General features: G+C 45.7%; 3 protein-coding genes across 3 annotated transcripts; 1 reads left to right on the forward strand and 2 right to left on the reverse strand.

Moving 5' to 3' along the window:
- The first annotated feature begins 12,126 nt into the window (after positions 1–12,126).
- Positions 12,127–14,357, forward strand: LOC109779290 (uncharacterized). The gene is made up of 4 exons (XM_020337887.3): positions 12,127–12,404; positions 12,654–12,834; positions 12,944–13,365; positions 13,528–14,357. Exons 1-4 carry the CDS (start codon positions 12,390–12,392, stop codon positions 14,158–14,160), a joined length of 1,251 nt encoding a protein of 416 aa, XP_020193476.1. The 5' UTR covers positions 12,127–12,389; the 3' UTR covers positions 14,161–14,357.
- Positions 14,358–17,298: 2,941 nt separating this feature from the next.
- Positions 17,299–22,750, reverse strand: LOC109779289 (PH, RCC1 and FYVE domains-containing protein 1). The gene is made up of 9 exons (XM_020337886.4): positions 22,361–22,750; positions 21,970–22,056; positions 21,252–21,341; positions 21,078–21,164; positions 20,784–20,978; positions 18,344–20,383; positions 18,109–18,255; positions 17,682–17,971; positions 17,299–17,592 (listed from the first exon to the last, which is right to left on the reverse strand). Exons 1-9 carry the CDS (start codon positions 22,406–22,408, stop codon positions 17,478–17,480), a joined length of 3,099 nt encoding a protein of 1,032 aa, XP_020193475.1. The 5' UTR covers positions 22,409–22,750; the 3' UTR covers positions 17,299–17,477.
- Positions 22,751–26,919: 4,169 nt separating this feature from the next.
- Positions 26,920–45,333, reverse strand: LOC109779288 (F-box/LRR-repeat protein At3g26922). The gene is made up of 5 exons (XM_020337885.4): positions 44,318–45,333; positions 43,960–44,115; positions 43,668–43,869; positions 28,335–28,374; positions 26,920–27,297 (listed from the first exon to the last, which is right to left on the reverse strand). Exons 1-4 carry the CDS (start codon positions 45,218–45,220, stop codon positions 28,337–28,339), a joined length of 1,299 nt encoding a protein of 432 aa, XP_020193474.1. The 5' UTR covers positions 45,221–45,333; the 3' UTR covers positions 26,920–27,297; positions 28,335–28,336.
- Between the last annotated feature and the right edge of the window lie 26,453 nt (positions 45,334–71,786).

The following is a 71,786-nucleotide window of genomic DNA, read 5'->3' on the forward strand; positions in this document are numbered from 1 at the left end:
AGAATCACTCCAAAGTTCCTATCTAGCGGAGAACATAAGAATAAATTGTTTGTAGGGTACGAATCCACCTCAAAGCTATTCTTTCCGTTCGATCTATTCAAGAGTTCGTACTAAAATAACACAAAGATATTCTTTCTGTTCGCTCTATCCTAGAGTCCATACTAAAATAACACCAAAGCAAATTCATATTCATAATACTCAATCCAACACAAAGAACTTCAAAGAGTGCCCCAAGATTTCTACCGAAGAAACAAAGACAAGAACGTGCATCAACCCCTATGCATAGATTACCCCAATGTCACCTCGGGAATCCGCGAGTTGAGTGCCAAAACATTTATCAAGTGAATCAATACGATACCCCATTGTCACCACAAGTATTCAATTGCAAGACATATATCAAGTGTTCTCAAATCCATAAAATTACTCAATGCGATAACAACGAAATCTCAAAGGGAAAAACTCAATTCATCACAACAAGATAGAGAGGAGAAAACACCATATGATCCGACTATATTAACAAAGTCCGCGATACATCAAGATCGTGACATATCAAGAACACGAGAGAGACAGAGAGAGATTAAACACATAGCTATTGGTTCAAACCCTCAGCCCCGAGGGTGTACTACTCCCTCCTCATCGTGGTGGCCGCCGGGATGATGAAGATGGCCACTGGAGATGATTCCCCCCTCCGGCAGGGTGCCGGAAAGGGTCTAGATTGGTTTTCAGCGGCTACAGGGCATTGCAACGGCGGAACATATGATCTAGGTCAACCTCGAAGGGTTTTGGAATATTTGTTATTTTATAGGGTAAAGAGGGGGTGCGGGAGGCCACCGAGGTGGGAACAACCCACCTGGGCACGCCTGGGCCCCCAGGCGCGCCCTGGTGGGTTGTTCCCCCTCAGGGCACCCCCAGGTGCTGCTCTGGCCCAATGGATGTCTTCTGGTCCATAAAAAATCTTCGTGGAGTTTTGTTGCATTTGGACTCTGTTTGGTATTGATTTCCTACGATGTAAAAAACAAGCAAAAAACAGCAACTGACACTGGGCACTGGGTCAATATGTTAGTCCCAAAAATGATATAAAGTTGCTATAAAACGATTGTAAAACATCCAAGAATGATAAAATAACAGCATGAATACTTCATAAATTATAGAGACGTTGGAGACATATCAACATCCCCAAGCTTAATTCCTACTCGTCCTCGAGTAGGTAAATGATAAAAGAAATAATTTATGAAGTGTGAATGCTAGCAAAGAGCATAAGTTTGATCAATGAAAATTTCAATCACTTTTCCTAGCATCATAACAGCAATTCTTTCTTATAAAACTTCTCATGTTATAGTAGCAACCAATTCATATGTTAAGGTTCAAACAATGAACTCTCTTGAAACTCAACAACCTATGTTCTTAGTCACCTACAAGCAATTGCAATTCAACTTATTCAACAGAGTTTAAGTAAGAGCTCCACATACTCAACTATCATATAGTCTTCTATGATTGCTAACAGTCACCGCATACACATGAGCAAAACGTTTCAAACGGACACATAGAAAGACAGGGGCTTATGGTTTTGCCTCCCAATGTATTCACCTCAAGGGTGATGTCAACAATAATAACTCATGCCACCTATATTCAACTGGACATATGTGCCTAGATCTTTCCTCACCACATGATGCTTGCCAAAAGAGAAAAATGAAAAGGAATAGAGAGAATAACTCTGACTCTTTTGCATAAAAATAAATACTGAAAAGTAAAAGATAGGCCCTTCGCAGAGGGAAGCAGAGGTTTCCATGCGCTTATTTGTTTGTATGCTCAACCCCTTAGTGCAAAAGAACGTCATGTTATCTTGCCCCTTATGATAGCAACCTTTATTATGCAGTCTGTCGCTTTTATTGCTTTGCCATCACAAGTTCATACAACGCTCAATTTTCTCTTACACTAAATGATCTAACAGTTTTAGAAGCAATTTTTATTGCCTTATTGCACCGATGACAACTTACTTGAAGGATCTTGCTCAATCCTTAGGTAGGTATGGTGGACTCTTGAAGATAAGATTTGGGTTTAAGGGTTTTTGGATGCACAAGTAGTATCTCTACTTAGTGCGGAATTTTTGGCTAGCAAAGATGGGGGGCAAGCACCACATGTTGAAGGATCTATGACAATATAACTTCTATGTGAATATGAACAAACTTAAATCATTACGTTGTCTTCCTTGTCCAACGTCAACAATTTTGGCATATAATATTTTGATGGGGGCTGACAATCACAGAAGATTTCCAAGATAGTGTATTTGCAAGTGAAAGTTCTCTTCCTTATACTAATTATTCGTGAATGGCTTGTATGACCAAAATTGTGATTGTCAAGCCTCAAAAGATTTCACTTTCTAAACCCAATGTGAAGCTACCACTAGGCCCATGGGGGGTGGGGCGCCACCCCTTGTGGGCTGCCCTCTCTCTCCCCTATGGCCCATAGAGGCCCATTACTTTCCCCGGGGGGTTCCGGTAACCCCTTGGTACTCTAATAAATATCTGAATAACTCCGAAACCATTCTGGTGTCCAAATACTATCGTCCAATATATCAATCTTCACCTCTCGACCATTTCGAGACTCCTCGTCATGTCCGTGATCTCATCCGGGACTCCGAACAATCTTCGGACACCAAAACACATAACTCGTAATACAAATCGTCATCGAACGTTAAGTGTGCGGACCCTATGGGTACGAGAACTATGTAGACATGATCGAGGCACATCTTCGATCAATAACCAACAGCGGAACATGTATGCTCATATTGGTTCCTACATATTCTACGAAGATCTTTATCGGTCAAATTGCAATGACAACATACGTTATTCCCTTTGTCATCAGTATGTTACTTGCCCGAGATTCAATCGTTGGTATCTTCATACCTAGTTCAATCTCGTTACCGGCAAGTCTCTTTACTCGTTCCGCAATGCATCATCCCACAACTAACTCATTAGTCACATTGCTTGCAATGCTTATCATGATGTGCATTACCGAGAGGGCCCAGAGATACCTCTCCGATACTCGGAGTGGCAAATCCTAATCTCGATCTATGCCAACCCAACAAACACCTTCGAAGCATCTTTATAATCACCCAGTTACGTTGTGACGTTTGATAGCACACAAGGTGTTCCTCCGGTATTCGGGAGTTGCATAATCTCATAGTCAAAGGAATATGTATAAGTCATGAAGAAAGCAATAGCAATAAAACTTAACGATCATTATGCTAAGCTAGCGGATGGGTCTTGTCCATCACATCATTCTCCTAATGATGTGATCCCGTTCATCAAATGACAACACATGTCTATGGTCAGGAAACTTAACCATCTTTGATTAACGAGCTAGTCTAGTAGAGGCATACTAGGGACACTTTGTTTTGTCTATGTATTCACACATGTATCAAGTTTCCGGTTAATACAATTCTAGCATGAATAATAAACATTTATCATGAAATAAGGAAATATAAATAACAACTTTATTATTGCCTCTAGGGCATATTTCCTTCAACGTTTTCGTCCTGCTTTCTCTGGTATAAATCTTGAGGCACTCTTTGAAATTCTTTGTGTTGGATTGAATACTATTAATCTGAAGTTGTTTGATGCTAATCGTATAATTGACTCACGGATACTTGTGGTGACATTGGAGTATCTAGGTGACATTAGAGTTGGTTAATGTGTATCATATGGTGTTATTTTAGTACGAACTCTAGGGCTGTTCGTGATACTTATAGTAATAGCTCAATAGATTGATCGGAAAGGATAACTTTGAGGTGGTTTCGTACCCTACAAACAATTTCATCTTATGTTCTCCGCTTGATAAGAACTTTGGAGTGATTCTTTATCGCACGTTGAGGGGTTGTTATATGATTCAGTTATGTTAGCATTGTTAAGAGATTGCACTAGTGAAAGTATGAAACCTAGGCCTTGTTTCTAAGCATTGCAATACCGTTTGTGCTCCATTTTATCACTTGCTACCTTGTTTTTTCATATATATTTTCAGATTACAAAAACCTATATCTACAATCCATACTACACTTGTATCACCATCTCTTCGCCGAACTAGTGCACCTATACAATTCGCCATTGTATTGGGTGTGTTCGGGACACAAGGGATTTCTTGTATTTGGTTGCAGGGTTGTTTGAGAGAGACCATCCTACGCCTCCCATGGATTGATAAACCTTAGGTCATCTACTTGAGGGAAAATTGCTACTGTCCTACAAAATTCTGCGCTTGGAGGCCCAACACGAGTCTACAAGAATAAGTTGTGTAGTACACATCAAAGACGTAGTGTATTATCTCATCCGCGAGCGCCAGAACCTGGATAAAATCCTTGTCCTTGTTACCATCGTGCCAAGTCGCCTAGCTAGGATACCCTACAGAGGGATCCGCTAGATTTAGCTCCGACAAACTGCCTAGACGCTCACCCCAAAATTGAGGGAAAACCATCTTTGGGCGAGAGAGTAAGGGTGCGCTAAGTGGACGAGGACTACCAGAATGTAACAGATGGGAGCTACCGAAGCGGGATGGCTCACGCAAAGGCGATCGCTCGAGAGGTCGAGAACGACGATTAGGAGACTGATGGATAGTAAAAAAACGGGGATCTGACAGGCGAAACATACCCGTAACTGGAGGCGGAACAAAGGCGGTGACTACCCCGTTACCAGCCCCCGGTGTGATGTTTCAACAAAGTGGGCATCTGTCCAATTGGTTGTTGCAGTCGGCGGTGTAGAGAGCGGCGCACCTCCCGGTCATGGTAGCAGGGGAGGAAGATTCGTCGGCTTGAACATGAGAGCCGGGTTCCTCGCGACGAGATCCAGCTCCCATCGCACGCCCCCAAGCTCCCTGCTCTAGATCCGCAACCGACTTCTCCAGCGTCGGCCTCCACTCCGCTAGATCGATCACCGCAAGCCGGATCTCCTCGAAGAGAGTTGTGGACGCCTCCACCGCCTTCTAGATAGATGTGTTTTGCTCCTGGATAGCCTTGAGTGCCGCCATCAAGTCATCGACCCGTTGCTCCATTTCGCCGGTGTGACACTGCTGGCGCGTGGTGAAGGGGGTCTCTTGAGATAACCCGGAGGCTCTGATACCATATGTCACGCCCCTCTTCTCGATTCACACAGGCATAGGTCGGCAACAAGGATTTAGGGCACATTTGATTCAAAGGAATTTTATTGAATGTTGAAGGATTGTCCTTAGGATTTTTTTTTCCTACGTTGTCCTTTGAGTCCTTTGATTCATACGATTGGATCCCATAAGAATTTTTTCTATGAAACCTTTTGTACTACATTTCATAGGAAATTTAACATCCACTCCAACCTCTTTTTACAATTCCTTTGTTTTTTCATGAGACATCAAACACTCCTTCTGATCCTGTAGGATTCAAATGGTCAGGCCACTTGAACCCTATATTTTTCCTATTCCCACATTTTCGAAATCCTGTGAATCAAAGAGGCCTTTAGGGTAGGGTGTGGAGGAAGAGGAGGCAATATGGAGGAGGAGGAGAGGAGGACTTGGGAAAAAGTGTTTGCCAATTACATCGCCGTGACTGACCCTTAGGTCTCACTCGCTCATAAGTAGCTCCTCACAGCCCCATGTGACGGGGCCGAAGAATTTGTTGGGCTTCCTACTCCTCATGGGCTTGATGGGTTGGGTTCGGGCACCTTGTCGTCCCTCGGCTTGATAGCATGGCTGGTAGGCGTGACATTAAAATTATTGGGCCAGATTCATATTACGCGGCCAATTGGACGAATTAGCATATAACAGTATTTTTGGTGAAGAACAGAGAATACGATACATCCATCCCTAGCACCGGTGTACCACAAAAAGAGCTCCAGGAATGAAAGAAGGTGATGTCCGACGTGTCGGCAAGGCTTGCCATGGATCACGGTTTGGCACGACGGCTCCGAGGACACCACCGAAGTAGAGCATCGAACAAAACCTAGGCCGCTTTTTGAGGTTTTACTCGGGAACCTGGAGCCCTGGAAGGCCGAAGGCGTAACCGGCCAGGGTCACGTGCACCGAGTTTCCGTTCACCAGCCAGCGTTGCGAAGTGGGTGGCGGCGTCCAGATCGATGGATTGGCTTCGTTTCGGCGCACCCAAAGTGAGCCTCCTCTTCTCTCGTCTCCGCCACAAGCTGCCCACCAGTGCCAGGGCGCGCTGTACAGATCACACAGAACCAGCGGCCCCTCTCTCGTGTGCATCGGATGAGGTGCGTTGCGCCAACTGCTCGCTCCGCAGTGGCCAGGCCTTTTTCTTTACTCAAACAAAAGCCGTCGCTTTGCGCCGAGCTGCGCGCACACGAGTCGGGTTTTCACAAGACCATTTTCTTTTTGAGGATAACACTATCATTATGCGTGAAGAAACGAACCCTGGACTGCTACTCGCCACGGTCGAAAAGAAAAGGAAAGGATAAAACCGCCCGAGGCAGCATATCCAAGCATCGACCCTAGCTGGAAGCGTCGCCGTCCCGAACCCAAAGACGGCAATTAAAGCGCCTGTGAGTGAGTGAGTGAATTATTGCCCTCGGACTACGCTACGCTAAACGAGTGGAGCGTGACCCAGCTTAGCTATATCCTATCCGGTCACACTGTCACCACACAAACAATGGTTTATCTCTTAGTATCAACTCACCAAACGATGTTTTTCTAACCAAATATAAACGGATGGCCGATGCCGATGACGACGACGCCGACGGATAATACCCGGATACTCGCGCAGCTGTGCCACACGGCACGACCTCGTGGGCGACACAGTGGTGGGCACAGGCAACATCCGCCTCTCGCGACTCCGCGAGAAACCCAAGCGTCTGGCGGGCGGGTCACGTCTCCACCCAAACTCCTTCCAGCGGTGGTGCGGAGCGAGCATGTGGCTGGGAAGGCTCCCGTCGACCGCGAGCGGTGCCAACCCGGACTCAGGAGCATGTGGAGGAGGATCGTCCATGCCCATCCGAGGAGGAAAAAGCGCTGCCAAACAGCGGGGCTCCACGTGGGGAGGCGTCAGCAGCGAGCGACGCCCTCGGCCAGCTTGCCGGCCTTGACGTGTCCAAAAAGCGAGTGGGGGGCCCCGCCGCCCCTGCGCTTTTCTATCCATCCGTCCATCCATCCATCCCAGCAGTGAGGCGGGTGGGTGGGTCCCGTCCCGACTGGCGATATTTCAAAGCGGGCAAGGCGTGTGTACACTGTTTCGAGAAAATTACAGTTTGGGAGGAATCAATCCGGGAGGTGGACAGGGTCAGGTCAGAGATTTCAGCAGTCCCGTGCGATCCGTCCCAACACGAGATATTTCCTCTTTCCCACAACGAGCGAGCAGTCCCGTGTACTACTATTCAGAGATATTTCCTCCTGTAGCTAGCTAGCTACGAGAGATATTCTTGGCTACGCTTTTGGGTTTTTGCCCGCTCTTTTGCCGGATCCAGCAGCGAGATATTTGTTGAGGAGGCCTGCCGGACATTCATGGTTGCCCTTTTGCATTTCGCTTGCTCGGGGCGTGAAGCCTCTCGCACTCCTCTCTGTCGACAGACAATAGGGAAATATCTCATCACCATGCCACCATGTGCGGAAGAATAAAAGTTTAGGGAATAGTACTTGATTATAAGATTTATTTTCTTGAACGGTATAAGAAAATCAGATATTTCTACGGTGGTGTTTTGCATTTATGACAATGAGCTTTTTTTCATGATTTTTTTGAAGGCGAGATGCTATATATCCTTGGTTACACTTTTGGTTTTTGCTTGTTCTTCGCCGGATCAAAGCTACAAGATATTTGTGGAGGAGACCACTTATTTGGTTTCCACTTTGTCTGAGGTGTTATGATGACATTTTAGTCTCTTGAGCTTTATCTGTTGACGAACAGGACATAAATATCTAATCGCTACATGTAGAAGAGTAAAAAATGTAGGGAGTACCTGCTTATAACAAAAATATTATTTCTAAGGTTGTGTTTGTCATTTATGAAATGCAACTTAGGCAAAAATGTTGGGTTTTTTTTTATTTTAGTTTAATGATAATATTATCAGTTTCACTTTTGGTTTTTTACTTGTGCACTACAAGATGGAGTTGCTTGATACTTTTGGAGCAAAATTGTTAGATATTTTGGTTTTGCTGGTTTGAGGTGTGATGATGATATCTCAGTCTCTCACACTTTTTCTTATGACAAAACAACATGCAAATGTCTAATAGGTACTTGTATAGAAGAAAAAAACTTTAGGGGTATATGCTTTGAGAAAAATAATTATTTCTAAAGCCCTAGCTTGCCTGACAAGATTTTTTTGTCTATTTTAGTGATTATTTAATTTATTGTGGAGTATCTTCTTTTTTCCACGACATATTATAAAGTACATGGTCATTCTTTGCCAACATCGAGCTACAGTATATTTGTTGAGGAGAGTTGCTAGATATTCATGGTTGCACTGTTGCATTTTGCTTCATCTATGTCTGGAGCGGATATTTAGGTCTTTCCCACTTTTTTCTGTCGACAAAACAAGAGGGAAATATCTGATAACCATGTGCAGATGAACAAAATTTTAGGGAGTATATGAGTATAAGAAAAATGATTATTTCTAAGGTTGTGTTTAACATTTATGACAATTTAACTTCTTCAGATATTTTTTTAGGCGAGATGCTAGGTGTCTTTGGTTAAGCTTTTGGGTTTTGCATGCTCTTTTGCCAGATCGAAGCTCCAGGATATTTTTGGAGGAGAACACTTAGATATTTTGGATTTTGCTTGTTCGACGTGTGAAGATGATATTCCTGTCGCTTAAACTTTTTCTTACCACAAAATCAAGCGGTAAATATCTACTAATCAAGAAGATTAGTTATTTCCAAGGCTCCGTTTTTTCTATATGACATTTCAACTTAACGAACCATTCTAGCCTTTTTTTTAGTGTTCACTTAACCAACTTATCTTTAGTTTTTTTTTGCCCTTTTTTAGAATACAATAGTAGGTTAGAAAATTTGGATTAGAATTAATGAAGCCTCACCTAATTGACACAATCGAAGAGGAAACTAGCATATGATTCTTATTAGATGGATATGATTCTTCATGTACGTAACTTGGCCGACTATGATCCTTGGACAGCTGAGTAGCATATCTCTTCCAAAAAAGGAAACTAGGATTCACATAACTTTACTATCATCACACTTTTGCAAAAAAGCAAGCTTGATTCATTACCAAGAACACTTGAAACTAGCATATTTTCACAGTGTAATACCTGAGCATGTTTGAAACCAAAAGGTTTCAGATTTTTTTCTCTCCTTTTGAATTTTCTAAAAAAAATCTAATTCAGGTGCTGCAATGGGACCTGACTCCTGAGACCCATTTGCTATTTCCACAAAACAAGAGGCAAATATCTAATAGCTACGTGTAGATGAATAAGCGTATCTGATTATGAGAAAAATGATTATCTCTAATGCCCTAGCTTGCCCGACAAGATTTTTGGTCGATTTAGTGATTATTTAATTAGCCATATCGCTTTCCACAACAGATTATAAAAGTATATGGTCGTTCTTTGCCAGATCAAGATGCAAGATATTTGTCGAGGAGAGCTGCTAGATATTCATGGCTACCCTTTTGCATTTTGCTTCATCCACGTGTTACAGTATATGGTCATTCTTTGCCAACATCGAGCTACAGTATATTTGTTGAGGAGAGCTGCTAGATATTCATGGTTGCGCTTTTGCATTTTGCTTCATCTACGTTTGGAGCGTATATTTAGGTATTTCCCACTTTTTTCTGTCGACAAAACAAGAGGGAAATATCTAATAACCATGTGCAGAAGAACAAATTTTTAGGGAGTATCTGAGTATAAGAAAAATGATTAATTCTAAGGTTGTGTTTAACATTTATGACAATTTAACTTCTCCAGATATTTTTAGAGGCGAGATGGTAGGTGTCTTTGGTTACGCTTTTGGGTTTTGCATACTCTTTTGCCAGATCGAAGCTCTAGGATATTTTTGGAGGAGAACACTTAGATATTTTGGATTTTGCTTGTTCAACGTGTGAAGATGATATTCAAGTCGCTTGCGCTTTTTCTTCCCACAAAATCAAGCGGTAAATATCTACTTATCGCTACGTGTAGAAGAAGAAAACTTTAGGGAGTATGCGATTATAAGAAGATTAGTTATTTCTAAGGCCCCATTTTTCCTATATGAAATTTCAACTCAACGAACCATTCTAGCCTCTCTTTTTTAGTGTTCATTTAACCAACTTATCTTTATTTTTTTGCCCCTTTTTACATACAATAGTAGGTTATAAATTTTGGATTAGAATTAATGAGGCCTCATCTAATTGACACAATCGAAGAGGAAACTAGCATATTATTCTTATTAGACGGATATGATTCTTCATGTACGTAGCTTGGCCGACTATGATCCTTAGACAGCTGAGTAGCATATCTCTTCCAGAAAAGGAAACTATGATTTACATAACTTTACTATCATCACACTTTTTGCAAAAAAAGCAAGCTTGATTCATTACCAAGAACACTTGAAACTAGTATATTTTCACACGAGTGTACCTGAGCATGTTTGATTCCAAAAAGTTTCAGAATTTCTGACTCTTTTTGAATTTTCTAAAAAGAAAAATCTAATTCAGGTGCTGCAATGGGACCTGAGATCCATTTGCTATTTCCACAAAACAAGAGGCAAATGTCTAATAGCTACGTGTAGATGAATAGGCGTACCTGATTATTAGAAAAATGGTTATTTCTAATGCCCTAGCTTGCCCGACAAGTTTTTTTTGGTCTATTTAGTGATTGTTTAACTAACCTTAAAGTTTTCCTCAACAGATTATAAAAGTATATGGTCGTTCTTTGCCTGATGGAGTTGCAAGATATTTGTTGAGGAGAGCTGCTAGATTTTCATGGCTACCCTTTTGCATTTTGCTTCATCCACGTGTGGAGCGGATATTTAGGTACCTCTCACTTTTTTCTTTCAACCAAACAAGAGGGAAATATATGATCACCATGTGGAGAAGAATAAAACTTTAGCGAGTATGCGATTATAAGAGAAATGTTCATTTCTATGATATTGTGTTTAGCATTTATGACAATGCAGCTTTTGCAGATATTTTTGGAGGCAAGATGCTAGATATCCTTGGTTACGCTTTTGGGTTTTGCATGCTCTTTGGCCATATCGAAGCTCCAGGATATTTGTGGAAGAGAACACTTAGATATTTTGGATTTTGCTTGTTCGACATGTGAAGATGATATTCCAGTCTCTTGCGCTTTTTCTTCCCACAAATCAAGCGGTAAATATCTACTAATCGCTACGTGTAGAAGAAGAAAACTTTAGGGAGTATGTGATTATAAGAAGATTGGTTATTTGTAAGGTCCCGTTTCTCATGTACGACATTTCAACTTAATTAACAAACCATTCTAACCTTTTTTTAGTGTTCATTTAACCAACTTATCTTTAGTTTTGTCACCCTTCTAATGCCAAAAGTCCCATTTAACTGACTCGGCCAAACAGAAAACTAGCATATGATTTTATTTTTATTTTTGCGGGGGAGCATATGATTCTTATTAGACGCCTACGATTCTTGATGTATTTAGCTTGGCCGACTATGATTCTCATACGGCTGAGAAGTAGCATGTCTCTTCCAAAAAGAGAAAACCAGCACGCCCAAAACTTCACCAACACTTTTTCGCAGAAAAGAAAGCTCCATCAATCACCAAGAAGACAAGTCGAAATTCGAGACGTGACAATATCCTCACTGACTGGCGAAATTTCGGCCTAACAAAACACATCCATCAAACGTGTCGGTAAAACACGCGCGCACCACAGGTGAAATCTTGCGGAAAAGAGAAAAACAAAGGCGAAAAAGAGGCGATGGATAGACAGTCGGATGAAGACGCATCCATTTCGTGCAGCCCCACGGGAGGAGCACAGCACATGGATTAACCACACCACACACAAGCGCCACGTACCGTCATCGAGACGTGACCTCCCTTGCCTTGCCAGTAGTCCTCCACTACCCAACAAACCATGGGAGGGAGGGAGCGGTAGCAGGTGAAGGAAGCAGCGAGAGCCACAAGAATCGAGCGGCCTCCCGAATTTGGCCGCTAGGATATTTGCGCGAGTCAGAAAAGCGCACCGGGGAAAAGCGCAAAGCGACCAAAAATCCCGTCCGAGGTGGCACCCCTGGCCTCGCCCTTTTTCTCCCCCCTCCCCTCCCCTCTCGTCGCAGCACACGCCTCCTCATTTTCCTCCTCTCATCTCCGCTCCTCTCGTCTCCTGCTCTGCTCTCCTTTGAAGAGAGAAACAACAACAAAGATTAGGAGCTGCTGATTTTGCCTCTGTTCTTCGTCGCCCGCCTCTCAGCCCGATTTGGCTTCGCCGGTGCTCCGATTTTGAAGGATCCAGAGAGAGATATGGCTCGTTTTCAGGTACTGATTGCTCGATCTTTGTTCAGATGTGTTTTTTGTTGGAGTAGAACATGTTGATGAAAGATCCACGGCCGCAGAACTGTTTTTCTTTTTTGTTCTCAAACGAAAAAAGATGCTAGATATTTGTTGGTTGGAAAATATCTTTTATTTCCGCAGTACAATTTGTTGACCAAGCAGAAAATTCCTGCTGAAATTAGTAGAACGTTGTGAATCGAGTCTAACAAAATCGTCTGCTTTTCTTTCCTCAAGGAAACCAAGCCGGATCTGCTGAATTCCGGCAGCGATACGCGGATGATGGCCGAAGCCCGCCTCCCCAAGGCGCGAAAGCCGTACATGATAACCAAGCAGCGGGAGAAATGGACCGAGGAGGAGCACAAGCTCTTCCTGGAAGCCATGCAGCTCCATGGCCGCGCCTGGCGCCGAATTCAAGGTACCCTTTCCTCCCCAAGAAGCCCCATCTGTGATTCTGCTACCTTATTATCCGAGAACAAAAATTAAAAATCCTTGTGATCTGACAAATGGTTTCTTTCACTCCGCAGAGCACATAGGCACCAAGACGGCCGTGCAGATCAGGAGCCACGCACAAAAATTCTTCTCCAAGGTCACCCGGGACTCGTCCGGGGACAGCGGCGGCAGCAGCTCCGGCGCCGGGCCGCCGATCCAGATCCCGCCGCCGCGGCCCAAGAGGAAGTCGGTGCACCCGTACCCGTGCAACCTGAGGAGCGCGCAGCCGGGGAAGCGCGCCCCCGCGCTCCTGCGGGTCGACAAGCCTCAGCTGTCCATGTGTGAGCAGGGGAATGGCTCGCCGACATCCGTGGTGACCACCTCGCAGATAGGCTTGGGCGGCTCCGAGAGCTTCGACAGCGACACCTCGACCATCGACGTTGAAGAGCGATGCCCCACGCCGAGCACGGGGACCGCCGAGGTCGCTGTGCAAGCGCCACCAACCAATGATTCCAAGGTATACTCCCAGCAAAAGCATAATATCTTGCAGGATATAACTATCCGATCTTAACAACTCCACAAAATATCAACACAACACACTAGCAGCTCTTTTATTATTACTAAATGAAATTGTTCAATCTTTTCCAATTCTGATGAATTTCTTGATTGTGTGTTTCAGAAATCCAAGGGCAGTAGTAGTACTTCAGAAGAAGTGGTATGTGACAACGCGTCCGATGCTCCGGTCCTGAAGCTGTTTGGGAAGACAGTTGTTGTGAATGAATCGCATCAGCTGCCAAGCCCTGGTACCTGCGACCTGCAAACTGCCGCAGATATGGAACTGGATACTTCGTCCGAGACACTCACCAGTGCACCAGAAGCAAACACATGGAGCCCATGGCTGGCAAACTCACAGCAGTTCATGTACTATGTCCCTCAGGGGGCAGTTTTCTTCGGCTACAACAATGGAAGTGTGCCGTACCCCATGTCATCGAGCCCCAAGGCAGATCAACAGCACCAGCACCAGGCTTCTGAAGCCGCCGCCGAGCTTAGGCGGAGGGAAGCGTCGTCAAACACGGCCTCCAGCAGCGTGGCTGAAACAACAGCCCGGAATTCTGCAGAATCATGCACTGGAGCGGTCGGCGACGACAACGAAATGGTGCATGCTGCAGGTTTGAGAGAGCGTGTGAGCCCGGCCTTCGTCCAGCAGCGAGGTTTCATGCCGTACAAGAGGTGCGCGGCTGAGACCAAGGCGATGCAGCCCCAGGCTCCCAGGGAGGAGGCGGATAGAGAGATGACGAGGCTCTGCTTGTAACTCTGGTAGGCTTGAGGTACAGAGTGTTCATTGGGCGTCTGTGATCTCGCCCCATTGGTGGAGGTTCAGAGGTCGACGTTGACCTATATAATTTTGGCGTAGTTGTAGTAGGATCGATCGCCCTGATGTAAATTAATTATTGCACAGCTCTCATCAATGGCATGGCAGGAGAATGCCGCAAGGCCTTCTTAGTTGTACTATGTTGTTCTTGACCAATGAACTTAGCGCCGATGCCCTACTTGCACAATGTTTAAGCATGGCAAATGAACCGAAGACTTCATAACTATCACTGTACTAGTTGTTATACTACTAGATGATGTGTTGTGCTGGGTGAATGTGATTAGATGAGGACTGGTTGTTAAGCCTTCTTCTGTAGACGGTCCTCACCGGAGAACTTTCAGAATGACGGATTATGTTGTATGTGTGCTATCCACCCACAGGTGAACTTGAATCAGGAGAATCAGAGACTAGCAGATGAAAACCAACCTACAAATAGGCCCCTCTTTAGTTCGACAACTAAATCAACAAAAAAGATATCAGGGAGAAGTACCATAACTTTTGAAATTCTACTTTGTTTAGTTCAAATAAGTAGGGTGAGGGTCACAAACTTGCATCCCTAAAACTACTACCTTTTCGGCTAAGAAAACCCTACTACCTTCTACCTTTCAGTGCACCCCTTCATTGTGCTTTAGGATCCGTGCTGAAGAACAATAAGATGTGCCTGCAGTTCTTCGCGTGGGAATCCAGATCAGCTTTCTTCGTATCCTCACAACGGTTGCAAGGAACAACATCGAGAAGCCTAACGCTGATGTATAGCCTAGCGACGCAGTGTGGTGTGAGGAAGCAGGCGGTGGTGGCGTCGCGCGCTGCAGCTGCTAGAAAGAATGTGGAAGGGTATTTGAGATTTTGCCAGTCCAATTTGCTATTGTGCATCGGTCAGCTAGGTTTTGAGATTAAGAGATTCTTTGATACATCATGACTGCCACCGTGATCTTGCACAATAAGACCACTAAGAATAAGCGTGGCCAAGATTTGGAATACTAATTATGTGAATTCATGTAAAAATGTGGTGCGTCCATTTAGAAGGAAAGACCGCATTGAACTCTTTCCAAGTTCACTATGGAATTCGAGATGCGGAAATTCGCTAACATCTTGAAAGATATCTCATCGTGTAGTGATGGACGTGGAATGGGCAATAAAATCACTAGTTCTATATCTGTGTTTCATGTCATGTGTGTTCAACTTTATATGCTATGTTGTATTGAGTTTGAGCTTGTGCTTTCATAAGCGATGTAATAATTATGTACTAGAATGTTGTTTGATGTTAGAAAATGCACTCTTGATTGCGTTGGTCCACAATTAGAGGATAAAATCAATGCAATTACGAATGCGGCGAATAAGCCATGTAATGACAAAAAAATGTTGACCCAAATGTGCAACAAACATATGAGGTTCTTAGTGCTGCAAAGCTCAAGAAAAAAAGAGGTTCAATCAAAAGAAATTGAGGAGAAAGAAAACTTGGTTTGACAAGTTACTCAAAGGGAAGCGCAAGCCAACTAAAGTTGCTGCATCCAAAAACAAAGGAGCAAAGATATGTAGCAATATGTACATGATGTGTTTGTTACCATTCATTCCTAAACTGCTTACTAGGTTTTTTATTGCAGCAACAAAAGAAACATGATGGTGCAGAGCCTCTAGTAGGAGTGGAGAAGGATGGCCGCGATAAAGGAGCAAATATGGAGTTTCAATAGTGCAACATGATCATGAGTTACCCGCAACTCATGACAGCTACCGCTTATGATGAAGATATGTTCTAACATGTACTCCCTCCGTTCCGAATTACTCGTCGTGGTTTTAGTTCAAATTTGAACTAAAACCACGACGAGTAATTTGGAACGGAGGGAGTATAAGCTTGTTAGATAGTATTTTGGACAGGGTTAACTACATTCTTTTGTAGCCTAAGTGTACAAGTAAAAGGGCCAAATCTATGTACTTGAATGATTATGTAAGAACAAATGTCAATGTTAAGTGCTTAAAAAATTAGTCTGTTCAGACCTACAAAAGAATCTCTATTGTGTTAAACTTTCTGTTGTTGTTCCCTGAACCTGTCAACTGAATGTCCATGTATTAAAAGTGCACGGGTGGTAGTAATATATTGAAGTGTTGAGACCTATGTGGCTATGTACATAAGTATGGCTCAGGTTTTCCTTTTTGCTTGATGTTTGCTAAACTGAACTGAAGTGGTGTCGTTTGCTAAACTGAAGTGAAGCGATGTTGTTGCTGAACTGAACTAAACTGTGCTGTGTTGTTTACAGCCTTGTAATACTGCTGTTTTGCCGAACTGAACTGAACCGATGTTCTGCTCTGTTAACTGCCTGAAGAAGTTGGACTCTGTTGCTTGTTCTCTGAGCCGCGCCGGCAGAACCGATGTCCTACACTGAATCATTGCTGGGCTCGTAACTACCGGCGGCAAGCCCACTTTGTTGAGGTGTCCTATGGGGCCGTCGAATTCAGGGCGGAGGGAGTAGCCGGAGGCGGGCGGAGAGGGCCTTCGAGGCCGTTTTCTCCATCGCACGCCGCCGGAGATCACCCTGGAGGTGCAGCCGGCGCGGCTCCCCTCCCTTCCTGCAGTAGCAGCGGCGAGACGCCTCTGTTTCCCCTGCCCGTTCTCGACAGGTTAAGTCGCTTGGCTGTGAACCGCTGCTGGCCGTAGGATCGATTTGGACGGTGGATGGTTGGGGCAAGGCGCGCGGTGACTTGACCACAGCAAGGCACCGGATCTCGGTCCGAGCGGCGGCGGGTGGCCAAGACGGCGCGGGCGCTCGCCATTGCTGCGGCCCGTGGGAGGATGAAGCTTTCTAGGGTTTATATTAAGCTCGTCCTCCGTCGAAACAGAAACCGTATACTGATCATCAAGGTTGGATTCAGAACTGATGCGACATCAGCTTTGTTTTTCTTCATCAATGACACATTGACATTCCAATCAGGAACACCACAGGAGACCATATTGGTCGCAACCATGTGTTCCCATCTCATCAGCATCAAACCTATGTGCAACTAAATCCACATAGGTCGATAGATACCGTCGCGCCAATCCGTCAGTTCTACTTCTTCCTATCGGAAGCATGTCTACAGTAGTAAGTTTTAACCGCCCCCCATTGTATAAAGCAAATGGTAGATCAGATCACTTGGTATCAGCTTACAAAATTCCATCAGCTTCATGCTACAATAAGGCCTGCTAGCTGAAGACTGTTTGGTTTGGTCAGTTAATAGCGGTAGCACCGGTTACCTCTGTACAATTATTTTGCCGGTCACCATTACGCGCGGTTCAGGTGTGGTGTCGCCGCTTGCTCAACGCTGTAGTTTGCATATACCCTGCTCTTGTTCTCTTCCCACCAGCACTGAGCTGCCTTCTCGCCAAAATGCTTCCGACTGCGGCGAAAAAGCAAAAGATATTGGCACAAGTATAATGGCAGGTTAATAATCAGCAACGGTAACAAGCAAGGCCTTATAGGATTCACCTGAATCTTATCCGCCTTATGTCTTTCCTTCCACCTGGGGATACAGCAAGTGTCACATACACCCCTCGCTCAATCTGCTCGATCACACCGTCGACAGGAGCATCCACGGAATCTGCTTCCGTGGTGTAGCCATCACGGTCGAATGTTCTGGCGATATTCCGGTGACTGAATGATCCATCTGCTGGCACCGCGGCACCTGGTGACGGTGCTTGTTCTGCGACGCTATTACGTGTCATCTTTGAGTTCTCTGGTTGCTGACCAACCGAAAGTTTCGCTGACAAGGCATTACACTGCAAAGTTTACAACGGCCGAACAGGTCATATATCAAGGGTGAGCGATAATGATCCATCATACAGCATATGAGTTCTCTGTTATACTGGAAAAGAAACTACCAATACCGTGTAATGAGGTTACATGGAGATCATACCTGATTAGTTAGAACCTTTATGACATCTTTGGCAGCTTTACACTTTGCAGCCTCATCCCTAACAATTAGCCATGTTTCATCAAGTCTTTGTTTGTACACTTTGACTATAAGATCTTTCTGCTGGCATTGCTCTGCAAGAGCCGTGACCTGGTTGAACAACAATAACAATATCAGCGTTCTTTAGTTCTCAAAAGGGGGAAACAATTAATTTGCTGGGCAGTGGAAAAAGAATTACCTGTGAGCGCAGCTGCTTTACTTCCTCCGTGAGTATTCTTTCCATCATACTCATTTCATCTCTCTGGCTATCAGTAGACTGTCGCAAAGGGTTTCCAGCCTTCAGCCCTACAGCATCATGCATTCTTTGGGAAAAAGAGACACCAGACATCTGATTATTTGGTACCAGCTGATGTCTGAAATTGTCTTGTGCAGATATAAATTTGGTGGGACACTCAACTTGCCCCCATCTTTGAGTTTTCACTTGTATCGGAACGGCAGAGTCCATATTTCTCTGGTTGGGACCTTGTACTGAAGCCATCTTTTCAACAATGAGGTTTGCTTCCTTGAACAAACGTGACAACTTAGGTGTGTATGCCATTATTTCTGCTTTAAACATTTCTCCTTTGCTGATCTTTGGCTGTGGCTTGACTTCGCCAGAGTACAAGACTTTCTCTAGTTGACAGAAACACGCATCGCAGACACGATACCTTCTGTTCCTGTCTGGCGCAAGTGCTGCGTTTGCGGTCTTGTTACTGCTGCAGGAGTTGCAGAACATGGAACCACAGTTGTAACAGTTGTGTTTCTTTCTAGTAAAATTAAAAACCATCTGACATCTGCTGCATATGGGTTGGTCCTTCACTGAGATACCCTTATGCAAACAGATTGCAGCACTAAAATTGGAGCCACAAGCTATACTCTGAACTTGTCTACCTTCTAATGCCTCTACTAAAGTAGGAGAGCTCCTGTTGGCATAGTCACCTAAACCAAGTTGTCCATCCGCACCTTTACCCCAGGTGAAAACCTTTCCGTTCATAGTCCGCGCGGCTACGTGGGAAGAACCAGATGATATCTCTGTAACAAACTCATTCTTAAGTATTCCTCCAACAGTACAAACAGATTCACCATCTGCCTGTGGGTTCCCTAGTTGCCCATGTTTGGAACTTCCGATAGTAAATACCACCCCATTAGAAGTAAGCACAACAGTCAGAGCCATCCCACATGATACCTGGAGAAAATCATGACTGATGAGTGAATCGACGCATGTTGGTACAAGCTTCATCTTTTTGTCAGCATGACCCAGCTTCCCTTTATCTGCATCTCCCCATGTGAACAGGTTGCCAATTGGAGCGTTGCACTTGACACTGCTCATTCCTTCAACAATGGCAGCTGTGTGCCATGGCCCGCATGCCACGGATTTCACCCGTAACCCTTTCAAGGACTCTACTTCTTTTGGCCTAGCAATTCCTTGTGTATCCCCATGCCCAAGAACACCAAATGTTCCATCCCCATATGTGAATAGCTGACCAGAAGATGTTATAATAGCTGTGTGCCACTCGCCACAAGCAATTTTCGACACGGAAATGTTGTCCATGGGACCAAACAATTTGTGGGGTAACCATTGGTTCCTTCCATGCCAGTTATTATTCAACAAACCCAAGCTATGAGCTCCTTCACCCCATTCAAAAAGTTCGCCAGAAACCGTGACTGCACAGGTGTGCTTTGAACCAAATGCCACAACCTTCACATGTACAGAGGCAAGAGACTCGACCATTTTAGGACACGGGGCGCTGCCATTTACTTTGTGTCCCAGTCTCCCGCTACTCTCCTTGCCCCAGGAGAAGACCTCCCCTTGCTTGGTGATTATGGCTGCATGGTTCTCCCCACAAGCAATGCTCTGTACATCAAGCATCTTGGTTGATCCCACTAACCTCGGAAGCGCCTTTGGGATATCTTCACTGTCTAACGTACTGCCAACAACATCGCCCCAGAGAAAAACATCCTTCAGAGAATCCAGTCTGCATGCTGCACGGGGCCCTTCAAATGCTTTCACTTTAGGTGTTCGACTAATTGTCTGTGTCTTGTGTTTGTTGTTAGCAACCAAAATGTCCTTCAAACTATGTCTAACTGGATTTGCCACCTTGGGACTAAGCCTCTCCAGGTAAGAGTCCACGTCCGAAAATGTTCGCTGTCTTTGGTAAAATAATGCTTCCGAACAATCAAGGTAACCACCAAATAAATCTTTCTGTGTCATCCTAGGACTCCCATAAGATGGATATACCTTCAAGAAGAAATTCATTAACGAAGGATCAGTCCCACAGAGGATACTACAAAATGACAGAGAACATCCAGCAAAATTAAACTATAGCTCAGCAATGTCTACACACTTCAGCATTAACGACAGTAAGATGCCACTCCTTTTTTTTAAATGGAGTTCAGTGGTAAGTCCAATAATTTATATGCGGATATTATTGATACCCATCGCACTTATCATGCTATCTGGACAGAGAATGGTTTGTTGAAATTGACACACCTCACTAGTAGAACCTAAGAATGTCGTGTTTGTCCATTGGACCAATGCCCTGAATCCAAAGTTTAGATAGACCTAATTGGCCCTATGAATCTTTCTGAAGTGAAAATAAAGTTCACTTAGATATCATTGTACAAGTTTTAGAACTAACCTGTTTGTGCCTTGGTGTGTCATGCACAGCTGATAGCTTGCTCTTTCGCTGAATATAGCTGCGGGGAGTACTTGTGCAACTGGTCATCTGCCTGCTGCTCTTTGACCCAACTGATGAAAATGGACTAGAAGGACCCGATATTAAGGCTGTCAAGCCAAGATGCCAGCACTCAGCTTGATCTCTGTCTCTGCAGATCTGGATTAGCATGATTTTTAGAAGATGTGATACGAGTGAGGAACAATGGACACTGAAATCCTACAAATGAACTGACATAATATCTGGCAAGGGATATACCAAGTCGAGTGAGCACTCGCCATTTCTGTATACGAGTGACAAGGATTGGTGTTCTTTCTCAGGCCAACGCTGACGATAAAAGTTTGTCTGCAAAATTCTGAGATCCTTAGAACTAGTGGTATTATATGATACATAGATAACACAACAATTTGTGCAGGGTAAGGAATTACGTACAGTCTTCTGGCCAAGAATTACAGTTGACACAGAATTTAAGCTCAGGTGTTTTTCCCTGTCTTTCGAGTACCACACCAGTGTTTTCTCATCCTGCAAAAAGGAAGAATAGTTTGTCATGACCGGAAGATGGATTTTAGTTGCATAGCGGTTACCCTGCTACAGATTTATAGGTCATAGTGATAAACTAAAAGGAAAAGACCAAGCTGTATGCTTCAGTTTGATTAGACCAATTTACTGTCGAAACTTTAACAGCAGTCTTAATATAGTGTCATCGATCGCGATTGAGCATTTACAAAAAAATAGAAATGCAAAACATAAGTCTTAAAGCATCAGTAGTAGCTAGTAGCTAGTAGGTGCAGATTAGTATATCAGCCATAACTTTATTGCCTGGGAACTCTGGAAAATCCCCATGACAGTGACAGATTTGCGTACTTCAGACAGCTTGTTTGAGCTGCGAAGGCCGCAGTCAAAATGTGCTACTACTATATAAAAGGAGTATTACGATTGCGCTGGGCATGCGAATCACCGCAGAGCTCCAGAGAATCGGGGTAGCTTGTCTGCAGTAACCGCGTAAATAAATAAATAAATAAATTCGGTAGTAGTAACTGTGAGGCATCTCAGGGGCTCACAGGTCACAATCTCTGCTCCCTGATTTAAATCCTCGACTTTATTAATACTACTAGATGAATAGAAGCCAGAAAAATGGTAGAGTACTCACAGAAGACAGCCTGAAGGGGCAGAACTTGGGCTTCCCTCTCTTGCCACACTTGAGCAGATGCGCGCCCTTCTTCAGAGCAACAATGGCCTGGAGGATACAGTAATCGGAAGAAGTAATCCGTCAGAATCAGATCACACTCTTGGCAGATTCTACCGGGGAATAAATCCGCCCAGCTTTGAAGTATACAATGGCCTGGAGTAGTAACTAGATACTGGTGAAAGCCGAGATGAAGGGGGAAAAAAGGAGAGCAAATCCAGAACAAGCATTTCAAGCCTTCTGATAATCCATGTGATCTACATCTACCAAGAAATCTAAGAAAGGGACGCTAAACAGATTCTCAAGGGGGTGCATGGGAGGAAAAATTGACAAGGAAAAACAAGTTTTTACGCACCTGCTCAACACCTCTGGTTGGCACCCTCCCGTCGAAGCTCCCGGCCATTGCAGGCAGAAGGAAGCAGAGGGGCAGATCAAGCAAGCAGACGGCAAGAAGTAGGATTCGGTCGAACAACAAGCATATGCCAAAGATTGCAGTGAAGCCACTGAAGGAGAAGCTGCTGGAAAACTAGCAGCGGGCGGGCGGGGAGGATGAATGAAAGAGAGAAAGAAAAGGAGGAAAAATCATGGGGCAATGGTTAGAAAAAGGAGATGGGTGTCTCTTGCAGGTGCAGGCGCCAGGCGGAGCTGCAGCAAAGGTGAAACACGAGAGAGAGAGAGGCGTTGGGGCATCGGCAGTTGGGCTTTTTTGTCAGGCAGGGACACACGAGGCGTGCGGTGCGGAGGCGTATATCGAGGAAAGGCGCGTCCGTGTCTTCTTTGGGGCAAGGGGGACGTGGACGGGCCGGCAAAACGTGAGCCGGAGACAGACCAATAATGTTATTCATCCAAGAGGAATCCATTACAAGTTACGAAACACTTGGATTAGCAGGTCTCCGGTGGAATGGAATGGCTCACGAGATGCACACCGCCGCGTTGGAGGACGCGGCGGTTTTGGCCGGGTGTGCGTAAACAAATCGCCTCTCTCTTTAGTTAACGGTTGGCAATGTACGTAGTAGATTCTATCGTGCCGCTACGAGTGGACCGGAATGAGTCGAGTGTCTGGTGAGATTGCTGGCCAGCCCGGGAAGAAAAGTTTCCTTTCCACGGGGGATCCGACCCGTCTCCGCCGCACCGATGGCACCGGCGGACGGCTCGTCGCCGTCGGTTGGGAGTAGTAGTGGTTGTGAGCTCGCCGCGGAGGAGAGCGCAGTGGATTCAGCTGAAAGAAAAGGCGAGCGCGCGCGGCCGGCCGGCCGGCCGGCAACATGATGCCCGGGGGGGGGGGGGGGGGGGGGGGGGGGGGGCCGGGGAAGAAAAGGCACTAGCCTGGACTGGACTGAACTGGACTGTACGGCCTCGCGCGCTACACATGACCCCCTGTCGCCTTTTCGCACGAACCAAACCAAAGCAAACCAACCCATTGCTTTGCGTGCAGCGCCACCGTCGCCGTTTACTCGCTCCGACCGATGCGTTACTGCTGCTGCTGCCTAGCCCCGGCAGTGGACTCGTTTCTTTGCGCTGCGCACATTCTTTCTCGTGTCCTGTAGGCGTGAATGCGCCGAGTTATGGCGACTCATGTTGCTAATAACTGGAGTTGGACAGGAATTGGACCATGGATGCAATGGGCAAGTGGGTACAAAACGGTGGTGCGTGTGAGGAGCGCCCATGTGACGAACCCACTCGGAGAGGTCCTGCTGTCCGTGGAGTGGGTGGACGACATGTTCCCCGATCGATCCGAGCCGTTTTTGGCAGGGCTCGGCTTGAATTAAATTAACTAGCGGCGGGCCATTGCGTTCGGTCGCCGGGGATTCACGCTAGAGCAGGATCGCCGGTGCTGTGCTACGATGCTGGTACCGGTACGGGACACGGTTGGCGTTGCTCTCGCCCCTCCCCCTCGGCCTAGCCATGTGCCACGATTCTGTAGACTGCAGTATACACACGCACACGTACTACTCAATCAAGGATAGTTTGAGTTCCTCATTGACTTCGGTGGATGCGCTAACATGCAACCCCATCGCAACCACTCTTTGTTTTGGCGTGGTTAGCTAGCTCTGGGGTCATCTTCCTCGTGTCATGCTGGGCAATCATGCGGGGTGGGATTACTGGGGATGATGATGTACGCGCCGCTCTCATGCGTACGTCTGCAGCAGTGGGGTAACTGGCGGACAATTGGCGTATGCGCGTAAAAATGATACTCCTAGATCGCCAAATATCTGTGTACTGCACGTAGACTATGGCCCGAGACCGACTGGCCTGACGAGCCAGATTCGCGACACCGACCGCCGACGACGGAGACACATGCCGCCCGGTCGGGCTTGTTGAACGGCGCGGGAGTGGCGGCAGGCGCTAGCTGACACATATAAACTGCGACGCCCAGCGCGCCCCGAGCCCATCACGCTGTTCGTGCCCTTCAGGCGCACCCACTAGGCACCGCTAGCCACGGCCCTACGCCGACAACTCGGGCCGTCCGTTACACCAAACTCTAGCGAGTCCATATCGCCTTGATCTCCACAATAATCATCATGCCATTGCAGTAATTATGTCTGAAATGGTCATTCTCACACAGTTGCTATCCATTCTTAATCACCATAATTTTTTAAGAGCGCTTCAAATCCATCCCGCGAGCCTCAATATTTGAAGGTCGGGCTTGGTGATGCAGTACGTCCTCCATCCACTCAAATATTGGCACCACTCCTTGTATCCAGTCCACTCCATGCTGAAGCATTAGCCATGCTATATGCAATCCATGCCACGGCAAGGATGGGAGGTAACCAAAACATCTTTGAAACTGATTCCATGGTGCTGAAACAGGCGGCAACAAGCGAAGAGTATGATAAATCTACCTTAGGATCATTGTTTCAGGAGATAAAATTTCAGTTGAATGTTGCTTTTTATGTATGTCCTAGAATCTGTAACAATGCAGCACACTCTTTAGCTGCGTATGGTCATGGTCCAGGAAGTGGCAGATGTGAGACCTAGTCGGGCCACTTCCCTGAGTTTGTACAAAACTCTGTAACTGGCGACTTAGCCAGATTGTCTTCGTAATGAAAACAAGGGTGTTCCGTTTCAAAATAATAATAATATATTGGCACCACATACATTTGTTCCCTTCCACTACTATCCACATCCCCGTGCCGCTTTCTTTTGCCACGATTTGGCCTCTGTCGCCCCCCGCTGAGCTACGCTTCGCCGCAGCCACGTGCCTTCTTCCCGCCATCTGGCCGCGCCACCCCTTCCGCCGAGCGACCTCGAGGTGTCCAACGACTTGCTCAAAGGTAAAATTTCCCAACCTTTTATTGTATATTTTGTTTAGCGTCTCATAAATTCATGCATATGACATAAATTCGCATTATTTGTGGATGGATTAGATGGCAGAACTATTGTTTTTTATTCATAGTTGGATTCGAGCTACGAGTCTGAGAGTGAAATCATGGATGTCGAAGAAGACGAGGCAATATTGATGGTCGATTAAGGGATAGCATCAACCGAAACGAAGAAGAAGCGTTCGGGATCGCATGTTGGTCATGCAACATTTTGCTGGAACAAAATCGACCACGAGCGACTCATGCTCGACTACTTTGTGTCAGGTTGTACCTTCCCGCCATATGTGTTCCGGTGACGCTTTCACTGACCGAGTGACTACTTTATAGAATCATTGATGACATGGAAGCCAATGAACCTTTCTTCAAACAACAGAGAAATGCAGTCAGTTTCCTGGGTTTTCCCCTTTTTAGAAGGTGACCACGGCACTTTAGAGGATTGTCTATGGCTCCCTTGCAGGTTCATGGGATGACATTTTTCAAATGGCCAAATATACAATCATCACGAAAGTGTTCGCTAATGTTGTGGTGCGGTTTTATGGAGAGAAGTATGTGCGAGCACCCAACACTGAGGACACATCCAGGCTTTTAGCGATGCATGAAGCAAAATGGCGACTTGGGATGCTAAGGAGTGCTGATTGTATGCATTGGACATAGAAGAATTTTCACGCATCCTTGGTTGCGCAATGTGCACGTGGTGACTGCTGCCGGCAACGCGTGACGAGATCCTCTGGCCCCGGATCCGGCCGCCGTCGGGCAATGGATTCCCACCGGCTCGCTGAAGACCGCAGGAGGGTGCACTGCTCACAGGAGCGTCAGAGAGCAGCGCGGACAGCCATCTGCTCCTCAGCGCTGCAAGGGATGAGCTCCCAATCCTCGGATCCTGGCATGTCAGAGTCGGATCTAGGCGCCGCCATGGAGGAGAACGTCGGAGCTGGCCGAAGAGGAGCTCAATAGTGTGGGAGGGGAGGGGAATGGAGTGGAATGCGGCTAGGGTTTCAGCCGGAGTGCGGATAGGGTCCATTTTATGTGGGGTCGGGTGGGACCATGTGGGCCGGATCCAACGTGGCAGGTGCGTCCGGGCGTCCCCATATCCGCCCTAGATTTGGACTAGTAATCGGGAGTGCCGGTCAGTCCGGGCGTCCCCATATCCACCCTAGATTTGGACTGATTAAGGGGTGTGCCGGTCAGTCCGGACTTTTGGGCCAGAAATGAGGCGCCCAGTTGGGTGACGTTTTTTTCGTCAAGTCACTGACCGGACAGCCCGTTCGGGTGTTTGAGGCGGGTATGAGGGGCCCGGTTGTAGATGCTCTGGAGGACACCCAGTGTATTGTTCACTGAACTCGTCATCTGTTATCTTAACGAAGTTGCTTCGCCAAGTGCCCAAGTTAGCCGTTGCCGTCTTGGATCACGATCTTGCTGTGCGATACTTTGAAGATTTGTTATACTCCATAAGAAAGAGAGTACAATGGGATGTCGAGTTTTCACTAGCTACGGCATGTTCACCTTTTTACTAGTACTTCGCATGAGGAATGAAGGTCCAGTTTGTCTTGGAAAGTGGAGGAAACACACAGAGAAAAATATATCTGAAAACTACAAAAGGAAAAGTTAGTGTTATGTGCATAACTTCTGAATTTTTAGTGCTGAGCTTTTGCCTCTTCGGAGACGTGTTATTATTTCTGCTTGAACGGACATTCTGCGACTGAACCTATCGTTGAGATTGATGCATCCATTTTATCACATAGATCAGAAACTTAGAACAACTCTCAACAAAGTTCAAGAGCCACGGGAAATTGTTTACCAAAGGTACAACGCTGCTATGATCTACTAGTGTGGAGTAGAAAAGGGATAGGGCTTTGGGACGATGGTGAGCAGCTCGTTGAATCCAGTGGAGTACCTCTCCCCGGTGGAGCTGGCCGCCTTGAGAACATGGCTAACTTCTTGCCCTTGGCCGGCACGACGTCATTTGTACCTAGACAAGCATATATATTGAGACCATCAGAAGACAGATATCTCTAATTAACAACCCTACAGTTATAAAAGGAATGTGCTGAAGTGCATTTAAATAAGAAACACGAGAGTTTGATATTAATGTTAGGATCTAAAGGGCAAGGTTTCAGTACATTCCTATTATCCAGCTCTGACAACTCAAATCTGTCTTTCACCTATTCAAAACCATGTATGAATTTTGACTGCCGCTGAAAAATAATTTCTTTGAGGAATGGAGAGTTTAAATAAGGATAATAAGCTCAAAATGGATGGAAAGGTAGCAATGCCTGTGACTTTTCTGGTGCATGCCGCTGAATCTGTCGATCACCTGTTGTTGATGTGTCTACTTTCCTAGCTTACATCTATTTGGTCAAATTTGTGGTTGCGCTTCTGGAATGGGAACTATACCTTCTGGACAATTGAATCTGTTGATCAGCTGTTTGGTGGTTTGTTGAGTTCATTCCAAGAAAATTACAAAAGGTTGGCCACAGGAGTGCGGCATATTTTCAGTGCATAAGACCACCTGACCCTTCCATTGGTCTTATTCACAATGTGTAACTGGATCGACTATTGGTATAAACTACTTAAGAAAATAATGATGTCACATTGCAGCATAAATGCAAAAAATGAGGGCATTTAGGTTATGGTTGAGGAAGGAGAGTCTTGTAGTGGTCCACTTCAATTATTTTTCCCCATTTTCGTCATTGGATCTAGGAATGACGACATATTAGTTTTCCAACTGATGTGCATCCAAACTTTAACCAACAACATTTTTCACCTTCTCCTTTATTTATATATGCAAATATTGTGTCAATATATGAAGCAGAATGGTGAACATCTACGCTAGATAGTCCAAAAGAGTTGCATTGTAGTAGAAGATTCGAATGGTTAATCCAACTTAATCAAGACACTAAAAAGGTCAAGCAGCCACCCAACTACACAGCACTACCCAAAACATGCTCCGTGCATTTCTAAAATATTAAAGAGACCTAAATCTAAGAACAGTCCAGATCTTCGTACCTCTAGTTTTCACTGAAACCAGTGCAAACAAAATTGAAACCTGCAAGATAAGAAAGACACAGAATCAATTCAGAGAGAACCTACTACAGACAAATAGGAATTTTCAATGCTTTGTGAGTAATATGGAAACATGCATATGATCTTCTAATAAGAGCTTCACTTGTAACATACTTCTTTATATCAAAATATTGTAAAGTGGGACTAACTTCACTAAAATAAAATGGTATGGTAATATTTTGGCTTCTTTCTGGTTATTTAACATGTAACATCGCACATAACAGGATTCATAAACGATTACAGAGGCCAATAGTATGGAGTTAAAATTTGCCAAAATCATTGACATGTTATTTGTTGTGAGCTTTCCGCTAAAAAGAAGGGACAAAATAATATGCAACATTCACAAGGGGGATCGTAAAATAAGAAGAGCAAGATAGTCATGTCGTGGATCCTAGCTATGGCGAAATTGTACACACGAGTTTTACGAGTTCAGGCCCTTCGCGGAGGAAGTAATAGCCCTACGTCTCGGTGCCCGGAGGCGGTCGACTGGATTATGCGTGTGTGTGTTACAGGGGGTGCGAACCCTTGTCCCAGAGGAGGGGGGTGGCTTATATAGAGTGCGCCAGGACCCAGCCATTCCCAGTTACATAGGGTTCGATGTACATAAAGGAGCGTTACAGGTAACGTCCGTAATAAAGTGCTATAAATGATCATTAAGTCTATGAGTAAACGCCCGACCGTTGCTGTGCAGAGTGACTTTAGATCTTCTGTATGTCGAGTGGTTTCTGTTACGGTCGAGTGACAGTGATTCTTCCGAGTGGAATGTTTCTGGTCGAGTGGATGATGGTACCCTTCGAATGCTTCTGACTTTATGGTGATGTCCTTGGGGAGGGTGTCTAGGTCAGGCCTATAACCCTACCCTAGGTACATAGCTTCATCATTAGCCCCCGAATGGTTCAGGGTTTGAGTGGAGGAGTTGAAAATACTTCCGATTCAATTTTCACGCTTCGGAAGTGTCTTTTTGGGATCGACGAATCAACACGGTGACACCAACTTCTTTTTCAGACGCCTTGATCCATTCTTGGTTTTGTCGAGTGAACTTTTATTGAAAAGCTTCGAGCGTTGATATGGAGAAAATCTTCCGTCTGACAGGTTGCTCTGTTGTCCACGGATCTCGCGGGATTCGAATTTTGGGAAGCGCGCGGGGCGGAGGAGGCCGCAGTAATCGGGTTGGATTAGGCAGGGCCGCCTCAATTTCCGCGCCACCTTTTTCGCCACGTATCTCGCGCGCGTTTGTTGCGGGATTTGATAGGATCGCCCGGGTCCACAGGTCAGTCACTCGGAAGCAACCTCATATAAGGCGTCGGACTGGGGTTTTTGAACAGTGCATTCCCATTCTTCCTCTTCCTTCTCCGTTTTCTCCATCGCATCTGTTCGAGCTCCGTCCGCTGCGATGGGGAAGGAGAAGACGGTGGCTTTGGAGCGCGCGAAGAAGGCAACGGCGAAGGCGAAGGGGAAGAAGTCCAGCCGGGGCGGATCTTCGTCGAGGTTCGGTCTGCCGCGCGGCTGGATCCAGGGCGATTGGATCCGGTCGACGATTCGTCAGGACGACATCGACGATCTGGCCGAGGAGGGACTGATCCCCCACGGATCCGCGCGGCTCCCGGAGGACGAGACTGAACCCCGACCGCAAGAGGGTGAGTGCGTCCTCCTCGCCACTCACGTCAACCGCGGGTTTTCTTTGCCTCCTCATCCGTTTTTCCGAGCTTTCCTGAACTTCTTTGGAGCACAACTTCATCACTTTCCCCCAACACCATCGTGTATCTTGCCGCTTTCGTGTCTATGTGCGAGAATTTCTTGGGTTGTCAACCACACTGGGGCCTCTTCAAGCACATTTTCACGTGTCGCTCTCAGTCGGTCAAAAAAGCTAATCCGAGTGATGAGAAGACAAAAGTGATCCAGATGTGTGGGGGTCTTGGGATTCAAATGAGCGGTAAGAGCTCCTTCCTAGCCATAATCCTTCCCGAGTCAGTTCGAGGGTGGCAGTCGACCTGGTTTTACTGCAAAGACCAGCCGACTCCAGGTCAGTCGACTGGACTTCCCCCCTTTTCCATGGCTCGAGTAGAGAAGCCCACTGCCTTGAAAGTAACCCCGGGGGAGAAAGCGGAGGTGAAGGTGCTGGTTGAGCGAGTGGTCCAGCTCATCCGTGACGGCGTGATCGGCATGGATCTGTTAGAAGTCTTCCTCAAACGACGCATTCAGCCGCTTCAAGCCCGTGACCATCCGATGTGGATGTATTCGGGCATTGACGATTCCACTCGGATCCACCCAGAAGAGGTCGACGAGGATACGGTGGAGAAGTGGTTGAAGGGTATCACTGGCAACAAAGATAACCCCAGGGGGTCCAGGAGAGTCCCTCCACTCGACAACTCGTACGAAACAGACAAGGTCCAACTCTGAATTGCCGAGTATTATCTTGATTTATCATGTAGCTGCTTGTAGTCAACCGACTGACTTTTGTCTTGCTTGTTGTCTTCTAGGCTCTTACTGAGATGTATTCGATGCCCAACGGAGAGCAGGAGCAGGACCCGGAGGGGGAGGCGAGTGGAGGCGAGAGCGGCGAGTGGCATTCTGATGGCAAAGAGGACGAGGAGAGCGACGACCCGAGTGATGAAGAAGAGGTCGACTCACCTCCCCGTAGGGAAAGGCGATCCAAGCTCACTCACGATCCGGCAAGCGTCCGCGGCAAAGCGACCGGGCAAACCGGGCAGTCGTCAAAGCGCCCTCGGACGTCTTCTCCAGCGCCGACCGAAAAGGCACCGAAGCAACCGAAAGTTGCGCCATCAAAACCGCAGAAAGCTTTGCCCAAGATCAAAGTGACCATTCCCAATGTTTCCGGGTAATAGTTGGACTTGAATTCCTTGTTTAGTGCGAACTGGATCTTGGTCGACTCACTGTTATAGACATGACCGACTGAATCTTGAAATTTGCAGTGCTGCTACCTCCGAGACTTCCGCTTACAAGAATGAAGACGAAGAAATGGAAGATGCCGTCACCTCCAATCCAGGTACGATTCTCATAATCTTGTCCTTATTTACTCGGTCGTTTTATTGGTCGATTGAGTTTCTGGCAATTGATTCTTCTTGCAGCTCCTCCCCATGTCATTGATCTTCCAGATGATGACGAAGACGTGCCACTGAGGTCCCAGGGGAGAAGAAACAGTCTGCGTCAGCTGTAAAGACACCTCAGTCTGCGTCGGCGACCGAAACAGCGATCCAGGAAGGTGGCAATGCCAATCGGACTTCTGTAACTTTCGCCGTACCACTGACGAGTGCTCAGCCTTCGGCGTCGACTGCTCAGACTCCAGCCGATCCATCTTCGCTCTTTACCGCACATCACGTCCCAGAGGACCAAGTGGGTGCTGCCAAGGAAGCCATACGCCAGGCGGGCATCATGATGGAGCAGATGAAGATGGTCCGGGAAGCCAGCCAAGCGGCTTACGACGCCAGCTCAGCCCTTCAGAGCAACGTCCAGGTTGGTTGATCACCGGCTGACTCTTTAGCTTGCCACTTGTTCTGTTAGGATATGCTACCTGAAAACTTTCTTTGAAGAAACTTTTCATCTGTCTGCGTTTCGCGTTCGTACACCCATTGGGTGTTTTGATTTGCCACTGAGCAAACTTGTATCTTGATTCGACTAGGTTGTGTCGATTGGATCTTTGAACTAGTGGGGGCACGCTGAGTGCACCCACTGGGTGTAGTCCCCGAGATCATAGTTGACTACGGGCAGTCGACTATGGTCTGAGAAGCTGAATTTTCTACTAGGCCCGGACGGACCGTGTCGAGTGGAACCTGAACCAGTGGGGGCACCCTAAGTGCACCCACTGGGTGTAGTCCCCGAGACCGTGGTCGACTGCGGGCAGTCGACTACGGTCTGAGAACAACTTGCCTCTTTTTTTTACACTCGGCCTGGACAGACCATGTCGAGTGGAAACTGGACCAGTGGGGGCACGCTAAGTGGACCCACTGGGTGTAGTCCCCGAGACTACTGTTGGATGTTTGATTCGGCAGTAGTCTTAGAACTTATTGAATTTATCAGACCATTGCTCTGAAGTAACCAGTCTTTTCACCTGTCGATTGACTGTCCTTTGATTACAGAAATCTTGTGAACTTGGAGCTCGTTTTGCTGACCTGGAGAAGAAGCAGATTCAACTCAACCTCGATCTGGAGCTGGCCAAGACAAATCTGCAGAAAGCCAAGGATGAAGCCGCTGGTAAGAAAAAACTTGTCGACTGATTTGCCTCTGAACCGGATTTTATTTTGCTTTTTCTGAACCGAGCGTTATTTCTTTCAGAGAAACTGAACCAAGCTCTGGCAAAAAGGACCAAGATCTTGCGGCCGCACAGAAAACAGCTGATGAGAAAACTGCACTCGCTGAACAGAAGCTAGCTTCAGTCGGCAAACTGGAGGAAGAAAACGCCAAGCTGAAAACTGCCCTTGATGAAGCCAATAAGGAAGCGACTCGCCTGAAGAAGGACAAGAACAATCTGAACAAGAAGATGGAAGGCATTGCTCGCAAGAGGGATGACCTGGAGAACTATCTGGGAGGTCTTGCTAAGAAGCTGTTCGTCATGCTTGAAGGTATTTTCTTCGACCCGACTGACTTGTTACTGTCGACTCGACATACAACCACTGACTCATCTTTGAATTGTGCGAGCAGAATTTTGCCAGAACTTCGAGGAAGAGACTGGTCGAGTTGAGACAAGCTTGGACCCCATCCATTCTCCAGTGAGGGACGAAGCTGCCATGAACGTGCTCCGACTGGAATCTCGCGTTGCTAGTGTTGTCGACTATCTTGCTCGACTGAAAGTCGCAATGTCGCGGATCGACACAGCTCTCTGGCCAAGGGCGATGCTCCAGAATGACCTCGAGTCTCTGATGACTCGGCTTAATGAGGTTCCCGGTCGAGTGCAAGAATGGAAGAAGTCTTCTGCCCGGTGCGGCGCTGATGTGGCTCTGTCCTTGGTTCGTGTCCACTGCAAGGAAGCGCGAGAAGAGAAGCTGGCAGCGGTCAAGGTTGCCAATACCAAGAAGCACGACTTCCAATCTTTCATGGAGACCTTCATTGCTGCTGCCACTCGGATTGCCGACGGAATCGACCTGGACCAATTCGTTGAGCCTACTAGCCCTCCCCCTGCGGAGTGAACAAACTTTTATGCCTCACCTTAAATTTGCCTCAGAATGCCGAGTGATTTTGTAACCGTTAAACTCCTTCGGGCTTGATGCCCGTGTACTTTAATCCACGGTCCGGAACCTTAGGATTTATCTGAATTTGGTTTATCTCCGAATATGCTTGTGTTTGCTATCGAGTAGAACTTGTCCTCACTCGGAATAACCTTTGTACTTGAGATGCAGCTCTGAGGAGGAGATTCCAGTCGTCCTGCATCTCGTCGACCTTGTGGACAGGGATGGAGCGTACGTTATACTTGTGGCGTAGCTCCGAGGAGAAGGTTGCAGTTGACCTGCACCTCGTCGTCCTTGCGTATAGGGATGGAGCGTACGTTATATTTGTGGCGTAGCTCCGAGGAGAAGGTTGCAGTCGACCTACACCTCGTCGTCCTTGCGGATAGGGATGTGTTTAAAACTTAGGCGAGTACTGGACTGCAGCTAAGCCTCCGAGTGGGAGGATTGCTCACCACTCGGTAGGATTTTTCAAACTTAGGCGAGTACTGGACTGCAGTTAAGCCCTCGAGTGGGACGGTTGCTCACCACTCGGTAGGATTTTTCAAACTTTAGGCGAGTACTGGACTGCAGCTAAGCCCCCGAGTGGGAGGGTTGCTCACCACTCGGTAGGATTTTTCAAACTTAGGCGAGTACTGGACTGCAGCTAAGCCCCCGTGTGGGAGGGTTGCTCACCACTCGGTAGGATTTTTCAAACTTAGGCGAGTACTGGACTGCCGCTAAGCCCCCGTGTGGGAGGGTTGCTCACCACTCGGTAGGATTTTTCAAACTTAGGCGAGTACTGAACTGCAGCTAAGCCCTCGAGTGGGAGGGTTGCTCGCCACTCGGTAGGATTTTTCAAACTTAGGCGAGTACTGGACTGCAGCTAAGCCCCCGAGTGGGAGGGTTGCTCACCACTCGGTAGGATTTTTCAAACTTAGGCGAGTACAGGACTGCAGCTAAGCCCCCGAGTGGGAGGGTTGCTCACCACTCGGTAGGATTTTTCAAACTTAGGCGAGTACTGGACTGCAGCTAAGCCCCCGAGTGGGAGGATTGCTCACCACTCGGTAGGATTTTTCAAACTTAGGCGAGTACTGGACTGCAGCTAAGCCCCCGAGTGGGAGGGTTGCTCACCACTCGGTAGGATTTTTCAAACTTAGGCGAGTACTGGACTGCAGCTAAGCCCCCGAGTGGGAGGGTTGCTCACCACTCGGTAGGATTTTTCAAACTTAGGCGAGTACTTGGACTGCAGCTAAGCCCCCGAGTGAGAGGCTTGCTCACCACTCGGTAGGATTTTTCAAACTTAGGCGAGTACTGGATTGCAGCTAAGCCCCCGAGTGGGAGGGTTGCTCACCACTCGGTAGGATTTTTCAAACTTAGGCGAGTACTGGACTGCAGGTAAGCCCCCGAGTGGGAGGATTGCTCACCATTCGGTAGGATTTTTCAAACTTAGGCGAGTACTGGACTGCAGCTAAGCTCCCGAGTGGGAGGGTTGCTCACCACTCGGTAGGATTTTTCAAACTTAGGCGAGTACTTGAACTGCAGCTAAGCACCCGAGTGAGAGGCTTGCTCACCACTCGGTAGGATTTTTCAAACTTAGGCGAGTACTGGACTGCAGCTAAGCCCCCGAGTGGGAGGGTTGCTCACCACTCGGTAGGATTTTTCAAACTTAGGCGAGTACTTGGACTGCAGCTAAGCCCCCCAGTGAGAGGCTTGCTCACCACTCGGTATGATTTTTTAAACTTAGGCGAGTACTGGACTGCAGCTAAGCCCCCGAGTGAGAGGCTTGCTCTTCACTCGACAGGATTTTTTTTCTCTTTTCAAACTTAGGCGAAACGGATTCGCAGCTAAGGCACCCACTGGGGGATTTGAAACATACAAAAAGGAAACAACAATCATTTAGGAGACTGTAAAAATGTGTCTTTGATAACCAAACTAGAAGGTATTTCTTATTACATCTCAACAGTCTGAATGCTTAAGTGTAAAATGGGCGGAGCAGCTCCGCAATCCAAGTGCGTGGCTCGTCTTTCTTGTGCTCGACGTTCTAAAGGTGGTATGCTCCGTTGTGGAGCACTCTGGTGACGATGAAGGGGCCTTCCCAAGCAGGAGCAAGCTTGTGTGGTTTCTGCTGATCCACTCGAAGAACCAAGTCACCCTCTTGAAATGCTCGACCCCTCACGTTTCTGGCGTGGAATCGACGCAGGTCTTGCTGATAGATGGTAGACCGGATCAAGGCCATCTCTCTTTCCTTTTCCAGGAGATCGACTGCATCTTGCCGCGCCTGTTCTGCTTCATCTTCTGAGAAAAGCTCGACTCCGGGTGCGTTGTGGAGCAAGTCACTCGGAAGTACGGCCTCAGCTCCATAGACCAAGAAGAATGGAGTTCGGCCAGTCGACCGATTGGGAGTTGTCCTCAATCCCCAAAGCACTGATGGAAGTTCATCGACCCAGGCGCCTGCTGCGTGCTTGAGATCACGCATCAGTCGGGGTTTCAGTCCTTTGAGAATCAACCCGTTTGCTCTTTCAGCTTGTCCATTCGACTGGGGGTGGACGACTGAAGCATAGTCGACTCGAGTACCTTGGGAAGCACAGAAAGCTCTGAACTCATCAGAATCGAAGTTCGACCCATTGTCAGTGATGATGCTGTGCGGAACACCATATCTGAATGTTAACTCTCTGATGAAGCTGACAGCAGTACTGGCTTCAAGGTTTTTGATAGGCTTGGTTTCAATCCATTTGGTGAACTTGTCGACTGCCACGAGCACATGAGTGAAGCCGCTCCTACCAGTCCTCAGAGGTCCAACCATATCCAATCCCCAAACAGCAAAGGGCCAGACGAGTGGAATGGTCTTCAGGGCTGATGCAGGCTTGTGAGACATGTTGGAGTAAAACTGACAACCTTCACATTTGTTGACTATTTCTTTTGCCATCTCATTTGCTCGTGGCCAATAAAATCCCGCTCGGTATGCTTTGGCCACAATGGTCCGAGAGGACGCATGGTGACCACAGGTCCCCGAGTGGATGTCATTGAGGATCACTCGACCTTCTTCTGGTGTTATGCATTTCTGGCAGACTCCAGTCACACTTTCTCTGAACAATTGTCCTCTTATCACAGTAAAGGCTTTGGATCGACGGACGATCTGTCGAGCCTCTTCTTCATCCTCTGGGAGTTCCTTTCTAAGAATGTACGCGATATACGGTACTGTCCAGTCGGGAGTGATGACCAAAACCTCCATGATCAAGTCGACTACGGCTGGGACTTCGACTTCAGTCGGATCAGTGGCACTCTTTGGTTGTGGGGGCTCTTCAGTGAAAGGATCTTCTTGAACTGAAGGTGAATGAATATGTTCCAAGAACACATTGCTGGGAATGGCTTCCCTCTTGGAACCTATCTTTGCCAGATCATCGGCTGCTTGATTTTTCAGTCGGGGTATGTGATGGAGCTCTAACCCCTCAAACTTCTTCTCTAACTTCCTCACTGCATTACAATAGCCAGTCATAACTGGGCTTCTGACGTCCCACTCCTTCATCACTTGATTGATCACTAAATCCGAGTCGCCATAGACCATGAGGCGACGGACGCCGAGTGAAATGGCCATACGCAACCTGTACAGAAGTGCTTCATATTCAGCTTCATTGTTGGAGTAGTCAAAATGAATCTGGAGAACATAGCTGAGTTTGTCACCTCGGGGGGATACCAATACCACCCCAGCACCGGAACCATTCAGCATCTTGGATCCATCAAAAAACATGGTCCAATGCTCCGAGTGAATCTGGGTCGGAAGTTGCTGTTCGATCCACTCGGCGAGGAAATCTGTTATTGCTTGAGACTTGATAGCTTTCTTTGCCTCAAACTTGATATCCAAAGGAAGGAGTTCAATCGCCCACTTTGCCACTTGACCAGTTGCATCTCTGTTATTCAGGATCTCTGACAATGGTGCGTCGCTGACGACTGTAATGAAGTGATTAGAGAAATAGTGAGCAACCTTCTTCGTGGTCATGTAAATTCCATAAACAAGCTTCTGATAATGTGGATATCTTTGCTTGGATGGAGTCAGAACTTCAGAAACATAGTATACTGGGCGCTGAACTTTATAGGCTTTTCCTTCTTCCCGCTCGACCGTGAGTACTGTACTGACAACTTGTCATGTGGCTGCAATATAAAGCAGTAAAGGCTCTTTGCTGATTGGGGCAGCAAGCACCGGCTGGGTGGAAAGCAGGGCTTTGAGCTCTGCAAACGCTGCGTTAGCTTCATCTGTCCACTCGAACTTGTCAGACTTCTTCATCAGTCGGTAAAGAGGCAAGGCCATTTCACCGAGACGAGATATGAATCGACTCAAGGCGGCCAAACAATCAGTAAGCTTTTGGACATCATGTACACGCACAGGGCGTTTCATCCGGAGTATAGCACCAACTTTCTCTGGGTTAGCGTCGATCCCTCGTTCGGAAACGAGGAAGCCGAGTAACTTTCCACCAGGGCCGGGCCGGCAAAATCCGGGGCCCTATGCGAAACAAAAATTGGGGCCCTATGTCGCTAAAAAAATGAACTAACGAGCAAATTTTCTTTTTTGGAGGGGGAGGGGGGGACTAACGAGCAATTATTAATGTACATATATAACTCACAGAATTTTTTTATAATGTAAATAATATAATGTCAATGTTTTGCAATTAGACAAATCGTCTAACTCATCTAGTTTTGGGTACTGTCCGGTTGAATTGCTACATTGTGATCTTTAATCGAGGAGGTAAGAATCAATCTCTAACAAAGTAATGATCACTACCAAAAGTTAATTAGAAAATGAAGAATTAGAATTTAGGAGTAGGAACTGGAGTATTCGCTAAGCACCTGGAGGCTGGAGTGGGTCAGTCGGTCACGGATTGATCCGACGAGACGACGAGTCTGAAAATTATGAGAGAAGCTAGGAAGGCAACGACAGCGGCCTGAATCCGATCGCTCTGATGAGGCAGAGGCGACGACTGACGAGACGAGCTCGTCTCCTTTTTTTCGTCTCCTGACTCCTGTAGCAGCGTCGATGAGACTGTTGTTGGCCTGTTGGTTTCCCGATCCCGATTGACTGGTATAGCGATCCCCTTTTTAGACCCACGATCCCGTTTCCATCGCTAGAGAGCGGTTTCCTTATTTCTTTGGGAAAGATCGATCGAGTCTTCTTTTTTTAGATCGATCGAGTCAAGCGACGAGCCGATGAGCTCCAGCGCTCGATGGGCTCGACTCAGGCCCAGCTCCAGCGCCTAGCGGCCTAGTGTGGCAGTTGCTATGCTTTTTTCTTCAGAAAATACTAGGCCTATATAAAAAAACTGGGGGCCCTCAAAATTATGGGCCCTGTACGGGCCGCACATTTGGCACCACTATGGGCCCGGCCCTGCTTTCCACCAGGAACTCCGAATGTGCACTTTGATGGATTAAGCTTGATATCATACCTTCTGAGGTTGGCAAAGGTTTCAGCAAGGTCAGCCAGCAGGTCGGAACCCTTACGTGACTTGACCACAATGTCATCCATGTATGCATCCACATTCCGACTGATTTGAGTGAGCAGACACTTCTGAATCATCCTCATGAATGTGGCTCCGGCGTTCTTCAGGCCGAATGGCATGGTGACATAACAGAAGCATCCGAATGGAGTGATGAAAGCCGTTTTTATCTCATCGGGTCCATACAGTCGGATCTGATGATACCCGAAATAGGCGTCCAGAAAAGACAATCGCTCACACCCCGTAGTCGAGTCGACAATTTGGTCGATGCGGGGGAGAGGAAATGATCTTTCGGGCAGGCCCGGTTGATATGCTTGAAGTCAATGCACATGTGAAGCAAGTCGTCCTTCTTGGGGACCATGACAACATTGGGGAGCCACTCGGAGTGGTAAATTTCTCGGATGAACTCAGCTGCCAGGAGCCGAGCCACTTCATCACCAATTGTTTTTCTCTTCTGTACGGCGGACCGTCGAAGATGTTCCTTGACTGGTTTTACTTTCGGGTCGACTCGCAAACGATGCTCAGCCAGTCCCCTGGGTACACCTGGCATGTCAGAAGGCTTCCATGCAAAGATGTCCCAATTCTCACGGAGGAACTGGATGAGCGCTTCTTCCTATTTGCTGTCGAGTGAAGTTGAAATATGAGTAGGAGCAGCACTAGGATCGGTCCGGTGAATATGAATCGGCTTGGTTTCACCGGACGACTGAAATGCAGAATCAGTCGCAGGCTTCTTGGAGCGCAACAAATCACTCGGATCTGCGTTCTTCCGGTATTCTTGCATTTTGACTGCTGCCATTTGTGCATCGGGGATTTTTGAGCCCTTCTGGAAGCACTCTTCTGCCTTCTGCCGATTGCCAGTGATAGTGATCACTCCTCTGGGACCAGGCATTTTCAACTTGAGGTACACGTAACATGGTCGAGCCATAAAACGTGCATAGGCAGGCCTACCCAGAATAGCATGATAAGCACTCTGGAAATCCACTACTTCAAATGCCAACTTTTCTTTGCGGTAATTCTTGGAATCACCGAAAACCACATCAAGGGCGATCTGGCCGAGTGATTCAGCCTTCTTGCCAGGTATAACGCCATGGAAACTCATATTGCTTTCACTAAGCTTGGACATCGGAATGCCCATTCCCTTCAAGGTCTCAGCATACAGGATATTCAGGCCACTACCTCCATCCATCAGCACTTTAGTCAGTCGAGTGCCTTCAACAACTGGGTCGACCACCAGCGCTTGCCTCCCAGGGGTGGCTATACGCGCTGGATGGCCAGACTGGTCGAATGTGATGGCAGTCTGGGACCACTTCAAATAACTTGGCGTTGCCGAAGCAACCATGTTCACCTCTCTGCTGATAACTTTCAGACGACTTTTGCTTTCAACATCAGCAAAAATCATCAGAGTGGAATTGACGTTGGGAAAACCATCATCCCTATCCTCACCCTTGTCCGACTCCTTTTCCTTCTCCTTGGGTTGTTTCTCTCGGAACTGCTGGATCAGGAGCCGACACTGTCGAGTGGTGTGTTTAGGGTAAATGAGATTACCCTCTTCATCTTTTTTGGTGTGAATGTGGAATGGTAAATCCAACACATCATTTCCATCTTGATCTTTCACTTTCTTATGGTTCCACGGCCCTTTGGGCTTCCCCTTGAACTTCCCTTGAGCCACAACTAAAGCTTCACCAGGAGCCGCTGGTTCGGCCTTGCGTTTCTGTTTCCGACTAGAATTCCCTCCTCCGGTTTCTTGGGCGACTATTTTGTGTTTGCCACTCCGGAGTCGGTCTTCTTATTCACCATTAGCGTACTTGGTGGCGATCTCCATCATCCGAGTCAGGGACATATCCCCTGTCCGACCGAATTTCAGATTCAACTCTCGATACTTAACACCCTCCTTGAAGGTACAAACTGCTTGGTGATCCGACACATTCTCCACTGTATGGTGCAATGTGATCCATCTCTGGATATAATCTCTCAAGGTCTCATTCGGTTTTTGCATGCAGGACTGTAATTCTGTCAACCCTGCTGGTCGTTTGCATGTACCTTCAAAGGTTCTAACAAACACTCGGGCAAGTTCCTCCCAACTATATATGCTGCCAGGTGCTAACTGATTCAACCATGCTGTGGCCGAGCCTTCCAACATCAGAGGGAGGTGCTTCATGGCCACTTCATCATTGCCGCCACCGATTTGTACAGCCACTCTGTAGTCCTCAAGCCAATTGCCAGGCTTGGACTCACCAGTGAACTTGCTGACTCCAGTCGCCAACCTGAAGTTGGGAGGAATCACTGCAGCCCTGATGGCTCTGCTGAAACACTCTGGACCTGAAACATGCACTCTGCTGCCAGTCGGATAATCTCTGTCATGACCTTCTCTGTGTGCCCTGTTCCTGTCAACCAGACCTTGAACGAGAATAGATCTCGCACCAAAGCCCGGCTCTCTGGGGTCGACTGGAATTCATCGTGCTGCCGCGGCACATATGACCCACTCCTCGGGGGAGGCGTGGGCACTCGACGACGGTCATCGTGGTCGAGTCGGTGATCATACTGCTCACGGTTTCTGTACTGATCTTGCCGGTCTCCACGTCCCTCACGCCGCGGGGGCAATCTTGGGCTGTGAGCCGACTGAACTGTGTCTGTCATCACAGATTTGCTATGAATCCTATTCCGCGACTGAGATACTGCTGTGTCCGGATCTGCATCAAACCTCTGCCAGCTTCCGACTGGGAAGGCTGAATCGACTCTGCTATTCGGGCTGCAGCTGTGAGATTCTGAATCGGAGTTCGGTATACCTGAGTTGGAGGCGGAAAAAGCTGTCGTCGACTGGACTCAGGAATCCGCTGCCGAGCACGCTCGTCGAGTGCGTGCTGGAGGTTCTCCAGTCGAGTGCGCTCAGCCAAGTTGGCCAGGCGCATCTCCTCCAAGGCCTGGGCCTCGGGGTTTTCTCCAACTATAGGAGTGTGAAGTGCATCCATATTGCGGTGGCGGAGCTCTTCCCTCTGCTCAGTCTGCTGCGAAGAAAGAGGCTTGGGGCGGTACTCCTCGTGAGCGCGCGACGGATCGCCACCGCCATCACCACCGTCGTCACGGGGGAAGCCAGGAGGACTGCGTGGTCCATTGACCATCAAAACTTTCGCCGCGGGGTCACTGTTGTCGCACTCGAATGCGGTCTCAATGGAGCCAGTCGAACAGGCCGTAGAGAGTTTCGTCGGGCTCGATTGCCGCGACTTGTGGGGTGGCCGACTGGCGGGCCACCGCGTGCCTCACCCACCGCTGGAGCCGCGACCGACCGGAACGCTTGCGCCGGCGAACAGCGGGGAACGAGGACGTCACAGGAGCCGACTGATACTGAGTCGACGGCTGCCGAAGAAGGACGCCGCGGACGCATGCGCGAAAGTGCGTCGCCCCGCGAACGGGGAGCACCTCGACGTCGAGTGGAGCCTCTTGGAGCCAGACGGAGTCGTCGGCGACGAAGACGAGTGCGCCGAGACGGATCTCACGGCCCTCAGCCAATCCACCGCCGGAAACCATGATGATGGGAATCGGAAAAATCGCAACTTCACCAACAAGCCGCTAAGACACCTACCCCACGGTGGGCGCCAACTGTCGTGGATCTAAGACTGACAGTAGAATGGGGGGTAGGTATGAGGAGGCAAGATCCTAGCTATGGCGAAGTTGTACACACGAGTTTTACAAGTTCAGGCCCTTCGCGGAGGAAGTAATAGCCGTACGTCTCGGTGCCCGGAGGTGGTCGACTGGATTATGCGTGTGTGTGTTACAGGGGGTGCGAACCCTTGTCCCAGAGGAGGGGGGTGGCTTATATAGAGTGCGCCAGGACCCCAGCCATTCCCCGTTACATAGGGTTCGATGTACATAAAGAAGGAGCATTACAGGTAACGTCCGTAATAAAGTGCTATAAATGATCATTAAGTCTATGAGTAAACGCCCGACCGTTGCTGTGCAGAGTGACTTTAGATCTTCTGTATGTCGAGTGGTTTCTGTTACGGTCGAGTGACAGTGATTCTTCCGAGTGGAATGTTTCTGGTCGAGTGGATGATGGTACCCTTCGAATTCTTCTGACTTTAGGGTGATGTCCTTGGGGAGGGTGTCTAGGTCAGGCCTATAACCCTAACCTAGGTACATAGCTTCATCAAGTCACATGCTAGTTCGTAAAGGATCTAGATGGCAGTAGGCTCAATCAAAACAGCTGGATAGAGGACACCGCTCGCCTATATGATGTTGTCTACCAAGAGTACTGGAACCATTCATTTGCAATATGTCGATAATCTGAACTGCTATTTAATGCCAATACATAATAAACTTAGAGTTGCTTGATGTGTAATTGTTACTAACTAATTTGCACATACAGAGTAGTTTAATCCAAAATCCAAATTGATAGTATAAGTTTTTGGATAATAAAGCCAGTTACAAACATGCAATATGTTGTTATCTTCACTACCTTTTCATGGAGCCTAAACGTCAGCTCTGCTCAACATTTCGCCACACGCGCCCAAATTTCTAACCATAGTCTACTAACAAGTTTGAGATTTTCTTTACTGACTGCTGTATAACGTATAAACACATTAACAAATGGAAATATAAGTAGCATGAAGAGTGCCAACAGTATAACTCACATCCAGATCCAGGAATGCCGCTAGTTTGTTGGACACTAATTTGCTCAAGGTGTATACCATAGGTAGCCAGTATCTTCAAAATTTTGTGAACCTTATTATCAACATTTTCACATTTGATTTCAACAATCTTAAGACAGTTGGATGCAACTGACTGTCCCAATGGTTTGTAGATTCCTTCTGCTTCAGTTACATATGGAGGTCCCTGACACACACACACACACAAATAAATCAATCAGGTAATCATGGGCGGTCATTTTAAATGATACACAGCTATCCAGCTTAAAAACTATACCTTAGAAAGTTGAAGAGTAAGCTTCTCCAAAATTGGCGAGTGTTGGAGAAAACAAATTAGTGCATTATGGTCAGCAGCCAAACACCAATCATTGAGTAGCAAAGTCTTTAACTTGGTAAATGTAGGGCACCACTTCAAATCTCTGTTGAAAACAACCTACGTAGAATGCAAAAGAGCCTGATCAAATTAGGAACCTTTTGACCCCTTCCTAGTACAAACTACAAAGTGCAATCAGCTGATGTGTGAAGTAAGTCATATGTAAAGCAATTGCGATCTGTGATGATGAATATGGTTTCTACATGAGAAATGATGAAACATATATAGCATGATAATAAGAGAGAAGCGGCTGCAAGCATACCACGTCAGAATTAGCTGACAGCTCCAAATCTCTGGCTTCTGACAAACCTTTGAGAAAGATGCAGTTGTTGCAGTCATACTGAGGCCCACGTTCAGGATCCCCATAATAATAATAACAACTATCACACATATCATCATCAGCACCACAACTATCAAACCGACCCTGAGAGCATTGATCGGCACAACTCTCCTTAAGCACAACAACAGCTCTTGCCAACGACGGCAAGCTCCCAAGTAATGGAATCCTTCCTTGGCCCCATTCGATCAACTCAAGCGAAACAAGATTTGGTAGAGAAATAAGAATGCGGTAATTATCATGAGCATAGCAGCGGGTAATCCGCAGATGTTTCAAGGATGGAGACAAGAGCTGTTTGACAAAGACGTCGCAAGTATCCATACTCAGTTCCACCAATGCTGGACAGCCTGTAAAATCAACAACGGTGTCGTAGAAACCGACACCAACAAGCTCTAATCTGGTGAGGTGCTGGGAGAAGAGATGCATGTCAGATAGTGGCGAGGCTCCCGGATCCTCTGGAATGCGAAGCCGGAGCCGGAGCGCCCGGACACGAGGCAGGGCCTTCCAGAGCCAGTTGCTCGCACGCCGCTGGTTGGCGGGCAACAGCATGAATCCGTCGGAATCGAAGTCGAAATCGCAGGAATCCAGAGGCGGGCCGTCGCCCCCGCACCTGAGGTGGAGCAGGTGGCCCACGAACTGGGCGAACCTGTCGGCGCTGCCCCAACCCTTGGCCTCGGTGAAGAGGAGGGTGGGCACGGACCTCCATACGCCGCGCCAGCGCCGGGCGAGGAAGGACGTCCGCACCACCTCTTCAGCCGGCAGGAGGCGGAGCACGTGGAGGAGGATGCCCTCCGGGAGGGCGCTGATGCGGTCCTCCCCGCTCGCCATGGTCGAAGCTTCCCGCCCCGGAGCGGCGTTCCGTCGAACAGGTGTTGTGCTCCGCCGCACGGGGAGCACGGAGGAAGACTGCTGCGAGGAAGGGAGAGGCCAAGCGGGGAAAGAAGAGTTCAGTTCATTTCCTTAGGGCAACTCCAACCAAAGCTGGCCAAACGGGCCGGGATAGCTGGGCCTGATACGATTCCTGAATACTATCCGTAAATGAGGTATTTTTCGTGAAATCTATGTATTTACATTTAATAGATTCTGGTCCAATCCCAAAATCAATTTATATTTGGAAGACTAATATACCTTTAAGAATCAAAATCTTTAGAGCAAGTACAATAGGATGACATAGGCGGGCTATAAGACTTTAAATATTACTAGCAAAAGGGCCCGTGCGTTGCAACGGGAGAAAAGAATACCACATGGGACGAGGATTTGGAGCACTCGGGTGCTCCGCACCCCTATACGAACAATTCATTCAAAAAATACCGAGAAATTTGAAAAAAAATCTGGGATTTTGGAATATCAAACGTGGGTTCCCGATCTACTCCCGTTGAAATTTCGTGAAAAAAATACCAGGAAACGTATTCGTGGCAAAAAAGACAAAAAATTTCCTATGTATAGAAAAAACTGTTTGGGTAGATTTTTGTTCGGACAGTATTTCCTTCGCCGCGGATATGTTTTTGATTTTTTTTTTCACGAAATTTCACACGGGAGTAGATTGGGAACCCATGTTTGATATCCCCAAATTTTAGATTTTTTTGATTTTTTGGCTATTTTTTACGATTATTTTTCGTACAGGGGTGTGGAGCACCCAGGAGCTCCTGTGTATTTTCCATACCACATGCTCTTAATTTACAAAAAAATGGTCTATAATCTGAGTATTTGTAGCTACGACCCAAACAAAGATGGTATTTGCCTACAAAATCGCAAGTTCAAGATTCCACATGTCTTCTATTTAAACACGGCTTGTATGTAGATTTAATATGTACAAAGAAACGGGCAAGTAATCTTCAATTTCGTATTCAATCCTGATTTTGCTGAGATGTTCATCCACAATCCAGATCAGTACAGATATGAAAGAAAGACGAATAATGCACTGTTGATTAAGATTGCACCCTAGATAGTATTTTTTTTAATGATTAACAGGTAAAATAACATCATATTTAGATTCTATATATTTTTCTAATAAAATTTCATATAAAACATGTTAAATTTGGAATTACGGTTTAGAAGATATGAGTATTTTAAAAAACATTTGATATGTATTGCGGGTTTAATGTCAGAAACATCAGGGGGTTTCCTATAAAATAGCATGACGGACTAAGAATACCTATTTCTTTTATTAGTAGGTATAGAGTATAGATATTTTTGATGAGTTGGCACAGAGAGAGGAGGAGAGAGAAAAGAAGTGGGCTACTCATTAACAGCCGGCTATAGTACGTGCTCCTAGACACTCTGTGGGAGAGAGATGTGGGCCATGTATCAACAAAGTAGTACAAATTTATATGCATTTATTGTACTTGCCGGCTATAAGGTTGACTATAGATGACATGGCAAGATCATTTAGCCAGCAGCTGGCTATACTATTAACCATGCTCTTAAGTGGTTTGTGCACAATGAAGTGATTCTGATTAAAAATAACTTGGCAAAGCGAAGATGGGAGTGTAATAAACGATGTTGCTTTTGTGATCAAGATAAAACTATACAACATCTCTTTTTCAAATGTCCTCTTGCCATGGCGTACGATTCATGTAGCCTTGAACGTCAGCCCTCCAAATAGTATTAATACATTATTTGGGACGTGTCTAAATGTAGTGGAGCCAAATATTGCGGGTCATATTTGAATAGGAGTATGCACATTACTTTGGGCTATATGGACCTGCACAAATGACATGATCTATAATAGACAAACTCTTATAAATGTTTTGCAGGTCATATAGAGAACTACTGCTTGGATCCATACGTGGTCGTCACACAGTTACGCGGTAGCCAAGGACAAGGAGCATATGGCCATTGGGTGCAACCGTTCGAACACGGTAGCACGGAATATCTACAAACTGGTTTGGATGACGGTCCAATAATAGGCTAGGTGTTTAGTCATCTTGACCGTTTTTTCGCTGGTTGTGGCAACTTTTATCTTCAATTTTCTCCCGCTCTTCTTGTGAGCTTATACCGCACCACAGACCTTTTAATAATATGGGTGCATGCATCATTCTGATGCAGAGGCCGGGGATGACCCTTCTTTAAAAAACAAAGTTGAGTTGTAAATTCAATCACATCTGAGAATCACTTCGTTGCAGCAATTTATTAGTAGCACAGTAATATGATAGCAGCAAAAACAGTAGTAACATTAACAGTAGCAGTTTTACAACGAGTGTATTCTACTACTTAGTTTGTTTATCTCTAGTAGGCTTGTTGTCTCTAATGCTTGTTTAGAGCTCCAATGGTACCTACTAGCTTAGTTTGTTTATCTCTAGTAGGCTTGTTGTCTCTCTGATGCTTGTTTTCTATTGCGCCAGCACTCTGTATCAATCGCTTTTATTTTCTTTTTTTGTTGGATATTGCTCGTTGCAAGTCCTGGTTGATGGCTTTGTTAATTTAAAGTCGGGCTCCCACATAGTCCCACAAGGGAACTGTTTGCCAGATCAAAATGCAAGGGAACTCCCACATAATCCGATGGCTTTGAGCATGAATTTTGCTATAATTGGTAACATAAGATTAGTACTATGAAATGTAAACTTCGACAAAAAATTCAACAGCTAGCACATACACACAGTATGATGGCTACCTCATAATCAACTAATGTTATGTAAATTGTCATGCAGATGTGAGCCAAAAACACTATGCTGTGTTTGGATGTCTGTATTGGAGACCTCTGTATCGTGTTAGTTTCAGTTCCATTTCAGTCAGGAACTGTAATGAACATGAATACGAATTCAGTTGTTTGGATGTTAACTGAATTGGATCACGGAATCCTACTGAGGTTTCAATACAGAATCATGTTTGGATATCAAACTATGGAATTGCATAGCAACATTAGTATATGCATCAAAACAGAAGTTGTATAATGTGTTACTACAACTGGATGATTATATAGCAACAGACAAAATTATGAAATATTCTAGAATGGTGGAGGAAAAAGGGGAGCCGTGTTGATGCAGGAAGAAGGGGAGTCGTCTTGGTATCCGGCGGTAGCTAGATGGGCAGAGGAGGTGTAACACCCCGCATGTAACTTGCCATATTTGTAACTCCGACTCTTGCCATTTCCGGCTATGTGATATGTTTTCCCTCCGTTGTTGGGTTTTGTCTTTCGTTTTGTATTTTGTCATGTCATGCATTTTCATATCATGTCATCATGTGCATTGCATTCGCATACGTGTTCGTCTCATGCATCCGAGCATTTTCCCCGTTGTCCGTTTTCCAATCCGGCGCTCCTATCTCCTCCGGTGCACCCCTCTAGTTTTCTTTCGTGTGCGTGTGTCAAACTTTCTCGGAATGGACCGAGGCTTGTCAAGTGGCTTTATTATACCACCCGGAGACTACCGGTCAAGTTTCGTTCCATTCGGAGGTCGTTTGGTACTCAAACGGTTAACCGGGCCTCCGCAATGTCCATTTGATTGTCCAGCAAAACCCCCTCTAAAACCAGCCCAAAACCCACCAAACTCTCTTCCATGCTCTAGGTCGTTCGATCACGATCGTGTGGGCGAAAACCGCACCTCATTTGGAGTCTCCTAGCTCCCTCTACCTATAAATGAGTGGGCATCCCGAAAAACGAAATCTCAGACGAAACCCTAACCCTCTCCCTCCGCGTCGCGCCGGACGCGTCCGTTCCGGCCGGACAACGTCCATCGCGCGCCCGGCCAACCGGAGCGCGCCACGTCACTCCGCCGCCGCCCGGACCGCGCCGGCCCGCCGGGCCCGTGGCCGGCCCCCCTCGGCCCGCTCCTCCGCGCCTCCGCGCCCGCGCCTCCCGTCGGCCGCCGCCGCCTCCGCCGCCGCAGCGGCCGCCCGCCGGCCGGCCCAGCCGCCCGCCGCCGCCCGACGCGGGTCCGCCGCCACCCGCCGCCGGCCTCCCCTCCGGCCACCGGCGCCGCCCGCCGCCGCCCTCCGGGCCCCTCCTCCACCGCCGGCGACCGCCACCGCCGGTCCCTGCCTCGCCGCCGTCGGGCTCGAGCTCGAGCTCGGGAGCCGGCCCAGATCCGATCGAGTGGTACTGCCCGTTGACTTTTCCCTCGCTTCGTTTTTTCCCAAGTCCCAGAATTTTCTCAGCATATGTTCCTGTTCCTGATGCGATAACTTTGTGTATATAGCTCCGATTCGCGCGTATAATATGTCAAATTGTTTGCCTCGTGATGCTCTTCATTTTGTTCAATTGCACCATTTTCATTAGAGGTCATCTTGATGCCCAAATCTTCATTGGAAGAGGGCTAGTTGCTGTTATTCTCTGGTTCTTATCAGAACTTGGAGATTTGTCATTTTTGTATCATTTATTCTGTGCATCTTTTGAGTATGAGCCTTACATGTGTTTTGAAGTATGCCATGCCATCTTTCCAGTGGTATAGTCCATGTATTTTTGTGATCTCTGTGGTGACTAGCACAAGCATGCAAAGTAGGTCCCGTAATATTTCTGATTTCAGGGACTTAGTGATTTCTCTGTCTTTGTCTGATGTAATTTTGTTGCCATGTAAACTTCATGCTAGAGAGAGATACATGCATATTTTGGAGATGTTCAGTAAGGATGTTTTGTAGCCAAAGTTGTAATTGATCCATTTCTGCAATTGTTTGCAATTTTAGGGTACCATAGCATGACTCAATCTTGCTCTACTTTGGCTATAAAATATTTCTGGCAGATTCTTAACATGATTTGCAATCTTACCAAGCTTATTGTAGTTGATCCATACATGCTATGCAATTGTTCTTGCCATGGATAGCTTCATAAACATGCCATCTTGCTGTAGGTATGCTTGGTTTGTCACCATTGCTCTGTAGTGAGTGCATCAAGCTCACAAAGAGGCCTACATATTAATATTTCTGCCATGCTCTGTTTTCTGCCAAGTCTGAAACCTGATAACGAAACTTGCTATGTTTACATGTTTGTCATCATATCTTCTGGTCCTTTTTGGCTTATGGTCAGTAAGGGACTTTTGTCATGAGAATTTAGTAGAACACTATCATGCCTTGTTTTGCTATGTTAAGTTCCTGTAACATGTTGATTTCGTGCTCTGGACATTGCTACCTGATGCTAATTTCTGCCATGTCCAGTTTTCCACTTAAGTCTGTGAACCTGTAATCTTTTGCACTTTTGCCATGCTTGTTTGAGCTTGATATGTTGTGAACTAGCCGTAGCTCAGTGTTCATCTTTTGTCAAGCATCTCCTGTAGATTACTGCCATGTGCTTTGTTGCTATGTTGGGGTGCTGTAGCATTGCTACTTGTTGCATTTTAAGTGCTATCTTGCTGTTTATCGCAGATTAGTGTCATTCTTGTTTTGCTTGCCATTTGCAAACCGTGCATCCGATTCCTGTGATCTTTATATCGATTTCGACCGAAATCATCTCATCTTTCCAGTGGCATGCTTGGTTTGCCAAGTTACTGCCATGTTCATCATTTTCCTTCCGGAGCACGCATATGCATCGCATATCATATCTTGCATATCATACATGTTTTGCATCATGTTGCTTGCGCATTTCTCGTTGTTGATTGTGGTTCCATTTGTTTGTGTTCTTGTCTTGGGTAGAGCCGGGAGACGAGTTCGTGAACGAGGAACCTGTCGAGTACGCTTACGAGGATCAAGCTTTCGACAACTCTGAGAACCTTGCAGGCAAGATGACCACCCCTCGAAATCACTTCTATCTTTGCTATGCTAGTTGTTCGCTCTATTGCCATGCTCCGCTACCTATCACTTGCTATATCTTGTCTCCTATTTTAGCCATGTCAGCCCCTAACCATCCTTTCCTAGCAAACCGTTGTTTGGCTAAGTTACTGCTTTTGCTCAGCCCCTCTTATAGCGTTGCTAGTTGCAGGTGAAGTTGAAGTTTGTTCCATGTCGGAACATGGATATGTTGGGATATCACAATATCTCTTATTTAATTAATGCATCTATATATTTTGGTAAAGGGTGGAAGGCTCGGCCTTATGCCTGGTGTTTTGTTCCACTCTTGCCGCCCTAGTTACTGTTATACCGGGATTATGTTCCTTGAGTTTGCGTTCCTTACGCGGTCGGGTGATTTATGGGACCCCCTTGACAGTTTGCCTTGAATAAAACTCCTCCAGCAAGGCCCAACCTTGGTTTTACCATTTGCGACCTATACCTTTTTCCCCCGGGTTTTCTAGAGCCCGAGGGTCATCTTTATTTGAAACCCCCGGGCCAGTGCTCCTCTGAGTATTGGTCCAAACTGTCAGTCGCCGGTGGCCACCAGGGACAACTTTGGTCTGGCCTATCGGAAGCTTGGACAATCCGGTGTGCCCTGAGAACGAGATATGTGCAGCTCCTATCGGGATTTGTCGGCACATTCGGGAGGCTTTGCTGGTCTTGTTTTACCATTGTCGAGATGTCTTGTAAACCGGGATTCCGAGACTGATCGGGTCTTTCCGGGAGAAGGTTTATCCTTCGTTGACCGTGAGAGCTTATGATGGGCTAAGTTGGGACACCCCTGCAGGGTATTATCTTTCGAAAGCCGTGCCCGCGGTTATGAGGCAGATGGGAATTTGTTAATGTCCGGTTATAGATAACTTGTCACTTGACCCAATTAAAATACACCAAGTGCGTGTGTAGCCGTGATGGTCTCTTCTCGGCGGAGTCCGGGAAGTGAACACGGTCTGTGTTATGTATGACGTAAGTAGGTGTTCAGGACCTCTTCTTGGTCATTGCTAGATGACGTCCGTTCCTTTGCTTCTCTTCTCGCTCTCATTTGCGCAAGTTAGCCACCATATATGCTTTTGCCGCTGCAGCTCCACCTCTTTGTGCCTCCTTGTCCTATAAGCTTAAATAGTCTTGATCTCGCGGGTGTGAGATTGCTGAGTCCCCGTGACTCACAGATACTTCCAAAACCAGTTGCAGGTGCCGACGATGCCAGTGCAGATGATGGCGTCGATCTCAAGTGGGAGTTCGACGAGGAACGTGGTCGTTACTATGTGTCTTTTCCTGATGATCAGTAGTGGAGCCCAGTTGGGACGATCGGGGATCTAGCATTTGGGGTTGTCTTATTTTCATCTGGATTTTGGCCGTAGTCGGTCTATATGTTTGTATTTTGGATGATGTATGATGATATTTATGTATTGTGTGAAGTGGCGATTGTAAGCCAACTCTTTATCCCATTCTTGTTCATTACATGGGATTGTGTGAAGATGACCCTTCTTGCGACAAAACCACTATGCGGTTATGCCTCTAAGTCGTGCCTCGACACGTGGGAGATATAGCCGCATCGTGGGCGTTACAGGAGGACCAGGAAGAAGGGGAGTCATGTCTCAGCTGAGGAGGCCCGAGAGAGAGAAGAAATGGGCTCCGGCGGTGGGTCACCGTAGTGTCGGGGATGAAGGGAAGGTAAAAGGATCGATACGGTCTACTAGAGGGGGGGGGGGGTGAATAGGAGACTACAAATTTTAATCTTTCTTGTCAATTTTAAGGCTTAGCGGATAAATAGGGTTCACTAGATATGCAACTAGGTGAATGCAACCTATATGACAAGCAAGCTCCAAGCTAAATATGCTAGGCAACAATCTAAGTAGCAAGCCAACAAGCAAAGTAAGGTGCGGGGAAGGATTAACCACAAGTGAGACGAGGACGCGGATTTTATCCCGAAGTTCAGTCTTCCTTGGGGAAGAGCTACTCTCCGTTTGGAGCAGTGTCGGGCCAAAGCTTGCGGAATGCCACCGAAGGCTCACCGTAATCTCCTTCGAGTCACTGCTGTCTACTACACAACCTTCTTCTTGTAGACATTGTTGGGCCTCCAAGTGCAGAGGTTTGTAGGACAGTAGCAAAATTCCCTCAAATGGATGACCTAAGGTTTATCAATCCGTGGGAGGCGTAGGATGAAGATGGTCTCTCTCAAGCAACCCTGCAACCAAATAACAAAGAGTCTCTTGTGTCCCCAACACACCCAATACAATGGTAAATTGTATAGGTGCACTAGTTCGGCGAAGAGATGGTGATACAAGTGCAATATGGATGATAGATATAGGTTTTTGTAATCTAAAAATATAAAAACAGCAAGGTAACTAATGATAAAAGTGAGCGTAAACGGTATTGCAATGCTAGGAAACAAGGCCTAGGGTTCATACTTTCACTAGTGCAAGTTCTCTCAACAATAATAACATATTTGGATCATATAAATATCCCTCAACATGCAACAAAGAGTCACTCCAAAGCCACTAATAGCGGAGAACAAACGAAGAGATTATTGTAGGGTACGAAACCACCTCAAAGTTATTCTTTCCGATCAATCCATTGGGCTATTCATATAAGTGTCACAAACAGCCCTAGAGTTCGTAGTAAAATAACACCTTAAGACACACATCAACCAAAACCCTAATGTCACCTAGATACTCCAATGTAAAACCTCAAGTATCCGTGGGTATGATTATACGATATGCATCACACAATCTCAGATTCATCTATTCAACCAACACATAGAACCTCAAAGAGTGCCCCAAAGTTTCTACCGGAGAGTCAAGACGAAAACGTGTGCCAACCCCTATGCATAGGTTCATGGGCGGAACCCGCAAGTTGATCACCAAAACATACATCGAGTGAATCACGTGATATCCCATTGTCACCATAGATACGCACGGCAAGACATACATCAAGTGTTCTCAAATCCTTAAAGACTCAATCCGATAAGATAACTTCAAAGGGAAAACTCAATCCATTACAAGAGAGTAGAGGGGGAGAAACATCATAAGATCCAACTATAATAGCAAAGCTCGCGATACATCAAGATCGTGCCAAATCAAGAACACGAGAGAGAGATCAAACACATAGCTACTGGTACATACCCTCAGCCCCGAGGGTGAACTACTCCCTGCTCATCATGGAGAGCGCCGGGATGATGAAGATGGCCACCGGTGAGGGTTCCCCCCTCCGGCAGGGTGCCGGAACAGGGTCCCGATTGGTTTTTGGTGGCTACAGAGGCTTGCGGCGGCGGAACTCCCGATCTATTCTGTTCCCCGAAGGTCTTAGGGTATATTGGTATATATAGGAGGAAGAAATACGTCAGGGGAGCCACGAGGGGCCCACGAGGGTGGAGGGCGCGCCCAGGGGGGGTGGGCGCGCCCCCTGCCTCGTGCCTTTCTCGTTGATTCCCTGACGTGCACTCCAAGTCCCCTGGATTGCTTCCGTTCCAAAAATAACTTTCCCGAAGGTTTCATTCCGTTTCGACTCTGTTTGATATTCCTTTTCTTCGAAACACTGAAACAAGTGAAAAAAGAGGAACTGGCACTAGGCTCTGGGTTAATAGGTTAGTCCCAAACATCCAAAACAGATAATATAATAGCATGGAACAATAAAAAATTATAGATACGTTGGAGACGTATCAGCATCCCCAAGCTTAATTCCTGCTCGTCCTCGAGTAGGTAAATGATAAAAACTGAATTTTTGATGTGGAATGCTACCTAACATATTTATCAATATAATCTTCTTTATTGTGGCAAGAATATTCAGATCCATAAGATTCAAGATAAATGTTCAATATCGACATAAAAATAATAATACTTCAAGCATACTAACTAAGCAATTATGTCCTCTCAAAATAACATGGCCAAAGAAAGTTCATCCCTACAAAATCATATAGTTTAGTCATGCTCCATTTTCGTCACACAAGAATGCTCTCATCATGCACAACCCCGATGACAAGCCAAGCAATTGTTTCATACTTTTGTAATCTCAAACTTTTTCAACCTTCACGCAATACATGAGCGTGAGCCATGGATATAGCACTATGGGTGGAATAGAATATGATGATGGGGGTTATGTGGAGCAGACAAAAAAGGAGAAAGTCTCACATCAATGAGGCTAATCAATGAGCTATGGAGATGCCCATCGATTGGTGTTAATGCAAGGAGTAGGGATTGCCATGCAACGGATGCACTAGAGCAATAAATATATGAAAGCTCAACAAAAGAAACTAAGTGGGTGTGCATCCAACTTGCTTGCTCACGAAGACCTAGGGCACTTGAGGAGGCCCATTGTTGGAATATACAAGCCAAGTTCTATAATGAAAAATTCCCACTAGTATATGAAAGTGACAAAACAAGAGACTCTCTATCATGAAGATTATGGTGCTACTTTGAAGCACAAGTGTGGTAAAAGGATAGTAACATTGTCCCTTCTCTCTTTTTCTCTCATTTTTTTGGGGCCTTCTCTTTTTTTATGGCCTTTCTCTTTTTTTTAATTCCTCACTTGGGACAATGCTCTAGAAAATGATGATCATCACACTTCTATTTATTTAAAACTCAATGATTACAACTCGATACTAGAACAAAGTATGACTCTATATGAATGCCTGCGACGATGTACCGGGATATGCAATGAACCAAGAGTGACATGTATGAAAGAATTATGAACGGTGGCTTTGCCACAAATACTATGTCAACTACATGATCATGCAAAGCAATATGACAATGATGAACGTGTCATGATAAACGGAATGGTGGAAAGTTGCATGGCAATATATCTCAGAATGGCTATGGAAATGCCATAATAGGTAGGTATGGTGGCAGTTTTGAGGAAGATATAAGGAGGTTTATGTGTGAAAGAGTGTATCATATCACGGGGTTTGGATGCACAGGCGAAGTTTGCACGAACTCTCAATGTGAGAAAGGCAATGCACGGTACCGAAGAGGCTAGCAATGATGGAAGGGTGAGAGTGCGTATAATCCATGGACTCAACATTAGTCATAAAGAACTCACATACTTATTGCAAAAATATACAAGTCATTAAAAACCAAGCACTACGCGCATGCTCCTAGGGGGGTAGATTGGTAGGAAAAGACCATCGCTCGTCCCCGACCGCCACTCATAAGGAGGATAATCAAAGAACACCTCATGTTTCAAATTTGTTACACAACGTTTACCATACGTGCAGGCTACGGGACTTGCAAACTTCAACACAAGTATTTCTCAAATTCACAACTACTCAACTAGCACAACTTTAATATCACTACCTCCATATCTCAAAACAATCATCAAGTATCAAACTTCTCTTAGTATTCAATGCACTTATTATGAAAGTTTTTATTATATCCCTCTTGGATGCCCATCATATTAGGATTAAATTCATGACCAAAGCAAACAACCATGCTGTTCTAAAGACTCTCAAAATAATATAAGTGAAGCATGAGAGTTCATCTATTTCTAAAAAATAAAACCACCATTGTGCTCTAAAAGATATAAGTGAAGCACTAGAGCAAACGACAAACTACTCCGAAAGATATAAGTGAAGATCAATGAGTAGCCGAATAATTATGCAACTATGTGAAGACTCTCCCATTTAAGAATTTCAGATCTTGGTATTTTATTCAAACAGCAAGCAAATCTAAAGAAAATAAAATGACGCTCCAAGCAAAACACATGTCATGTGGTGACTAAAAATATAGCTCCAAGTAAAGTTACCGATGAACGAAGACGAAAGAGGGGATGCCATCCGGGGCATCCCCAAGCTTAGGCTCTTGGTTGTCCTTGAATATTACCTTGGGGTGCCTTGGGCATCCCCAAGCTTAGGCTCTTGCCACTCCTTATTCCATAGTCCATCGAATCTTTACCCAAAACTTGAAAACTTCACAACACAAAACTTAACAGAAAATCTCGTGAGCTCCGTTAGCGAAAGAAAACAAAACACCACTTCAAGGTACTGTAATTAACTCATTCTTTATTTGTATTGGTGTTAAATCTACTGTATTCCAACTTCTCTATGGTTTATAAACTATTTTACTAGTCATAGAGTCATCAAAATAAGCAAACAACACACGAAAAACAGAATCTGTCAAAAACAGAACAGTCTGTAGTAGTCTGTAACTAACGCAAACTTCTGGAACTCAGAAAAATCTACCAAAATAGGAAGACCTAGATAATTTGTTTATTGATCTGCTGCAATTGGAATCAGTATTTTATCACGTTCTGGTGATTTTTAACAATTGTTTTCGTGAACAGAAAGTTTCTGGAATTTTCAGCAAGATCAAATAACTATCATCCAAGAAGATCCTATAGGTTTTACTTGGCACAAACACTAATTAAAACACAAAACCACATCTAAACAGAAGCTAGATGGATTATTTGTTCCTAAACAGAACCAAAAAGCAAGAAACTAAAATAAAATTGGGTTGCCTCCCAACAAGCGCTAACGTTTAACGCCCCTAGTTAGGCATGATGATTTCAATGATGCTCACATAAGACATAAGAATTGAAACATAAAGAGAGCATCATGAAGAATATGAATAGCACATTTAAGTCTAACCCACTTCCTATGCATAGGGATTTTGTGAGCAAACAACTTATGGGAACAATAATCAACTAGCATAGGAAGGCAAAACAAGCATAACTTCAAAACTTTAAGCACATAGAGATGAAACTTGATATTATTGCAATTCCTACAAGCATATATTCCTCCCTCATAATAATTTTCAGTAGCTTCATGGATGAATTCAACAATATAACCAGCACCTAAAGCATTCTTTTCATGATCTACTTGCATAGAAAATTTACTACTCTCCACCCAAGCAAAATTCTTCTCATTCGGAATAGTGGGAGTATCATAAGAGACTTGAATACTATAAATTGTTTCCACATTAAAAGAGTAATGTTCAGAAAAAGGGTAATCATAATCATGACAAGTTTTATAAATATAATCATCACTACTTTTTATAGCATAAGTTTCATCACAATAATCATCATAAGTAGCAACTTTGTTCTCATCATAATCGATTGAAACCTCTTCCAAGATAGTGGATACATCACTAAATAAAGTCATGACCTCTCCAAATCTACTTTCATAAATATTATAAGATTCAACATCCTCCAAAATAGTGGGATCATTACTTCCTAAAGTAGACACTCTTCCAAACCCACTTCCATCAATATAATCATCATAAGTAGGAGGCATGCTATCATCACTATACATTTGCATATCAAAACTTGGGAGACTAGAAATATCATCTTCATTAAACGTAGCATCCCCAAGCTTGGGACAAACATTAATTGCAGAAAATATATTCTCAAATATGTCATTCTCATCAAACATAGCTTCCCCAAGCTTGGGCCTTTTCATATCATAAGCATAATCACTCTCATCATTAATAGTATAGATAGCACCAATAGTATAGCAATTATCATATTTTTCCAAGCAAGTACCAAAAAGATTTTCAAGATCATAAGAAGTATCATTATCTTCCCAATCATAATCATCACAACAAGCAATAGGCATAACGAGATCATCATCAAGTGCATCATCTTCCACAATTATTTTTGATTCATTTTCATGAGGCACTACAATAATAGGAGCAACATTATTTGGGAGAGATATCTTTTTACCTCTCTTCCTTTTTCTTTTCTTCTTCTTCACCACATCATGTGTGGGTTCAATCCTCTTTTTGGAGCTCCTTATTAATGAGATTGGTTGAATAGAAGGCTCCTCCTCGTTACTTGATTCATCATAAGAAATAATAGGAGAATACTGGGAAGTCTCTTCCCTTTCGTTAGTATTCTCTTCATCCTCTATTTCTTTTCTTTTCTTTATGTAATTGGCAATATAAGGGTTTTCAATGCAATTCACCGCAATACATATGAATTTCTTCTAGATCAATATCGAGGAATTTCTCAAGGTTATATTCTGGAATAAACTTAGTTTGACGTTTCAATTCTTCATAACCCACAAGCAAACTAAGTTCATTATAATGTGCAAGGGAAATCAAGTCATCACAATTTTTGGACACGATTCGATCATGAAACAATTTGCATTTGATATTTAAATGACCATGTTCATTCCAAAGTTCACAAGTACGGCTAAGATATTTTAAATTTTCAGCACTAACATTTAGCCTTTCTTGCAACCATTAATTTCTAAATGCTTATGCCTCTTGCAATATCTATCTTCCCTATTTGGTGTGTACTTGCAAACCCAATGCACTCCACAAAAATTAACATGTTTATAGGAGACATTTTCATCATAGCTAGTGCAATCATCATTAGTACTTATGGATATTCAAGGAGTTCATACTAACAACATTGCAAGCATGCTCATCATTCAAAGATTTAGTGCCAAACATTTTAATGCATTCTTCTTCTAACACTTTGGCACAATTTTCTTTCCCATCATACTCGCGAAAGATATTAAAAAGATGAAGCGTATGAGGTAAACTCAATTCCATTTTTTTGTAGTTTTCTTTTATAAACTAAACTAGTGCTAAAACAAGAAACCAAAAGATTCGATTGCAAGATCTAAAGATATACCTTCAAGCACTCACCTCCCCGGCAACGGCGCCAGAAACTGCTTGATGTCTACTACACAACCTTCTTCTTGTAGACGTTGTTGGGCCTCCAAGTGCAGAGGTTTGTAGGACAGTAGCAAATTTCCCTCAAGTGGATGACCTAAGGTTTATCAATCCGTGGGAGGCGTAGGATGAAGATGGTCTCTCTCAAGCAACCCTGCAACCAAATAACAAAGAGTCTCTTGTGTCCCCAACACACCCAATACAATGGTAAATTGTATAGGTGCACTAGTTCGGCGAAGATATGGTGATACAAGTGCAATATGGATGATAGATATAGGTTTTTGTAATCTAAAAATATAAAAACAGCAAGGTAACTAATGATAAAAGTGAGCGTAAATGGTGTTGCAATGCTAGGAAACAAGGCCTAGGGTTCATACTTTCACTAGTGCAAGTTCTCTCAACAATAATAACATATTTGGATCATATAAATATCCCTCAACATGCAACAAAGAGTCACTCCAAAGCCACTAATAGCGGAGAACAAACGAAGAGATTATTGTAGGGTACGAAACCACCTCAAAGTTATTCTTTCCGATCAATCCATTGGGCTATTCATATAAGTGTCACAAACAGCCCAAGAGTTCGTAGTAAAATAACACATTAAGACACACATCAACCAAAACCCTAATGTCACCTAGATACTCCAATGTAAAACCTCGAGTATCCGTGGGTATGATTATACGATATGCATCACACAATCTCAGATTCATCTATTCAACCAACACATAGAACCTCAAAGACTGCCCCAAAGTTTCTACCGGAGAGTCAAGACGTAAACGTGTGCCAACCCCTATGCATAGGTTCATGGGCGGAACCCGCAAGTTGATCACCAAAACATACATCGAGTGAATCACGTGATATCCCATTGTCACCACAGATACGCACGGCAAGACATACATCAAGTGTTCTCAAATCCTTAAAGACTCAATCTGATAAGATAACTTCAAAGGGAAAACTCAACCCATTACAAGAGAGTAGAGGGGGAGAAACATCATAAGATCCAACTATAATAGCAAAGCTCGCGATACATCAAGATCGTGCCAAATCAAGAACACGAGAGAGAGATCAAACACATAGCTACTGGTACATACCCTCAGCCCCGAGGGTGAACTACTCCCTCCTCGTCATGGAGAGCGCCGGGATGATGAAGATGGCCACCGGTGAGGGTTCCCCCCTCCGGCAGGGTGCGAGAACAGGGTCTCGATTGGTTTTTGGTGGCTACAGAGGCTTGCGGCGGCGGAACTCCCAATCTATTCTGTTCCCCGAAGGTTTTAGGGTATATTGGTATATATAGGAGGAAGAAATTCGTCAGGGGAGCCACGAGGGGCCCACGAGGGTGGTGGGCGCGCCCCCCTGCCTTGTGCCTTCCTCGTTGATTCCCTGACGTGCACTCCAAGTCCCCTGGATTGCTTCCGTTCCAAAAATAACTTTCCCGAAGGTTTCATTCCGTTTCAACTCCGTTTGATATTCCTTTTCTTCGAAACACTGAAACAAGGGAAAAAACAGGAACTGACACTGGGCTCTGGGTTAATAGGTTAGTCCCAAAAATAATATAAAAGTGTTTAACAAAGCCCATAAACATCCAAAACAGATAATATAATAGCATGGAACAATCAAAAATTATAGATACGTTGGAGACGTATCAGTCACCCCCAACGGATGAGCCTCGAATCACTCGGGGTTGGTTGATACGTCTCCAACGTATCTATAATTTATGAAGTATTCATGTTGTTATATTATCATTATTGGATGTTTTATAATCATCTTATAGTCATTTTATATCATTTTTTGGTACTAACCTATTGAGATAGTGCCAAGTGCCAGTTGCTGTTTTTTGCATGTTTTTTACATCGCAGGAAATCAATATCAAACGGAGTCCAAACACCGCAAAACTTTTTGGAGATTTTTTATGGACCAGAATACCCAGGATGGGCCAGAGCAGCACCTGGGGGTGCCCCGAGGGGGGCACAACCCACCAGGGCGCGCCTGGGGCCCCAGGCGCGCCCAGGTGGGTTGTGCCCACCTCGGTGGCCTCCCGCACCCCCTCTTTGCCTTATAAAATCCCAAATATTCCAAAACCCTTTGGGGTTAACCTAGACGAGAAGTTCCGCCGCCGCAAGGCTCTGTAGCCACCGAAAACCAATCTAGACCCCGTTCCGGCACCCTGCCGGAGGGGGAATCATCACCGGTGGCCATCTTCATCATCCCGGCGGTCACCACGATGAGGAGGGAGCAGTACACCCTCGGGGCTCAGGGTTTGTACCAGTAGCTATGTGTTTAATCTCTCTCTCTCTCTCTCTCTCTCTCTCTCGTTATCTTGAGATGTCACGATCTTGATATATCATGGTCTTTGTTAACATAGATGGATCCTATGATGTTTCTCCCCTCTTTACTCTTGTTGTGATGAATTGAATCTTTACCCTTTGTAGTTTTTTTGTCTTGTCGGATTGAATGTTCAGATTTGAGAACACATGATTTATGTCTTGCGGTATGAATACTTGAGGTGACAATGGGGTGTCATATTGATTCACTTGATGTATGTTATGGCACTCAACTTGCGGATTCCCGAGGTGACTTTGGGGTAATCTATGCATAGGGGTTTATGCATGTTTTTATTATCTTTTATCCGATAGAAACTTTGGGGTCTCCTTGTAGTTCTTTGAGTGGATTGAATATTATGATCATGAAGTTGTTTGATGCATATCGTAGAATTAACTCATGGATACTCATGGTGACATTGGAGTATCGACATTAGAGTTGGTTGATGTGTGTCATATGGTGTTATTTTAGTACGAACTTTTGATTAGATCGATCGGAAAGAATAGCTTGCGTTATTTTAGTACGAACTCTAGGATAGATTGATCGGAAAGAATAGCTTTGAGGTGGTTTCGTACCCTACAAACAATTTCTATCCTTTGTTCTCCGCTAATAGGAACTCGGGAGTGATTCTTTATTGCACTTTGAGGGATAATCATGTGATCCAACTATGTTAGCATTGTTGGGAGATTGCACTAGCGAAAGTACGGACCCTAGGCCTTGTTTTCAAGCATTGCAATACCATTTGTGCTCACTTTTGTTACTTGTTACCTTGCTGTTTTTATTTATTCAGATTATAAAAATATATTTCTACCATCCGTATTACACTTTTATCACCATCTCTTTGCCGAACTAGTGCACCTATACAATTTGCCATTGTATTAGGTGTGTTGGGGACACAAGAGATTTCTTGTATTTGGTTGCAGGGTTGTTTGAGAGAGACCATCTTCATCCTACGCCTCCCACGGATTGATAAACCTCAGGTCATCCACTTGAGGGAAAATTGCTACTGTCCTACAAAACTCTGCGCTTGGAGGCCCAACACGAGTCTACAAGAATAAAGTTGCGTAGTAGACATCATTGGTCTTGAAGGCGACCACCACACCTTTACAAACTTCTTCGGAGCACACCACAAGCAAGGAAGCTTCTGCAGGAACCTCTAACCGCCTAGGAGCCCAAGCTCAAAGAGTAACAAGTCAATGGGGAAGAAATGTTGCGGGGAACGCGATTTGGTTTGGTCAAGATGTAGATCGGGTCTTGCTCTCCCAACCCTCAAAGTTTCAACAAGTTTGGGTGGAGGGATTGAGAGTATTGAGCAAAATGAGGTGTAGCAATGGTGGAGCTCAACAAGACATTAGGGTTAAGGGTTGGAGGTGGAAGAAGGGGCTATTTATAGTGTTCTTGGTCGGGTGGGGATTTCTGGCCGTTGGACCCCGTGCGCACGGGCTAAGTCAGCCCCGTGCGCACGGGGTACTCAGAGACTTTCACACCACCCCGTGCGCACGGGGGTCAAAAGACCCCGTTCGAACGGGGTACACAGAGAGTTTACGCAATACCCCGTGCGCACGGGGGTCAAAAGACCCCGTGCACATGGGGTACCCAGAGAGTTACGCAGTATCCCGTGCGCACGGGGGTCCAAAGACCCCGTGCGCACGGGGTACCCAGTAACTTCCTGTTATAAGCTTTCTGAGTACCACAAGCACACACACTTAGGATTTTAGGTGGTTGGAATGGGTAGGCTAGTGTATATGGTTCGGCAAAGGCATTCCCACACAACTTTCATCCACACAAACCCCTCTTAATAGTGCGGTCTTTCCTACGACTCGAAGCAAACCAAAAACTAAACCTTCGATTCGCCGGAAGACCACGGCTTTGACCTTTTTGAATTGGGGGGTCGCACATCTCCATGACGAAGCACTTGGAACCAACATCCTGAGATAAACTTTAATAACCGATATTAGTTCAACTAACCACATTGTCATCACACCAAAATATAGTATAAGTGACACTTGCACTTTCGATCTCCCCCTTTTGGTGCATTGATGACAACGTGGTTAGAGCATGACATAGAGGATATAAATAATTGAATAGCCATGTGACAAAGAATAATCAAGGTAGCTCCCCCTATATGTGTGCCCGGATAAGATGAATGCTTGAGAATGCATCAAGTACACACATAGGAGGCTCCCCAAGATCATTATTTTCAAGACAAGAGATCAACATAATAAACCTATAACGGTGTCTAGATCTCATGAATTGGTGTGGTGAGCAAATGTCGTGAGACACATAATAAGCATGATATGATCATAGCATTAGGTTCAATTATAAAGCTAGAGTCTCACAAGCATAAACGAGTAGCTCACAACCACACACGCGGAAAGCAAATAAGAGTATCTCAAGCCAGCTAAAAATTAACAACCAACAACGAGAAACACGAGGCTTGAGATCTCAACACACACCAAAAACACCAACACCCACGAACACCAACACCCACCACTTCTCCCCCTTTGTCATCAAGACAACAGAAAGGAGACAAATGGCGACACACAGACCCAGTAGACAAGGGGAGGAGCACTCGAGGCATCATCATCATCATCAAAGCGCCATCCTGCCATCGGAAAGGACCGAGCTGTGGCCTCACTGTCATTGTCCTCGGACCCTGGACCGACCTCCTCACCGGCTAAAGCCCTAGCTGCCTTTTGCTCACGCCTCATAAGCTTATCCTTGTTGATTTCCTTAATCTGACGGCGCTGGATAGACTGGCACATCTTGAACATATTGCTCAAGGTCTTGAACAGGGTCTTCTTCTCCCATGTGGCAAAAATGACCTCAGAACCAACAGACTTGGCCTTACCACGAGGGATCCGTGCAGTGGAGGACATGTCCGGAGTGAATGTAGCACGATCCTCAGGCCTAGGGTTGCGCCCCTTCTTGATAGGCACATATGGAGCGGGAGCAGCTGGGGTCCAGTTTGAGTTGCGCTTGGGAATAGAAGTATTGTACGAAGCAATGTAGTTGGCTGGGCAGACAGACTCAATCAAGGCGTGAATGAATGAAGCATAGATCAAGGACTTGTTCTCTTGCACACACTGATGGAGCTCATAGAACATGAAATCCAGAACAGCCACCCTCTTCTTCTGCAGGTACACAAAAACATCCAACATGGAACTCCGAATGTTGTGGGAATCACCAGCCTTAGGAGTGAGTGTATACCTCAAGATATGGCACATAGTGTCATAGAGGGGCACAAGGTCTTTGATGGACCCGGTGAAAAACAACTTCTCTTGCTTGTAAGCAAATGCAATCTCATCCTTAGTGCGCTGCCCACTTTCACGAACCCTGCCAAACTCATCAGAGGCAGCCTCTTCATCAATGAATGGATACGGAACGATCTCAGAAAACTTGGCCATAGAAGCGGAGCACCGATAAGTCCCTGACATCCATGAGAGGGTGCGGGCAGAGTCATTGGAGAAAAACAAACTGGCAAAGAACTGCATCACCAAATCCTCATTGTATGGATGGTTGAATGTGACGAACGGAATGAGCCCCAACCTCCCAAGAACTGAATACACACCGGGATATAGATGATCATTGTCTCGCAGACTCTCAGTATTCACTTGCTTGTGCGGAGCAAACTTCTTTGACTTGGTCATGAGAAGCTCATGATAAACTCTTTGCTGAAACTCATTCTTGAAACGGGGATCCACACCCAAACCAATGGCAGCCGCATAAGGATGACTCTGTCTCTTAGCCCAAAGCTCTGGCTTTTGGTCCACTTGGCAAGAGGCATATTCCGGAGGTCTCGCACGCCTGGAATGGCTTGCTCGGGACTAGAATCCTCTTCCTCCTCGTCAACACGATCATCCTCTTTTTCTATCTCTGCATCATCATTGGGGTTGGCATAGTGAGCATCTTCTTGCGAGTCATACTCTTCCTTAGAATCATCAGAGGCCTCAATAACAGGACGCTTGGAGGCAGCACGACGAACATGACCCTGGACTGATTCTGACCCCTGACCAAGGTCCTCAGAAGGCTGTCGACGAGCAACCGTGAATTCCCTGGATCCTCCCTTTCACCGCTTGCGACGGAGCTCGGCCCTCTTGTCAGCGGAGTCTGAAACACACACAAACACCCAACAACACAAAGCAAACAACCCAAATGAGTACAAGTGCTAGATAGAAGGCATAGGAGAAGGCAAACATACAGGTGAAAAAGCCCCTGGATACCCCGTGCGCACGGAGTGTTTAGACCCCGTGGGCACGGGGGTCCCGTGTGCACGGTACAAGACCGTGGACATGGGGCTCCGTACGCACGAGGGACAAAAAGCCCGTGGACACGGGGGTTTCCCAGCGGCAGCCACTTCCAGATCGAGATTTGGGAGTGGGTGCAGCAGGGAAACCCTAGGAACTAAGCACCTGGATTCTACCTAGAATGGAGGAGCAGCCAAACAAATCTAAGAACTACCACAAACCCTAGAACTTTGAAAACTTGGGGGCATCCATGAAGGGAGAGGAAGAACAAGGGAAAGGGACCAACCGGTGGAGGAGCCCATCCTGATGAAGATCCATGGAGCAAGAAGCCCGACGAAGCCCGGAGGAGCTCCGGCGAGCGGAGGCGGCGGCGGCGGCGCTGGAGGTCTCCAAGGGGGTGGAGGGGCGACTGGGTGGGAATGAACCCAAGCCCCCCCATGCCCCACCTCATCAGAGCCAGGAACCGCAGACCCCGTGCGCACGGGCTAAGTGAGCCCCGTGCGCACGGGGTCCCGTGCGCATGGTACAGAGCCCGTGGGCATGGGGTATTCATGAATTTTGACATGAGGGAATTTTTGAAGGACCGGCTGAGTGTAAAACTCTTACCATCCCTTCACAAAGCACTCGGTCTATATTTCTGAATACGTTGCGAGAGAAGTCCTATCACTACGAGAAGGGAATATATGGAGCACTTGTACCAGAAGAGAAACGAGAAACACAACCAAAAAAAACTTAGAGAAAAAAAAGAAAGCCAACACACCACACACACGAAACAAACACGGACACAACCCTCAAGAGAGGGCAGTGACCAAGGCCACCATGTTTGAGTTTATTTGGTATGGCACCGCGAAGATATGAACCTTGGGCCCAAGACCAATACTCATCTTTGAAGCACAAGTGCCACCTAAAGTGGCTAATGTGAAAGATTTTGTTTGATTTATGCACTTCTAGGATAAGATAACTCATGAGTTGAGCTAGCTCCCCCTAGACATGTGCCTACACCTAAGCAAGATATTACAAGAGTATGTGTGTATGAGCAAGAATTTCATCCCAAGTTACTTATATCCACGATATTTAGCTCATGCCTTAACTCGCAGAATCTTGCTTCTTCAAGTGGCTTGGTGAAGATGTCGGCTAGTTGATTCTCGGTGTTGACATGGAGTAACTCAATGTTTCCCTTGGCCACATGATCCCTAATGAAATGATGGCGAATTTCAATATGCTTGGTCTTGCTATGTTGAACTGAATTCTCGGCTATCTTGATTGCACTTTCATTGTCACACCAAAGAGGCACTTTGTCACATTTGACACCACAATCCATCAAAGTTTGCCTCATCCATAATAATTGAGCACAACAACTTCTGGCGGAAATGTACTCGGCTTCGACCGTGGAGAGAAATATACAATTTTGCTTCTTTGAAGACCAACTTACCAACGATCTCCCTAGGAATTGACATGAACCGGAAGTGGACTTGCGGTCAACCTTGTCTCCAGCCCAATCCGAATCCGAGTATCCCATTAACTCAAACGATGATCCTTTGGGATACCAAAGGCCTAAGTTTGGGGTATGAACCAAATATTGAAGGATTCTTTTCACTGCCGAATAGTGGCTCTCCTTAGGAGCGGATTGAAATCTTGCACATATACACACACTCAACATAATATCTGGCCTAGATGCACAAAGGTAAAGCAAGGAACCGATCATAGAGCGATATACCTTCTGATCCACTTCTTTACCATTGGGATCAAGATGAAGTTGGCCATTTGTGGGCATGGGTGTCTTCATTGGCTTGACATCTTGCATTTTGAATCTCTTGAGCATGTCTTGAATATAACGAGATTGGTTGATGAAGGTTCCTCCTCTCAATTGCTTTACTTGAAAACTGAGGAAGAACTTCAGCTCTCCCGTCATGCTCATAGAAAATTCCTTGGTCATAAGATTCTCAAACTCAACGTAAATAGCATGGTTAGTGGACTCAAAGATAATATCATCAACATATATTTGACAGACAAACAACTCTCCTTTTACCCTCTTTGTGAAGAGAGTGGAATCTATTACCCCAATCTGGAACCCTTTCTCACTTAGGAACGTCGTAAGGTGATCCTACCAAGCACGACATGCTTGTTTGAGTCCATAGAGTGCCTTATGGAGTTCATAAACGTGAGAGGGGTGATCGGGGTCTTCGAAACCGGGAGGTTGCTTGACATACACCAACTCCTTAAGAGGACCATTAAGAAATGCACTCTTCACATCCATTTGATATAATTTAAAATCATGATGAGAGGCATAAGCAAGCAATATGCGAATGGATTCGAGACGGGCAACGGGGGCAAAAGTTTCACCAAAGTCTAAACCTTCAACTTGGGTGAAACCTTGTGCCACTAACCTTGCCTTGTTCCTTATTACTTGTCCATGTTCATATTGTTTGTTCTTGAAGATCCACTTTGTTCCAATGACATTATGATATTCCTTGGGTCTTTCCACAAGGGTCCACACTTTGTTGCGGGTGAAGTTGTTGAGTTCTTCATGCATGGCATCTATCCAATCTGGATCGTCAAGTGCATCTTCCACCTTAAGGGGCTCAACACAAGAGACAAGCGAGTGATGCTCACAAAAGTTTGCCAAACGTCTACAAGTAGTTACCCCCTTTTTGATGCTTCCATAGATGTTCTCGGTGAGATGTTGAAGATGCCTTAGTGAAAGGATCGAGAAGAGGTGTCTAGAGGGGGGTGAATAGACTCTAATCAAGAAAAGTTGCAGTTTTTAATTTCCTTTAGTTGATGTGGAGTTTGAGCACAAGTTTAAACATTCACAATACATATCAAGCAAACATGCAAGCATACAAAGAGTATATGAGCAGCGGAAAGTTAAGCATGCAAGTTGCAAGAATGTAAAGAGATGGGATTGGAGTGTGCAAACGCAATTTGGAGACACAGATATTTTTATCCGTGGTTCCGATAGGTGGTGCTATCGTACATCCACGTTGATGGAGACTTCAACCCACGAAGGGTAACGATTGCGCGAGTCCACGGAGGGCTCCACCCACGAAGGGTCCACGAAGAAGCAACCTTGTCTATCCCACCATGGCCGTCGCCCACGAAGGACTTGCCTCACTAGGGTAGATCTTCACGAAGTAGGCGATCTCCTTGCCCTTACAAACTCCTTGGTTCAACTCCACAATCTTGTTGGAGGCTCCCAAGTGACACCTAGCCAATCTAGGAGACACCACTCTCCAAGAAGTAACAAATGGTGTGTTGATGATGAACTCCTTGCTCTTGTGCTTCAAATGATAGTCTCCCCGACACTCAACTCTCTCTCATAGGATTGGATTTGGTGGAAAGAAGATTTGAGTGGAAAGCAACTTGGGGAAGGCTAGAGATCAAGATTTATGTGGTTGGAATGGAATATCTTGACCTCAACACAAGTGTAGGTGGTTCTCTCTCAGAAAATATGTATTGGAAGTGTAGGCATGTTCTGATGGCTCTCTCCACGAATGAAGAGTGGGTGGAGGGGTATATATAGCCTCCACACAAAATCTAACCGTTACACACAAATCACCAAACTCGGTGGGACCGAATCATTAAACTCGGTCGGACCGATTTAGTTCAAAATGTGAACGTTAGGATTCTCGGTGGGACCGACATGAACAACTCGGTGGGACCGATGTGCTAGGGTTAGGGTAAATCCAAAACTCGGTTTGACCAATTACTCAAACTCGGTGGGACCGATTTGGGTAATAAGTGAAACAGAATGTTGGCCAAGCAAACTCGGTGGGGCCGGTTGCAAATCTCGGTGGGACCGAAACTATTGCAACAGACAACAGAGAGTTTGCAAGCCCATCTCGGTGAGACCGAGATCCCATCGGTGAGATCGAACTGATTATGGTTTCTGGCAGTGGCTATGTCAACTGAACTCGGTGGCTCCGGATGGAAAGAATCGGCGGGGCCGAGTTGGACTTTTGGATTAGGACATATGTGAAAGTGAGAAAGTGGTTGAGGGGAGGGCTTTGGAGCATATCACTAAGCACTTTGAGCAAGCAAGCCATTAAGCAACACCTCATCCCTTCTTAATAGTATTGGCTTTCCTACGGACTCAATGTGATCTTGGATCACTTAAAATAGAAAATGTAGAGTCCTGAGCTTTGAGCTTGAGCCAATTCTTTGTCCTTAGCATCTTGAAGGGGTTCCACATCCTCTTGTCCATGCCACTCCATTGTTGAACTTATCTGAAACATACTAGGTAGAAGCATTAGTCCAACAAGAGATATGTTGACATTAATTACCAAAATCACCCAGGGAGCACTTGTGCTTTCAATCTCCCCCTTTTTGGTAATTGATGACAACATACATCAAAGCTTTAGATAAAGATATAGAGAGCAACAAGTAAAGCTTTGGAAAGACATGTAACATGCATAGGCTCCCCCTACATGTATGCAATCATATAAATATGAAACATAGGAACATGTGACTGCATAAGCATGACAAAGTAATCCATGTGTTACATGTATCTTGGCTATATGCATCAGAGCAAATGATGTGAATATAGAAAATGTACCTTCATGCCCATGAGCCCTTCTTGCAAACAGTATGTACATCAGCAAGAAATCCTCATACACATGACTGTGATGCATATACTTACCTTGTGGTCTTGAGTTGGCTTAGGAAGGAATGAACCTGAGTAAACAAGGTTAGACAACACAGATACACCTACTAGCCAGAGCAAACAAAAGAAACCACAAGAGAACCAAGACTGGGATGACATGTAGAGAGTGAGTACCGAGTACCCCATTGGGTATAGACATGTCCCCAAAGGTAAAGATATGCAATAAAATCAGAGATTTCCTTCCTTAGATGTCTTGCTCCCCCTGAATCTTGCATTGGGATATTGGGAGAAGATAGGGAACAGAAAATCAGAGCAAAAGAAAAAAAACAACAGAGCTTGAGCTTAATGCAAGCAATCAAATATGATCAAATATGAACATGTCTTTCCCCTCTTAAAGACATGTAACTTCTCTCCTCTTGGACACCAAGCATCTGAGGTTTCTTACACACTCCTCCTGAGTATCCTCTCCCCCTATAGAAATGATTAAGCATAGAGCTTTGATGTGATCTCTCTCTTCCCCTTTGACATCAATTTCCAAGAAGGGCTCTTCTGGATTTTTGTGTTATTGCAGAAGGGTTTGGTCCTTGAGTCACAAAGCAAATTGAATGTGATGCTGGTAGAGGACAAGAATCATTGAGTGGAGCTGGAGCAAAAGGACTGCAGGAATAAGTGGCAAGTTGTCTTTCCTGTAGTGAAATCGGTAGCACCGAGTTGTGTGATTCGGTGGCACCGAGAGAATTCGGTTGGGCCGAAGAAAACAGACCGGTGTGAACGAGTTCATCACAGTAAAACACTTATCACCTCAGCTCACTAGGCACTTTAAGATCTCACAAGGATTTGGAAGGAATTAGCTAAAAGATTTGCAATGAATTGGATGCAGAAAATGCAGAGCAAGAAGAAATGAAAAGATCTAGATGAAG

The sequence above is a fragment of the Aegilops tauschii genome, chromosome 2 (genome assembly GCF_002575655.3).
Source record: "Aegilops tauschii subsp. strangulata cultivar AL8/78 chromosome 2, Aet v6.0, whole genome shotgun sequence".
NCBI lineage: Eukaryota > Viridiplantae > Streptophyta > Magnoliopsida > Poales > Poaceae > Aegilops > Aegilops tauschii.

Bases quoted from the DNA above. Each gene is read 5' to 3' on its own strand.
- LOC109779290 (XM_020337887.3), top strand. The intron at 12,835-12,943 runs GTACCCTTTCCT...TTCACTCCGCAG, and splicing joins CGCCTGGCGCCGAATTCAAG to AGCACATAGGCACCAAGACG. The intron at 13,366-13,527 runs GTATACTCCCAG...TGTGTGTTTCAG, and splicing joins CACCAACCAATGATTCCAAG to AAATCCAAGGGCAGTAGTAG.
- LOC109779289 (XM_020337886.4), bottom strand. From the start codon at position 22,408: ATGGCCGGGAGCTTCGACGGGAGGGTGCCAACCAGAGGTGTTGAGCAG. The intron at 21,165-21,251 runs GTACGTAATTCC...AGAATTTTGCAG, and splicing joins TAATTCTTGGCCAGAAGACT to ACAAACTTTTATCGTCAGCG. The intron at 18,256-18,343 runs GTAATTCTTTTT...TTGTTCAACCAG, and splicing joins TAAAGCAGCTGCGCTCACAG to GTCACGGCTCTTGCAGAGCA.
- LOC109779288 (XM_020337885.4), bottom strand. From the start codon at position 45,220: ATGGCGAGCGGGGAGGACCGCATCAGCGCCCTCCCGGAGGGCATCCTC. The intron at 43,870-43,959 runs GTATAGTTTTTA...TGTGTGTGTCAG, and splicing joins TTACTCTTCAACTTTCTAAG to GGACCTCCATATGTAACTGA. The intron at 28,375-43,667 runs GTGAGTTATACT...CTTATCTTGCAG, and splicing joins CGGCATTCCTGGATCTGGAT to GTTTCAATTTTGTTTGCACT.